This window comes from Lacerta agilis, chromosome 6, assembly GCF_009819535.1.
Source record: "Lacerta agilis isolate rLacAgi1 chromosome 6, rLacAgi1.pri, whole genome shotgun sequence".
NCBI lineage: Eukaryota > Metazoa > Chordata > Lepidosauria > Squamata > Lacertidae > Lacerta > Lacerta agilis.
The window spans coordinates 73249548-73320742 of record NC_046317.1 but is presented as its reverse complement, the minus strand read 5'-3'; the positions used below and the strand labels follow the sequence as shown (position 1 = coordinate 73320742).

General features: G+C 43.9%; 4 protein-coding genes across 4 annotated transcripts in view; 1 reads left to right on the top strand and 3 right to left on the bottom strand.

Moving 5' to 3' along the window:
* SDC4 (syndecan 4) overlaps positions 1 to 8132 on the bottom strand; it is a 25947-nt gene extending 17815 nt beyond the window's left edge. The window contains exon 1 of the mRNA XM_033153427.1: positions 7922 to 8132. Within this exon, the coding sequence (XP_033009318.1) occupies positions 7922 to 8002 (81 nt within the window). The 5' untranslated portion in view covers positions 8003 to 8132. The remainder of the gene's footprint in view (positions 1 to 7921) is intronic.
* A 25310-nt stretch (positions 8133 to 33442) lies between these two features.
* Positions 33443 to 40324, top strand: SYS1 (SYS1 golgi trafficking protein). Its single transcript, XM_033153425.1, has 4 exons — positions 33443 to 33620; positions 34790 to 35050; positions 37170 to 37237; positions 38765 to 40324. Exons 2-4 carry the CDS (start codon positions 34889 to 34891, stop codon positions 39003 to 39005), a joined length of 471 nt encoding a protein of 156 aa, XP_033009316.1. The 5' UTR covers positions 33443 to 33620; positions 34790 to 34888; the 3' UTR covers positions 39006 to 40324.
* A 5487-nt stretch (positions 40325 to 45811) lies between these two features.
* On the bottom strand, positions 45812 to 55017 carry LOC117048938 (neuritin-like). Its single transcript, XM_033153426.1, has 3 exons — positions 54880 to 55017; positions 53383 to 53545; positions 45812 to 46057 (listed from the first exon to the last, which is right to left on the bottom strand). The coding sequence occupies exons 1-3, from the start codon at positions 54920 to 54922 to the stop codon at positions 45832 to 45834; spliced, it is 432 nt and encodes a 143-aa protein (XP_033009317.1). The 5' UTR covers positions 54923 to 55017; the 3' UTR covers positions 45812 to 45831.
* Positions 55018 to 62970: 7953 nt separating this feature from the next.
* Positions 62971 to 70525, bottom strand: TP53TG5 (TP53 target 5). The gene is made up of 5 exons (XM_033153981.1): positions 70349 to 70525; positions 67470 to 67538; positions 66804 to 66940; positions 64636 to 64960; positions 62971 to 63106 (listed from the first exon to the last, which is right to left on the bottom strand). Exons 1-5 carry the CDS (start codon positions 70382 to 70384, stop codon positions 63095 to 63097), a joined length of 579 nt encoding a protein of 192 aa, XP_033009872.1. The 5' UTR covers positions 70385 to 70525; the 3' UTR covers positions 62971 to 63094.
* Positions 70526 to 71195: the final 670 nt, after the last annotated feature.

Below are 71195 nucleotides of genomic sequence, written 5' to 3'. Positions count from 1 at the left end.
TCAGAAAGGCCATCCACAAAATGCACACACTGGCACATATGTAATTCTGTGTCCACAGATCTTTCCATGGGTTAAGGCCAAGCAAATACACACTTCCTTCTACTGGATTCAACAGGTCCACACCTTCGGTCCTACATACATGTCAAATGTTTGCTGTCCTAAATGACACCTGCTCACTGTAAATAGGTGTGAGCCTCCAAGAGCTTATACTGTACACAGGTTCTGCCAAGTTTAGTTAATACGAATTATTTTGTGCACTCACAGGCTGCGTTCCTACACACACTTAGGTGAAGAGTAAACCCTATTCAGCTTAATGGGAATTATCAGTGTAGACATGCAAAGGACTGTGCTGCAAATCTCTAAATTTTTCATTACCAAGATGCAGTAGTTGTGTTTTTGTTTAACTTTATTTCCAATTATTATTTGGTATCTGAAGAAGTGTGCATGCACACGAAAGCTCATACCAAGAACAAACTTAGTTGGTCTCTAAGGTGCTACTGGAAGGATTTTTTTTATTTTTTATTTTATTTCCAATGAAGCTTTTATTTTTTCCGTAATGAAGTTAGTCCCTACCAGCTATTCTGTTCCTCCCCATCCTTAACCATCACATGTCAATGTAGCTGGGAAAGAAAGAAATAGGAAAACAAAGAGAAATAAGAAGGGAAATAGTACAAGAAGCACTACGGTAGGAGACGAACTGAAAAAGTCACTTGCATGAAGGTGAACTGATTCTGCCATCTCCTTCTGCCTCTACAGACAAAGTTCTGCTGAACTGGTCACAGGAATGCACCTCTGTTTAAATTTAAACTGATTTGAGTTTGGTAAAAACAAAAATACATTTAAGGGCCTTGCAACATGAAAAATGTGTTATTTCAACATGGCCAAAGGTCCTATAATTAAGTTATCCGCTGTGTATCAGTGCATTCAAGTTGTTGCTTACACCTTAAAAGACACAGGAACAACTGTTGCCTCTTCTTAGGGAATTATTTTCCAGACTGTGTCCCTGCTCTGTTCTGAGGAGCTGAGCTTATCAGCCTCGTCGCAACAAACCCATTTGAATCCAAATATTTTCAAGCTTCTTTTCTCAGGGCTTGCATTACTCCATGTCTAAGCAATCAGCCCAAATGTCATCGGTAACAGCTTCCAGAAGGTCAGGATCACTCAGGACAGTTTAACTTCTCCGGTTTACAATAATGTGTCTGATACAAGAGGAAAACTTCTTGTACATTTGACATGCACTTAAGACTCTTTAGCAGTCCTCCACAAGATCCTCTCACCTCAATCCATTCCTGTTATTAGCCTTCTTTGTACTGTACTCTGTATCACACACAGATGGGAGGTCAACCGGATCCCAAACGTGTTGCAATGCCTTCCTTCTCTTTCCCCTACTCCTCCCCCAAATTCTTATGTGATGTAAGCACAATGCTTGGAGGTTGTCCCTCCCTTCCCCCTCCCACAAGTTTCCATTAACTCATCTTCAGTCTCATGTAGGAACTTGCCAACAGCACCAATGAACCACAATCGTGTGTCATACACTTTCCCACATGTTGGCATCTTTCCCAACCCAGTTTGACATACTGGGCAGAGACAGCGCTCTCCAGCTGAACAAGGGTTTTTCTAATCAGTCACTAGACACCACAGCTGCCATGTCAACCACTATTAAGATTTATGGAATCACAGATGTATTTTCAAGCATCTTGGCTGAAAAAAAGTGGTGACAATCATGGCAGCCCAGGTTGTTAAGTGATGGCAGCAGAACTGGATAGCAAGAGTCTTATTTTCTGGTACCAAAATCTGATCAATTACACATATGTGGAGGGACCTCTTGGCTTGACAATGCAACTACCTAGCTCTGGGTGTTCTCACTGTTGGGCTGGTATAAGGCGCAGGTTTGCCCAACTCAGACTTTCTTAAGTAGGGGGATATGACAATTCAATGCAAAACTAAGCTGAACAACATTTTGCAATGGATTATCACGGTGATGGCTCTGAACTGCTTTCACATAATGTGAATCTAGGCCTGAAAGTACTAGAGCATTAAAGGAAATCAGCAAGCCATAAACGTTACACTCCCAGCTATGAAAGGCGGACGGTTTAGAAACCAAGTAGTGCCCAAGAATTTGAATCAAAGCTGGTACCAGCCCGTGCAGATATTTCCCTAGACCTCTATGATGTTTGTCACAACTGCACATCCCACCCAGACCCATACGTTAATTATGAGACACTGGCAGTGGAAAGACGCCTAGAAAGGATATCTGATGGGGCTACCACTAGCCTGGCAGCATTTAAGTCAACACAGTGTGTGAAAGTGGCTCAAATCCTACAGTATCACATGACTTTGGTATACCTGCCATTAGATGCAATGAGACTAGTAACAGGATCCCATTGGAAATCTCGAGAGCTGATGCTGAAAGAGATGTGGCATAACAATAAAAGGGATATAGCTCTCTCAGAAACCTCTAACTTATCTCCGTCAAGCAATTCAAGGACAGACTGAACTCAATTTGTTTGATAAAGAATGGTATCTTTTAGAATACTGTAACTGAATGAAACTTTATTATAATACAAATGCCGGGACAATTTTTCATTGTCTGTAGTTGAAAATTTTGTTCTTTCATTATTGTTATTATAATGGGGGAGGGAAGGGGGGAAGAACGGTATCCTTTTTTTTATTAATGGCAGGTTTAGACAGTCTGTAGCAACCCTGTCTTCATCACACGGTTATTTGAAAATATAGGGATATGGTTTGGGGTTTTAGACATACAGGTGTAACTCGAAAAATTAGAATATTGTGGAAAAGCCCATTTATGTAAGCAATTGTTTTCATTAGCTACTGGAGTTTAATATATGAGATAGACTCATGACATGCAAAGCGAGATATGTCAAGCCTTTATTTGTTATAATTGTGATGATTATGGCATACAGCTGATGAAAACCCCCAAGTTGAAATTGTTGATTTGGGGTTCTCATCAGCTGTACGCCATAATCATCACAATTATAACAAATAAAGGCCTGACATATCTCGCTTTGCATGTCATGAGTCTATCTCATATATTAGTTTCACCTTTTAAGTTGAATTACTAAAATAAATTAACCTTTCCACAATATTCTAATTTTTCGAGTTTCACCTGTATAGTGGACCTAGCATTTTTTGTAATTATGTTGTACTCCGTAATACCCAAATTGCACATATTTTTGTCTTTTGTTACTGTAAGGTAAAGGTAAAGCTACCCCTGATCATTAGGTCCAGTCGCGGGCGACTCTGGGGTTGCGGCGCTCATCTTGCTCTATAGGCCGAAGGAGCTGGCATACAGCTTCTGGGTCATGTGGCCAGCATGACTAAGCCACTTCTGGTGAACCAGAGCAGCACACGGAAACACCGTTTACCTTCCCGCCAGAGCGGTACCTATTTATCTACTTGCACTTTGATGTGTTTTTGAATTGCTAGGTTGGCAGGAGCAGGGATCAAGCAACGGGAGCTCACCCCGCCGTGAAGATTTGAACCGCTGATCTTCTGATCAGCAAGCCCTAGGCTCTGTGGTTTAGACCACAGCGCCACCCACGTCCCTTGTTACTGTAGAAGACCCTAATAAACTTTTCAAAAGATCAACAGTGTTATCACACTGTGGGGTAAAGCTTGCATCACAAATAGAAAGTAATATATCTACTGCTTGCAGCCCCAAATACATTGGTCAACAAGCCCCCCCCCACCTTTTGCTACTTAGGGCAGATCCAAACAGTAGCACTTAAAGCACATCCAATGCACATTCCCCCCCCCAAAAAAATAATAATTCCCGGGGGTGGTAGTTTGTGCAGGGTGGTGAGAATTGTATCTCTGTGACAGGGAAACTACAATTCTCAGGAGTCTTGGGGGAAGGAATGTGCTTTAAATGTGTGTTGGATGTGCTTTAAGTGTATGGGTCTTAGTAATAGGGTCTTGATTTGCCAATCTCACAATGCTGTGAAACTCTTTCCTCCTAAACACAGTGAGGAGAGAAACAGACTAGTGAGGATGTTCTCTCTAAAACAGGGATGTGGAACTTGTACTCTCTAAAACAGGGATGTGGAAGATGCTGCTAGACTTGAATGCCCATCTGCTACAGTCAGCAGAGTCAATGATTATGGATAATGGGATTTGGAGTCCAACAACATTCCCCATCTCTCATCTAGAACATGTTCAGATAACTTGCAACCATGGTTATACTAGCAGTCTTTGATGAGCTCAAGAGGTACTCAATTTACACTTTTAATTGCTTCTGACCAAAGTGAACTGTACTTCATCTGTACATGCCTAGCAGCTGTTAATTTTTCATAGTTATCTTGATTTACAGTGTTCTTATTCAGGATCCTCCACCCTTCACCACCAAGTGTGGAAGAGACAGTCCTAATGTTGGTAGATTCTGGAAAACAGAAATCAGAACTGTACTTCTTACCATGTTTCCAGTTCCTCTGCATTTTCTGCTATTTGATAACCCTGCAACCACGAGGACTAGAAACTCCTAAGAAGTGAAAAGCTGGGATTGTCCGAATTCTAAATGGCTCCCACTGGCCACACAAGAGCTGTGCGTGCCGTTTGACCATATACTGCCTATATGGGGAAATGTTCTTGTGATGAAGCAAGAACATTTGGAATAGCTGTCAAGGCCCATTCTTATTTTGCCTTTGCAGAACAGGTAGTTATATCACATCAGGCAAATGAGGGCACACCTGAACTCTGCCCGAGCCTGTCCAAATCATATGGTACAAACAAAAAATAAAGTTACATATTCAGGTTAACAATGCTGATTTGATTGAGAGAGACAGAAGAAAAAACTGAGCAGGAATAGAAAGAACAAGCCTGAGGGGCTCATGGCAGCAGGACGGGACAAACCAGTTTGTTCATTAATAATGCTGCACTACTTTACAAAATGTGAAGCGGAGCCAATCAGATACTTACATTTTTGGAAATTCTACTACTGTTTTAACACTGCAGAGGAAAGCCAATTTCACTGGCTCCTTTACTCTTGTAAAACCAGTGACCTGGTTGATTCTCCATTACAAAGATTCATGTATGCATTGGATGAGCAGCTTCAGGAAATATTTGTTTAGATTTACACCCTTCCTTTTTATTGCAATACTTGGAGGGTAATGAATTTACTAGACAACTTTTTAAAGTGTTATATGCCAATCAACCAAGTAGTAAAATACAACATTAAAAAATGAGACAACTGCCACAAGTAAATACGTGGATTAGTCTACTAAAAACTTCACATAATCTTCCTGTCACTAAATGGGGCCATTGCAAAAAAGGGGGGGGTACATTCCTGTGTATTTGGACACACCATCTACTTCAAGCCAGGTAGTTAACAGGACTGCAAGTAAAAAGCAGAAGATGGCCAGATATTTTGATAACACTCAAGCAGCATGTCAACAGCATCTCTGACTGATAAGGGAGCTGAAGGAATGTTTAAAGATAGTGGCAAGCCTCTGAACAAAAGTGCTGATAGATCCTAGATTCAAAATTACCTGAGCTTCCCTCATACCTACTGAAGGGGGGAGGGAACACACCCAAAAATCCAGATCCCCTGAAAGAAGTTTCCCAAGAGGGTTTCTTTACTAGTGCATGAAGGAATCTCCATGACAAACGAAAAAACAATTTACTACATCGCAGTAACAAAATGAGGTCATATCACATCAATATATGAAGAAGTTATGTTTTCCACAAACTAAATGCAGCACATTAAGAGCAATCACATGCTGTAGTACTTCCAGGCAACTCATACTTACTTATTTCTGTCGCCTATGTCAAACTACAGCAAAATGATGTACGCTGAACCTGATCTACAAGAAGGTCAAAGAACACCCCTGCCATTTGCAGAAAAAGGCTCCTGTGACACAAAAACTCCATCAAGGTGCCAGACCCAACTCTAAGGGGAGGGAATTCCACAAGTTGTGCTTTCAGTCTAAGCAAAAAAGGAAGGCTTGGGTGGATTGGTAAGGAGACAGCACAGGTAAGAGTTAAATAAACCACACAGGGAAAGATTAAAAGAAATCTATCCCTATCAAAAAGGGAGTTACTATGGAACTCGTTCCCACAGGAGGCAGTGGTGGCCACCGACTTGGATTTCTTTAAAAGAGGATTAGATAAATTCATGAAGAGCAAGGCCATCAATGGCTACTAGCCATGATGGTTATGCTCTGCCTCCACAGTCAGAAGCAGTAATGCTACTGAACATCAGTTGCTGGAAACCGCAGGAGGCATCTGTTTGGCCATCATGAAAACAGGATGCTGGCCTAGAGGGGCCACTGGCCTGTTTCAGCAGGCTGTTCTTATTGAGGGATTAAATAAATCAATCTATTTTATGAACACTACCACTCCCTCAGAAAGAGGTAGCAAAGTCTCTTTATTGGAGCTGCTAAAATATTGTCCCATCCTTCCTAGGTGCAGTCTGCCAGGAGTCATAACTCAGTCAGAATGATTCTTTTATTCCACTCCATGCTCTCTCAGGACCTTCTCCCACCCCTTCAGATGCAAAGTTTCTCCTGCGAAGCCTATACAATACCATTAAGTTAACTGAAACAAGGCTCTCACCACCCCACAACGGTTTTGCATAGTCTTAGCAAACATATTCTAGCAAGTGTGTATTCGGCATGGTCAAAGGTCAAGAGGCGAGGGTGTTTACCTGAGAAATAACTACCTGTACAAACAGCTAAAGGTGTATTATGGTTGGTGGGAGAAAGGAGGGAGAGGAGGAGTAAAAGGGCAAAAAAAAAAAAACACCAAACAACCCAACCCAAGGTCTCCTATCGTCAGAGAACAACAGAGGGAAAATTATCAAATCCAGACCTACAAGAAAACTCCCGATTTGTACCATGCCAGAGCCTTGGGGATTTCACTTAATGGGTTCTGCATGACGTTAGGGAATTGCAACAGAGCCAGGCTTTCGGTCAGCGGTTACTCATTCCACAGCTATGAGCGAGAGGAAGTGCTAAATAAGGCAGCGGGGCACGTTATTTGCCAAAATGTGCTGGTATTTGGAGACTTGAGATGAGAGGGTAGGAGAAAGGGAGGGAGGGAGGGAGGGAGGGAAGCGAGGAAGCCGCAAGGCAAGTCAAGAGGATGACGAAAGCCAGCGGGCGAGCGAGCGCAAGGGGAGCAAAGCGGGGGATAGAGTAAGGGGTCGTCTATCCCACCCACCCCTATCAGCCTCACTGTAACAAGAGAGCGGGGAAAGAGTTAAGCAGCCGCCAGGCGTTTGAAGGGGGGGGGACGCTCCACTGTTAACTAGGGGAGGGGGGGTCAAGTGGCGGTGGAAGAGGAAAGCAACAAGCGAAAACGGACTGGGAGAGGGAGAAGGAATGTGCATGTCCCTAGCTTCACGCGGGGCGGCGAGGGGGGAGTCTCATTCCCAGCTCCCATCCAGGGAGGCACTGTGGATAACTCCAGGGATTTGGAGAGGGGCGTACATGTGGGAAAACGGGGGGGGGGGGCAGTCCCATCCCACGCTCCCAAAAAGAGCCAGCAGAATTTCGCCCCAACGTTACAGAGGACAGGCAGGCAAGCAGGCGACCTCCGCCCCCCCCCCCGTTGCCGCGTCCGCAGCACCAGCACCACCAGGAAAGGTTAAGGAGAAGTAAGCGCTCGTTCCAAAGTCCCGTTCCCAAAGCAATGGGGGGGGGGGAGAAATATGGGGCTGCTTGCAGACTCTCCTTCTTCGCCCCTCGTGAAAAAAGTTCACAAGTTAGCGTGTGCGACGGGGAGCGGCAGAATCATCACATTCCAATTATTCCCCGCTACCGACTCCCACCCACCCCCTTCGGAAAATACCAAGCCTTGCCTGCCTGCTCCTTACAACCGCGCGCCCCCGCTACCAAATCAATGCCAGCTATTCCCCAGCGACCGCCGCCACCCCTTCTCCCCGGGACGCCCCGAAGCGACTCACCGACTCGGCGGCGGCGGAGCCCAGCAGCAACAGCAGCAGGAGAGCGGGGGCGCAAAGGCCGGCGGGGCGACTGGGCTTCATGGCGTCGTGGGGTCCGCGAAGGAAGGCGCAAGAGCAACGGCTGGTCCGGTGGTGGCGGCGGCGCGGTAACCAAGTGTCCCGTCCTTCCCCGCCCCGCCGCCGCTCAGCTTTCTTATACGCGGCCTGGCCCGGCCCTCGGGGGGGAGGAGGAGGAGGAGTCGCCGAAGCCGCGGCCTCCGCTTGAGGGAGGCGGCGGCGGTGACGACGAGGGGAACTCCCCCCGGTTTGAACTCGGGCTTCTTAAGTTGAGCTAATGTTTGTTTTGTTTTCAATACGTCCTTGATTTTAAGTGAGAAATACACAGTTCCAATGATACGGACAAGGGCGCCAATTTGAATAAAATATGGGGGGGGGGAGAGATAATCGATCACATCACAACAACAACAACACACACACACACCATTTGAATGGTAGTAGCCATGAACGGGGGGAAGGCCCCTCAGATACTTTATTGGGGGGCTGAAGGGACCTTGGCCCCTAGGAATTGGCTCCTATGGATACTGACAGCTCCAAGGATAAAAGGCCTCGGATATAAACTAGTAGACATTTCACATACATAAATCGTTGCAACCTGAGTCCAGTTCTAAGGCTAGTTCTGAAATAAAAAACATAGCCCCCCCCTCCCCTACACACAAACATGCACTGTTGGGATGGGGGGCAGGTGAAAAGGGGAAGCCATAGGTTGCCAAAATTATCCCATTTCCAACTCTACAATTCTATTTATTCTAACCCCCTCTTACTGCTTTCTGTGTCTCCAACTTGAACACTTCTCAAAACAAAATAAAATTAAAAAATTCCTTCCTGTAGCACCTTAGAGACCAACTAAGTTTGTTCTTGGTATGAGCTTTCGTGTGCATGCACACTTCTTCAGATACACTTCCCAAAACATTATTGATCCAATTGTGCAGAGGAATCTCCTTTTCCGTTTTCCAATGTTGCACAATTAAAAGCTGTGCTGCAGTTAACAGAAACTCAAGCTAATGTTTTAATTTAATTTTAACTGAAAGGTTATATTCCACTCATGCACGCCATACATTTAAAGCACATGGCTTCCCACAAAGAATAACGGGAACTGTATTTCAACTCTCACAAAACTACAATTTCCAGCACCCTTAACGAACAACAGTTCCCAGGATTCTTTGGGAAGGGGGGAAACACATGCTTTCAATGTGTGGTGTTGCTATAACCAGGTTAGGCTCCAGAGCACCTCAGATTTTTGTCACTTGTTGGTTTGGGTGCTTAATGCTGAGTGATGACCGACCACCACAAGGATCTGCAATTGGACCTCGAAGTGTGTGAGGTGCCTCAAAACAACCCATGAGGCTCTCCTTAGAATTTCACCTCTGACAACAACCCTATAGGTACTCATTTTCCAGTCAGGGAAAGGCTGAGAGACCTTGTTTCCTGATGTGCCAGGCTGTGGGATAGAGGGAAATTCCATAGGTGTGATGGTTCCTCATTTTGCAATGATGGGGAAATTTAGCACTTGAGTAGGAAGTGGCAACCCTAAGCAGCACATGATCAATAGCTGCTTATTGTTGTTCAGTCGTGTCCGACTCTTCGTGACCCCATGGACCAGAGCACACCAGGCACGCCTATCCTTCACTGCCTCTCGCAGTTTGGCCAAACTCATGTTGGTAGCTTCGAGAACACTGTCCAACCATCTCATCCTCTGTCGTCCCCTTCTCCTTGTGCCCTCCATCTTTCCTAACATCAGGGTCTTTTCCAGGGAGTCTTCTCTTCTCATGAGGTGGCCAAAGTACTGGAGCCTTCCAGAGACCAACTAAGTTTGTTCTTGGTATGAGCTGCTGATAGGTAGCTGCAATTTTCAGGCAGCCTATGGAGGTTGCAGCCAACCCTCATCAGCAAAAGAAAATAAATAGCAGATACAGAGAGTACAGAAGATTCCAGATGTGGAGTCCAGTGTACATAATTTCCCTTTCCTAAAATCTCAGGCAGATGTCTTAAAATAAATTTCTGCTCCATGCAGCGTGAAACAGCCCTGAGAGAGTAACTTGCCTGAGGCAGGCTGTGACCGAGGTGAGACTGTGGTGCCTGCCAACCCATCAGCGACTCTTGCATGGGGATGTAATCTGCTCTAGAGGTGTATACCTATTTATAAGATGCCCTTGCAATCTGCTTTACACTGGATCGACCACACGAGCGGCCAGTGTCTCTATTGGAGAGCATCAATCCCACGTTAGGAATCAAATCATGGAAGCACCTCTAGTTGAGCACTTTGTGAAACACCATCATACAGATACAGACAAACTTTACGCGGTCCTTTGTGTTAATCAGAGAGAATTTGGGATGAGGAGAGATTACATCAAATTACTACACCAACAAGAAACTAGATTAATTTACCTATTTGAATCCATACACCCCCCCGGGGGGGGGGTTGAAACTGAATTACACTTCACTTGTTTTATTTAAGTTTTCTGACAAGATGGCTACTGTTTGTGTTCTCTGTGCTAGATTTTGGATACTGTAGCTTTAAATTTCCTGAAATTGTATGTGATTCAGTTCACCTGTGCCTTTATAATGCTACTAGGGTTCTGCCAACAGTAGCAGCTTGCTACACTTTTAAGTGATTGCTGATCCATGGCTATTTGATGTACCTTTGGGGACAATTAATTTGGTATGTATTTATGATTGGTTGTTCATATGCAGGCCTGTCATTTCAATCTCTGTATTGCAATTGAATGTAATGTATTTATTTTATATCATTGCCAGCTGATGAAGAATTATCTTTAAAACCAGTTCTTCCAGGATAATGAACTTTCTGTTTGCAGCTGTGCTCTGAGTACCCTACTGCTACGTTCGGAGCACCTATCTAGGATATTGACTGTGGAAAGGCTTTTTGCCTCCATCTTAGTGATCTTGGACAGTGACTTACCACGCCTACTATTCTTGTTTATGGAACATTTATTTGATGCCTGTTATTTGTGACTCCATGCACATCTTATACATCTGTTTACGAATTTTTGAAACAGTATAATGTTATAAAGATTTTGTTAGTATTTATTAGCCGACATGTTGCTTGTTGTTGTTTAGAGTGTTCTGTTTTGCAACACAGGGGATTTTCTTTGGTGTATTAGGCAGCAGAAGGGCCAAGAGGCAGCACACCCTGTCCACCCCACTGCTTCTACTGCCACCAGAAGACATCCTGCTCCGTTGCTGAGTTTTGGTGAGAGGGAGGTGTTCCGGCACACGGTGTTACCATTTGTCTTCCCCATTTCTGGGGCGGAGAAGACAAGCTGCAAAGCCTTGTGGAATGCCCCACTCTTGCTAGTTCAGCGCAGCGTGGCGAGGGGAGCTAAGGAGTGGTGCCTTCCTGTCTCGCCACAGATTGTGAAATGGGATGGGTCACCCCTGAAGGGGGGACACACAAACTCCCCTAAATGTTAAAAGTAAATAAAAGAAAAGGGTAAAAGGTGTTCCTCAAATAGCAGGGCTACTCTTTGACACTCAAATCAATGTTCCTGCACATGTGTACAAGTGGGATTGCAGCAGGATTGTAGTGAGGTTGCACAACATACCAATGCATAGCAACTAAGAAATTTCAGAATTAAAGGCAACGGGGGGGGGGGGTCACAAAATAGCAGGGACTGCAGTGTTGCCAGTAATAAATTCACAGGGAGCTTCTATAATAGGCGCCCATATCAACAAACAAAAATTCATGACGAGCACAATGGAAAGTGATGGGTGAGGTATGAAGTTTTCCAAAGTACAAAATACTGTAGTGCGAGTGCTTGGAAAATGCCATTTCCCCAGAAGCGCAACCACAAGGGAAGCTGAGCGGGTGGTGTCTATCCAAATCTGTAAGTAATGCACACTTATTGTACAAAAGACTGATTGTGTAGAAAAGGTCGTCATCTCCCTTCCTGGTCTTCCCTCTTTATTTCCATTAACCTACCTTTTCCATATTTCATGCTGTGAATGGTGCCCTTTAGAAGAAGCCTATTCGTATTTGTGTTGCACTGTGCAATTTGTTGCCAGTAAACAAGTAATAATAACCAGTTATAACAAAGGGGTGAGCCGGAGTTAATGTTGACAATAGTTCATTGGGAAATTAAAAAGGGCTGCTCACAATGGGAGGTTCAAGGAAGAAACAACAAGGAACAACAGAAAATACATAACAGACGTTTCCCTGCAAGTACTTTTTGTCTGCACAATACTATCCTATCCACACATCTGAAACAGTTCACAAAGGCTGTTTGTTAAGGGTTATTCAGTTGTGAATTTAGGGACTCCCTTCAAACCTCCTATTTCATGGACATAATCACGTACTACTAACATACCAGTAACTGTTTCCACATTCTGATATAAATACAGTACTCTGATTGCTTAGCTTCTACTAGCAGGCAATATATCTGTGGATGACAGAGCAATGTCTACATTGAGTGCAGTGGGACTTCATGAGAAGGGTAGGTATATATAGAACTGCAGCCTTAAGTGGTGTACACATTATAGCTTTAAAGAAACATTCCTGCCACTTCTCAAAGAATTCTGGGCACTGAGGTTTGTTAAGGGTTGATCAGAATTGTAACTCTGTGAGGGGTAAACTACAGGACCCATAATTCTTTGATGGGGTGTGTGTGTGTGCTTTGAATGTGCTTTAATTGTGTGAGTGCAGCCCTAGTCTGGTGATTTGGGGCAGCAAATCCATGTGCAATGCACCTTGCACCAACCTGTTAGGATCTTCATGCACATGCTTGTAAATGGTAAACAACCATGGCAAGAAATGGGGAATATGAACCTGAGTGCTCAATGCCAAGGAAGTGATTAACTCTAACAATGCATGTTTTGTGCTAGGAATGGGGGCAGAACCAAGCAAGGAGTACTGTAGCCCCAGATGTTTGTGTGTGTTTAATCCTACACACAACCCTTTTGCATGCCCAGGACGCCACTGAGGGGAATCTGTGTGCAGATCATCTTTGCTCAGAGTAGATATTTTTTTGTCAGGCTAGCTGCACCATTCATCAATCTGATTCATAAACTCAGACCTTCTGGTCGACTAAAATGCTGACCTAGTTCAATAATGTGAAATAAAATCCTTCTATGGCAGATGTCATTATAGAAGAGGCATCCCCCCTTTTGTCCCAGAATGAACACATCTTTTAAGATACTGTGTCATTCATCAACTAAAATATTCTTATTATTCAGAACAATTTGTATTCAAATCTAAGCAAATTTGCTCATCGGTTGAAACTCATCTGACGTAATTAACTGTAAAATCCTGTGCAAATTTCATTAGGAGTAAATCCAGGGGAGACAACTGGATTTGCTTCTGGGTAAACGTGCATAGGATCAGGCTATAAGAGATTTATTTAATTTGGTGACAGTTCGGGTTTTAGGTGTATAGAGGTTTTTTTGATGACTCATACCAAAACCAAAAACTGACTATTAAGTCATTTTCTCTTCGTCGATTTAGTGGAAAATGCAATGGCATCTAATAAAGGTAGAAGATGGAAAGTGAAATAACGACTACAGTACTGTACTTTAATTTATCCTGTATAGTGGGAAAATGTTGATTTTCTTAAAAGGAAAAACAAGGCGCCTGTTATCATCATACCAGTTTTAATCTGATCACTGTTCAGTTAAATTCAGCATAATACTTTGTCTAATATTCCGTAAGGTCTAGTAAACAGATTTCACTTTGTAATTTTATAGCCCATTGTTACTTTTGACAGTTTGATCCTTGTTACTTGCCTTGTTATGTATGCTGCCTTTCCTGCAAGGGCAGGCTGAAGGAGTGTAACTGGTTCAAGGTCACCAAGTGAGATTCATAGCTGAGTGGGGAAAAAATTCTCCTTCTGTCTCCTCCCTGAACTGCATTATGCTGCTTTAATGTTTCGTGGCGCAGCTCTGATGACAGTTGACACCTGGTGCTATCAATGAGGTTGTTGATTAATGCAACTAAACTGTGGCCCCCCCAGACCTCAAAGTCCTAAACCTGATTAGTCCCCCTATGGCTAGCAGGATTAATATCAAAGAATGATTTCCTGCCAAATAGTTTCCGTAGACTTCAGTAGCCTGTACATTTACAGACTGGGATAAATCTCTGCGACATGAATGAGGAAGCTGTATCTCTGTCCTCATGTTGTAGAACTCCAACTCCTATCATAGAATCATAGAGTTGCAGAGTTGGGAGGGACCATGATGTCCACCCTTCTGAAATGCAGGAATTTTTTGTCTGACCACAGACCATTCTGGTTGAAGCATAGGAGCTGTGTTTGCTTAGTTAAGTTGGAAATCAACTATCTAGTAGAAACTACTACCAAAGTTTAGAGATATGCACACAGTTAATAAGGGGGAAAGAAGCACTAATTAACGACAAAGATAGCTATAATTCAAAATTTATTAAATCTTATATATTATAGTAGCATACAATCAATTCCTGTCCCAGCTAAATCCAGGATGGCTGTGGGGTTTGTTTTTACATATTCCACAGCTGGTTTCCAACTATTTAGTACATCTTTACCTAACTTTTTTAACATTATTTTCAGTTGATAACGGAGTTTTAAAGGGTTTAGCTTGGACAAAATGAGGCACAGGCTAGGAGATGGAGCAAAACAGCAGCCAGTAGGCTTGGCCTTTATTGAAAGAAAGTACGGTCGCGATGGGTCCTCCACCCACCCAAAGAGAAGCAAGATGGCGTTATCACAGTTTAATTATCCCCAGTTGTCCCCATATTTTCCTAAGTGTTTCTTATTGTCTTGCCTTCCAGGTATTTGAATACAAAATTCTTGTCAAGCTTAACATGTATTAAAGCCTGCCTTTGTATTTCTTCTGTTACTAACGGTATTATTTCTACTGCTCCCTGCAAGGCCCCCACCCCCAAAGCAGGGTAGGGAATTAGAATACAAAAGGAGCAACATATAAACCCATTAATCTAAGCAACAAAAAAAAAGCTAACTAGAACATTTCAGAGATAATAGGAGACAGACAATACCAGGAGATAAGACAACCTAATTATCATAAAAGCAGTAAAAAAGGAAGGTCATTCAGCAGATATCTCCACTCTTGGGAAAGCTGCAAACATTCACTTCACATAGCAATGTATATTAAATGTGTGGTATGTATACAACCAAAAGTAGCTTAGTTTACTTGTAGTTTACTTGTATCAATCTCACTTTTCTATTAAAATAATGCCTGAAGTACATTAAAATAATATATATATACATACAATAGGTTGTAGCCAACTAAGTTTTATCAGAGTTGACACATTGAAATTAATGGACCTATGTTAGTCATGTTCATTAATTTCAATGTGTCTTCTCTGAATAAGACTAGCATTGGATACAACTCAACATAACAGTCCGCATTAATACATTAAAAGAGAACAATGCTGTAGTGCTAGATAAGCTGGGGCTGCAACAAAATGTTGCAGTGTGCGATGATGCTTGTCCAGCCACTCCATTCCATTCCCCTTCCCTCATCTTCCTCCTTTACCACCATTCATAGAACTAAAATTTAACTCCTCTTTATAGACGTTGCAACAGCATTATTTTTAATCATGTACAATATAATCTTATTAGCAAAGGGGTTTTGTTCCCCTTTAATATTTGCATTCAAACTGAAAGTGCACACAACTAGGTTGCTCTGGTCTGTGACCACAATGGTGATTTTTTTTTTTTTTTAAGTCTCTGGCTTGAGGTCACTGGGTAAAAACGAAATGCTGGTGTGTTTTCCGACCTCACAGTATTTGCATGAATTCAGCAACGTTTCCTGAACATGCACTGAAGTTTTTTTTCTCACTATTTGCAAGTTGAGACCATTCTGGGTTTTGCATCGATTCCTACCATGTGGTTTTCATACTAAGAACATGGTTACCACTTTTCAGTCATACACAGCATCCGGACCCTGAAAGGTTTCCTTACAATAAATTGGTATTCTTGCCTTGCTTCACAATGCTGGAAAAATCTTATGGCCCAGTTTACACATCACAGTAAGCCACAGTTAAGAAATGCTCAGATGATTCCTGCTTTGCTCTTCCCCTCTTGCCAGTGGGAGCAACAAACTGTGATCCCTAGCTTAGAGCACATCTGAACCAGGGATCATTGTTTGTTTTGCTCAAATATTTGGTGAGCCAAGAACAAACCTTGGCTAGATATTGTGGTTTGTTTGCTCCTGCTAGTCTGAGATTAGGATCAAAACAGAAGACTTCAGCATGGTCATGGTAAACCAGGGGTAGGCAACCTAAGGCCTGGGGGCCGGATGCAGCCCATTTGCCTTTTCAAACCAGCCCGCGGATGGTCCGGGAATCGGCGTGTTTTTACATGAGTAGAATGTGTCCTTTTATTTAAAATGCATCTCTGGGTTATTTGTGGGGCATAGGAATTCGTTCATTCCCCCCCCCAAAAAAAATAGTCCGGCCCACCACATGGTCTGAGGGACAGTGGACCGGACCATGGCTGGAAAAGGTTGCTGACCCCTGCCAGGTAAACCATAAACAATGCTTTACTGTGACAGGTGAACGCTGCCTATTTATATGCAGAAGCCATAGAAAGTGACAGCACATATGGGTACAGGGGGAAATAGTATACAGTGGTACCTCTGGTTAAGAACTTAATTTGTTCTGGAGGTCCGTTCTTAACCTGAAACTGTTCTTATCCTGAAGCACTTTAGCTAATGGGACCTCCCGCTGCCGCCGCGCCGCCAGAGCACGATTTCTGTTCTTATCCTGAAGCAGTTCTTAAACTGAAGCGTTATTTCTGGGTTAGTCGAGTTTGTAACCTGAAGCGTATGTAACCCGAGGTACCACTGTATAACTGAGGATTGCATTGCTCAGGGCCCTCTGTCATTAAGCTTGATAAAAAGTCACAACTCGTGATTAGGTTTCCATCAGGGCGCTCTATGGGCGTAGCCAGAGGGGACAGCTGCCCCCCATCAAATAAGTAAGTAAATAAATAAAAATACTTAACTAACGGACCAATTGAGTCACAGATAGCTCAGTTCTGTCCTCCCCCCCAAAAAAAGTCCTGCCCGCTACACCTATGGAGCGCTCCCTCAAGGCACAAAGCCTTATCAATTGCCATTGTTAAGTCGAATACAATTGCTGTTTGAAAAGCAAAATAATCAGTTTGCCCCCACCTCTCTCCAAAATCCCAAGGTCAGGAGGCCATAAAATCATAGAGTTGGAAGGGACCCATCAAGTCCAACCTCCTGCAATGCACAGTAGTCCGCAGTATCTTCGTAAGGGAGATAAAAGTCTCTAGGGTTGCCAGACCTTCAGGGCTGACTTGAAGTCTTCAGGATTGCCTGGCCGGGTGGCGGGGGTAGGGGGAGGGCTTGAATATGCAAGTGGGAGAGGGTGTCTTTAAACATAAAGAGAGAGAGAGGAAGATGGAATGTTTACACAGCTTACAACCTCCCACCCAGCAGAAACCTGCTACCAATGACTGCAAAGACTCTTGGTGGGAGGTTTGCTCTCGTCTCTTTGCTTCCAATTAGCGTCCACTTCTGCAAATTATTGTATAGAATGTCTTGTAGTACCTTAAAGAGTTACAAATTGTATAAATGGCATCGGCATTGTGGAAGGGGGTGCATAGTGAGGTCAGAATGCACACAGCCCTGGCTGTTCACAAGAAGAGCTCACAACAAGCATTGGAATGCTTGCTTTAGCTAAGATTTCTATCCTCATTTCCAATCAGTGACATATTTGCTCATTTGTTAGATTTTGTAGTTGTTGTTTCTATGAGATACTTACAGCAACTGTGGTTAATAATTAATGTGTCATGCTAATGACATCCTGCTGGGCTCATCCTGCTGTGACATCGCCAGGGTCCCGCCCTATGGCATCCCCTACATCTCAGGTTTGGACCCTGAAATCTCTGCAATCCTTTAAGTGTCTTCAATATCTGTGCAATGGAGGAGGATGGAGAGAAAACCTGAACAAGGCTATACAGCTAGGAACTCATGCACCCATAACTTCCTCACAGCCCTGCTGTTGGTTGAAGAAGATAGATTAACACCCCCACATACATGCACTAAAATAATGTGCAAGGGGGTTGTGGGGCAACACAGGCTGGTCTTCCACCACCGAGAATATGCATTGTCCATACCCTGCCAGCTACATATCTGTCAGATGTAAGAAGCCCCTGCTTCCACGGCAGGTACTGACAAAGATGGGACGCGGGTGGTGCTGTGGTCTAAACCGCTGAGCCTCTTGGGCTTGCCGATCAGAAAGTTGGCGGTACACATCCGCACGACAGTGGTGAGCTCCTGTTTCTCTGTCCCAGCTCCTGCCAACCTAGCAGTTTGAAAGCACACCAGTGCAAATAGATAAATAGGTACTGCTCCGGCGGGAAGGTAAATGGCGTTTCCGTGCGCTCTGGTTTCTGTTGTGCCAGAAGAGGTTTAGTCATGCTGGCCACGTGACCTGGAAAACTGTCTGTGGACAAAGGCTGGCTCCCTCAGCCTGAAAGCGAGTTGAGTGCCACAACACCATAGTCACCTTTCACTGGACTTAACCATCCAGGGGTCGTTTATCTTTTACCTTTACTGACAAAGACAACGATGGTTGGTGCCCATTGGGACTAGTAGGGCAGATGTCAAGAAGGCAGGTACCACCCACCAAGCACAAAAACCCTGATCAGGACCCCCAGCAGCTGCTTTTAAGCAAATGTTTAAAACTGGGCAGATAAGATCATGGAACTCCTACATCACATCTGTTTTGGTGTTTGCTCAACTGCAAAACCTGTGAGTGGCTTACACCATCAGACTGCAGGGGTGTGGGATGGGGGAAGTGTCAGATGGCTGGAGGTGTCCCCACTCCCTTCAGAAGTATTCACTGCACACAGAAAACTAGCATGGCAGGGGCAGAAGGCTCGCCTTGAACCTTCACCTGGAGCTTAATGCCTAGCAGTGATTGTGTTGTCGTCATATGCAGTAACACTAGATCACGTTGTCTGGTCTGCCGTGGTGGAGGCCACCCGCAGCCTCTCGACTCTGTTAGAGAACTGGGTCGTGGTTCCAAGCCTCTGATCAACTGTTCAGAGCAGAACTAGAAAATGGAAACTAATTGCTTCAAAGAAGTGCTAAAAAGAGGAAGTGATGTGGTTTGTGGGTTTTTTTGGAAGGAGCAGCCGATGCTGAGCTGGGACTTTCCCAAGCTTTAATGGTTTATTACATCAGAATCCAATTATTTGGAAAGCACAGTGCCAGTGCCCCCACCTTTTTTTTTTTTTTTTTTGCCCAGGAAAAACCTTCAGCAGTGTGATGCGGAGAAGAAGTGCTATTGGGAAAAGTTGGCCATGTTTCACAGCTGTGATGTCACACTGAATGACAAAATGAAAACAGTAGAATTTCTGTTCCAAGAACTGGGGAAGACCTGAGCTGCCGAGAGGAATCGGAGAAGAAAATGATACCAGTTCTCTCACTAATATACAGTACTGGAACTTTTGAAATACCGCACGGAGACTCCCATCACCATCTGATACCCACATAAATAACATTGTTGGGACTTTCTCTTTTTCATTCCATACAGATGCAGTGAATTCCTCAATTTCCCATCCAAACCTAAGAGTCGTGCTGGATTAGGCCAATGCTGTATCTTGTCCAGCACCCCATTCTCACAGTGGCCAACCAAATGCCCATGGGAAACAAACACACAGGACCTGAGGGCAACAGCACTCTCCACACTTTCGATTCCCAGCAACTGGAATTCAGAGGCATATTGCATACCCTCCAACATTTCTCCAATGAAAATGGGGACATCCTAAGAAAAAGTGGGACATTTCAGGGTCAAATCAGAAACCAGGACGGCTTCTGTAAATCTAGTACTGTCCTTGGAAAATAGGGGCTCTTGTGATACTGCCTTCGACCAGTGGCGGCACCAGAAAAAAGTTTCAGGGGGACACAGATGGGTCATAGTTTATTTCTAGGTGGGTGAGCTGTAACAGTAATTTATTTATCTCACAGCTAACCTGCCGCAAAAATTATAATGCTATATGTTGATATAAATTATGTATCCTAATATAGTAAAAAAATGCATACTTTCTTTTACTCATTGTTATAAGTTATGTTGGATATTATGCTGGAAATCAATTAAAATATTGTTTAAAAATGAAACTTTGTATAAAAATAATATATTGTCCTACTTTGTATGCTTTGACAAACAAATGTGTTGAGGTGTATCTGTGTGTATGCACCAAATTGGGTCTTTGACCTGGGTGAAATAAAGCCTAGTTTTGCCCCTGCCCTTTCTTCCCTGGCAGGGAGCTGGGCACCATTTTGTGGTTCGTCTCAGGTGCCAAAATGTATTGGGCCCTGGACTGCATGATAATACACATTGCTGGATGTTTGGACACCCTTTTGGAGTGCTGTACACCCATTATGCCCATGTCGTCCCTGTTGCACACCATTTGTCAATCAAAAGGACATTATGCTGGAACGGTTACAACCTTTTTTTGTGTGCCAATGGTGCACTTCTCAAGTGCTTGCTGCCTACATGCGTACACAGAGAGCACTTTCTCAGGTTACATCCTATTGGGGCAGATCTACTGGTACTGCAGGGCAGTGCCACTCTTCCTTCCCGTGTTTAATTTGTCTATGTATGAAATAGGCAAAATAGGAGGCAGCAGAGTAACTTAGCTACCTCTAAACTGATATAAATATCCTCTGTACATCAGTGTTTCAACACACCGGTTTCCAGCCCCTCTCTTTTGAAAGGCAGTGAATTTTATTTTTTCAAACCTGTGGAAACACTAATTGAGGGGAAGGGGATAGAGAAAACTGCTGTGTACTGGTTTGTAAACACACCCACCATGTGTGCAGACAACAGGATAGTAGTAGCTGCCACTTTGAACAGCAGCACCATGTGACAATGTGTCCAACTGCAAACGGCTGTGTACAAAATCACACTGTGATAAAATAGCCTCTGTGCGCTTTAAAGACTACCTGTGTACATAGCCTTTGTCTGCAAACCATCTCGTGCTGAAGGACCCTTCACATACTGAAGACTTGCCACATTCCTTCAGCAAATCAAGAACTTGCTGTTGAGTTAGACTGAGAAACAGGCACAGTCTGACTAATATCCACAGAACACTGGCTGCCGGGTATTCCCCTACATGATTTTTTTCTCAAGCTTAAACTGGGAAGTCATTTCCATTCTGGGTGTTGGGTGGATTAGATTAAGATGGTAGATAAATCCGTGCCAACTAACTTCTGCCGTGAGCATAAAAAAAAGAGATGGACTTTCCATGGTTTAATAGCAAAATATGTTAGGGCAGCATTCAAAGAACATCAAGAACTGCTTTAATGAGTCATTTGTTACAAGACATTAGGAGTAGGGAACCTGCACCCCGTTGTTGGTCTACAGCTCAGTGAAGAGTCCAGCAACCATTGACCATGCTAGCTCAAGCGAAAAAGATGAAAGAATACTTTCAGATAAATTGGAGTTCCGAAGTGGAGAAAAGAATTGCTTGGGATGCAAGCAAAGCTGTAATGAGGGGATTTCTCATTAGTGAAAAAGCAAAAAAGAAGAGACAACAAAATGCAGAAATGGAGAGATTGTTGAAATCAATCAAAGAAAAGGAAAAAGAATTAAGAGGACATCCCAGATGTGTCAAAATCCAAAAAGAAATCAAATACTTGCAATCCCAATATGCCAATATAATGAATCAGGACATTGAATGGAAAGTGAAAATGATGAAACAAAGAACATTTGAATCGGCCAATAAGTGTGGAAAACTACTAGCTTGGCAATTGAAGAAAAGACAAAAGGCAAATGTCATCAATACTTTGGTAGTAAATGGAAAAAATGTGGAGAAACCGGAGGAAATCAGATGGTGTTTTCAAAGATTCTACAAGCAACTGTACAAGGAGGAGAAGATAGATGAAGCAGAAATAGACCGATTTCTGGAAAAGAATGGATTGCAAAAAGTCCCAGAGGAAAAATTAGTTACTCTCAACCACCCAATATCGACACAGGAGATAGAAGACGCAATAAATAACATGCAATTAGGGAAGGCTCCAGGACCGGATGGATTAACAGCAAAATATTATAAGACATTGAAAGACTGGCTATCGCAGCCGCTAAGAGAAATTTGCAACAAAATACTAGAAGGAGATAGGGCACCAGAGACGTGGAAAGAAGCCTTTATCACACTGATTCCAAAACCAGATACTGATAAGACTCAAATGAAAAATTACCGTCCAATATCCCTTTTGAATGTGGATTATAAAATTTTTGCAAATGTATTGGCTACAAGGCTGAAAAGAGTGTTGAAAGATTATATACATAGAGACCAAGCAGGTTTCTTGCCAGGAAGACAAATTAGTAATAATACGAGAATTATTGTGGACATTTTAGAAAAACTGGAGAGAAACATAAACACAGATGCGGCACTACTGTTTGTTGATGCAGAGAAAGCATTTGATAAAGTTTCTTGGATATTTATGAAAAAGAATTTGGAAAGGATGGGAGTTGGAGAAAAATTCTTGAATGGCATTAAGGCCATCTACACAGAACAAAGAGCTAAAGTAATAGTAAACAGTGTGATATCGGAGGAGTTTGAAGTTGAAAAGGGAACAAGACAAGGGTGCCCTATTTCCCCTTTACTTTTTATTACGGTCCTGGAAGTTCTCCTAAATATGATACGAAAGGACAAACAGATAAAAGGAATTCGTGTGGGAGAGAAAGAATATAAACTACGCGCCTTCGCAGACGATCTGATGTTATCCCTGCAGGAACCGGAAAGCAGTGTCCCCAGAGCCTTGGAAATAATTGAACAATTTGGACTTGTAGCTGGTTTCAAATTAAACAAGCAGAAAACCAAAGTCTTAGGAAAAAATTTGAGTGCAGAACAAATTCAAAGAATACAGGAAGGCACTGGCCTCAATTTTGTTAAAACAGTAAAATATCTAGGTATCAATCTCACAACCAAGAATTTGAATCTGTACAAGGACAATTACGAAAAACTGTGGATGGAAATAAAGAAAGACATGGAGATATGGACAAGATTGAAATTGTCGTTAATGGGAAGAATTGCCGTGATAAAAATGAATGTCCTACCAAGGATGCTGTTTTTATTCCAAGCCATACCAATTTTGGACAAACTGGATTGTTTTAAGAAATGGCAAAAGGACTTATCAAAGTTTATATGGCAGGGCAAAAAGCCAAGAATCAAGTTTAAGATTCTAACAGACTCTAAAGAGAGAGGAGGCTTTGCCCTGCCGGACTTAAGACTTTACTTTGAAGCAGCGGCCTTTTGCTGGCTAAAGGATTGGTTTAAACTAGAGAACGTTGATGTATTGGACTTGGAAGGACATGATAATATGTTTGGCTGGCATGCATACCTCTGGTATGACAAGGTTAAGATCCACAGAACCTTTAAGTCTCACATAGTTAGAAAATCCTTGTATCAGGTCTGGATTAGATATAAAGACTTGTTAGAGAGAAAGACCCCTAGATGGATTTCTCCAGTGGAGGCCAAAGCCTATAAGAGACCGAACATGTCTGCAAATTGGTTAAGATATATGGACATACTGCAGCAGGAAGGGGACTCTTTTAAGCTAAAAAGCTACGATCAAGTGAAAAACCAGGTCCCCGACTGGCTGCATTATCATCAGGTATATGAAACATTTAAAATGGATAAAAAAGTTGGTTTTCAAGTAGAAAAATCAAAACTGGAAACAGAACTGATAGAATCGAGCTTTAAAAACCTTTCCAAAATGTATAATCTTTTGCTAGAGTGGCATACGAAAGATGAACTGGTTAAATCGTCAATGATAGATTGGGCGAAAGATGTAGGACATAATATTATGATGGATGACTGGGAGAGATTGTGGCAAAAAGGTATTAAATTCACTGCTTGTCATAGTTTAAGAGAAAATATAATGAAAATGGTTTACAGATGGTATTTGACACCAGTTAAGATAGCTAGGATGAATACCAAAATGTCAGATGTATGTTGGAAATGTAAACATGCGAAAGGTACCTTTTTTCATATGTGGTGGTTGTGCCCAGCGGTAAATGCTTTCTGGGATAAGATTTATAACGAACTCAAGAAGGTAATGAAGGTTACCTTTTGTAAGAAACCAGAGGCATTTCTTCTGAGCATAACTAATGAAGAGATACCCAGTCAGGATAGAGTGTTTTTTATGTATGCCACAACAGCAGCTAGAATCTTATTGGCAAGAACATGGAAAGGCGAAGAGATACCAACGGTGGAAGAATGGCAGATGAAGATGATGGAGTATATGGAACTCGCAGAACTGACCGCCAGAATCCGGGACCAGAGGGAGGAGAAGGTGTCACGGGACTGGAAGAAATTTAAAGACTATCTAGTTAAATCAGTAAAATTGAATATTTGAGCAGAATTAAATAGAACAGCGGCTTTAGCAGGTTTATGTTAGATAAAATTGTTAGCAAGATATTTTTGTGTGAAGGATTTATTTGTTAGAAAATATGTTAAGATTTGGTGTTTAAGTTAAGATATGATTAAGTAAAGTAAAGCACATTAAAAACTGAGCAAATGTGAATAGAATAAGATACAAAGCTACCTAGAAGATATATATGATTTTGAAGACAGTGGAGGGAATGGGGGAAGTCCCCTAAAACAGAGAAGATAGTAACAAGAAAAGTAAGAGGATAAGTGTTAGTTTAAAGGTTTGTATATGTTTCTTTTTATTGTAATTGTTTGATTGTGTTTTTGTATTGTGTTTATGTATTGTATTTTTGTATTGTTAATGTTGGTGTTTATGCTATGTTTTCCTTTTGTCTTAATAGAAAATAATAAAATCTTATTAAAAAAAAAAAAAAAACAAGCTGATGGGAATGAAATGCAACAACATTGGAGGCCCCGCACCGCTACAATAAGTCATCAAAGCACCCGGGGTGTGTGTAGAATGATGTGAAAGGCAGTAAAGTTTTAATACTAAATAAATTCATTGGACTATTAGAATCAGTTAGAAATAAACTGGGTCAAGCTACAAACATCAAAGCTATGTGTACAGCTGCTCTGATGTTTATGAAACCCCAACCCTGATAGGGAATTCCCAATACCTTTGCAGAAAGGAAAACTTGCTGTCCTCAATGGGAAATGGCATTGGATATACTCAGTATTTCTCTTTCAGAGAAAACCAGAAAGAGGTGGGGCTCTAAGTCACTCCCTAGATGTACTTTCCCTGAGAATATGGGGATACTGCCACATCAGAAGTACGTAAACAATAAACTTATTTATATATTTAAGGAGTTGAAGCAACTTCACATTTATACATTAGCATACTTAACCATTTTCTCTTAGTCTCACACACCCCAGTATAATAATAATAATGATTGTTGTAAGGTAGTTACTGCTAACAGAAAAGAGATAAGGCGAAAAGCCAAAAACTCTTAGCCAAGCTTCATCTGCAAGCCAAAGCAGGAAGTTAATCCATTCTGAAATCTAATTATATATTTCAGTGGTGGGCAGTTATTGTACTGAATCTTGTGAGAAGAGTTTCATCCAGCATTATGCAAAGCTTACACGTCTGCACCCTTTCGTTATTATTATCATTGTGTATTTTTACATTTGTGCTTGAATATCTTAAAATGAGACCAGGGATATAGTACATACAGGAGTGGTCCATCAGATATTGCTTGACTACAACTCCCAGCATCCTTGACTGGTTGGGGCTGATGGGAGTTAAGAGTCCATCAGCATCTGGAGGACCACAGTATCCCCATCACAGCCACATGGCAATCACAGTGATTCTACTAAGGGGGGCGGGGGATCACCTTTCTCACATGTAAAATAAATACATATCTGGGGCTAGAAAAATGAGATGTCCCTATAATATAAAGCCCACCTGGGTTGCTTGCAGTGCTGTGAGTAACAGCTGGACACTTCCTATACTGCAAGCTACTTGTGCAGAAAGGTCTTTAAAATTACTGCTAGGCCACCTGAATTGCAAGTGCATAATAGATTTGCCACCTAGTGACAACAAAGAAATATGACATCAAGGTAAAGAGGCATCTACGTTTACAGCAGAATTTCCCAGACTGTAGGGACTGATTCCCTACGGTGTGGGAGCAGGAGGGCTGAGAGAGTGGGAGATGTGTGAAGTAAGTAGGTTTGATTTAGAAAACAGGATTCATCCAGATTTCCACCCTGGCAAGCAATGGAATATTCAAATGCCCATTGTGAAGTACTGTATATTAAGATATTCATATCTTCCACTTTGTCCAAGAACCTCAGAGTGGCATACATAGTTCTACCTACCCACTTAGTGCTTACAGGCCAATTTCCAACAACCATAGACTGCAGTAACATTTATTTTATCATTTTATCATTATATTTATATGCCACCTTCCCTCCAAGGAGCTCAGTGTGGTATACACTGGTCTCCCCCTCTTCATTTTATCTTTGCAACAATCCTGTGAAGTAAAGGTAAAGGTACCCGTTAGGTCCAGTCACGGATGACTCTGGGGTTGCGCATTCATCTCGCTCTATAGGCTGAGGGAGCCGCCGTTTGTCCTCAGACAGCTTCCGGGTCATGTGGCCAGCATGACTAAGCTGCTTCTGGCAAACCAGAGCAGTGCACGGAAATGCCATTTACCTTCCCGCCAGAGTGGTACCTATTTATCTACTTGCACTTCGACATGCTTTCAAACTGCTAGGTTGGCAGGAGCTGGGACCGAGCAACGGGAGTGTAAGAAACCATACTATGGGAAAAAAGCAGGCCATTGTGCTACATGCTGTGTGATGAAATGCCAACATTTCCTTCAGACTAAGTTGCAAACATAAATGAATCACATTGACAAAAATGTGCTCTTGATAAACAGCCTTCATTTTGGATTTCCCATGCCTTGCACTTCCTTAAGCTATTCCAGATTTCAACTAGAGTTCTGAACTTCAAGTGAACCAAGGCTGACCACACCTTAACCACAGAGCCTATGGTCCTGCAGATGGGTCATACTGTATGCCCACAGTCTGCTTCCAATGACACCATGTAACCACAATGGGAAAATGCCATATATGTGGTCATTATGTTTATACTGGTTGCTGGAAACCACAGGAGGGGAAAGTGCTCTTGTGCTCAGGTCCTGCTTGTGTACTTCCCACAGGAATGTGGTTTGCCGCTGTGAGAACAGGACACTGGACTAGATGGGTCATTGGCTCGATCCAGCCGTCTACCAAAAGGTACTGTACAAAAGAGGAATCATTCCCAATTATTCTTTCAGACCGCTATGACTCAAGAAAACATATAACTGTACAATTCATGTGCCTCTTGCACATCAGGTGCATTTTTTGAGTCTTATGTTCTTATGTCAGATTGTTTGTCCATATAGCTCAGGGCTGACTATTTTGACCTTCAGTGGCTCTCCAGGATTTCAGGCAGTGGGACTTTCATCACCTGTTTCCTTAAGCAAGACTTGCCCTACCACTGGGCATAGTGAGCTGGCAGGTACTGGTTGGGAGAGGCAGGAAGTGGTGGCAAGATGTTGTAGAACAGAGCTGTATGCGTGTGTGCCCTACATGCCTTAAGATAACCTGCAGGAAGATGCTGGCCCATCACCAAGAGACAATTGCCAGTCTGGTCAAATTCCATAATGGAATGGAAAGGGGGTGATTCCTTGTCGTTCTTCTCATTGGGCCACAGAACCTGTTCTAAGGTTCTTCAATGGAAAATGCAGGCATTGAATCTTAGCGTGTGTCCTGCCACGGAATTAAGGTCTGTCACACCATCAGCCTCTAGATGCCTGGGATAAATGGGATAAAGCCTTTTGAATTAGAGCAGCAGACACAACTTCTGCTGGCTTGAGCCATGATATTACTTCAGCTCTGACAACAGGGCTGGATTAAGACATGCTCAGAGCAGGCCCTAAGCAATGCCAAGTTTAAGAGGCCCCATTGCATTAAGGGCCCCCCCATGTATTATTCTAATGAAAATAGAATAAATTTGCATATATGCTGGTACATACACAATGATGCAACTAAAAACTATCTTACTAGTAGTACTTTTGCACTTATGAGGCCACTCATAATCTGAGGCCCTAAACTGTAGTTTGTGCATAAATCTGACACTAACTGGCAAAGTAAATGCAAGATCAGTACAGCACAGAAGGCAAAATCATCTTCTTTGACAGTCTTCAAAGAAAGGATAAACAACAACATTAACAGTCTGATCCTGTACATCTTCATTCAGAAGTCCATCCTGCAGGCAGCCGCACGTAGAACATGCATGAGGTTACTTTTTCAGATGTGTCAGTTTGTGACTACCTATCTGCTAAAGGAAAGAGGAACGAGAAACAATTATTAAGGCCCAACACATTATGAATCACAGCACTGAAAATCAAATCTCATCAAGGAGCCGCTAAAACAATATTGCTCAGACCACACACAATTAACATGTGAGCTTCCCCTTGATGAGATTTATTCAGCTCTCACTTCCAGGAGTCAAGTGATTCAAAATATTCACAGAGGATAATGCTATCAATGGCTACTAATCCTGAGGGCCACTGTCAGAGGAAATAGGATTCTGAATAACGGTTGCTGGAATCCACAGGAGAGTACCGGTACTTGGGCAGTTACCTTTTCACAAGGGCTGACATTGATGCTGAAATCCAGCATTGCCTGAGCTTGGCGAGTGCAGCTTTCCCCTGAATGAAGTAAAGAGTATTTGAGGGCTGGGACAATCGCAGGGAAACCAAAATACATTTTTTACAAAGCTACTGAACTACCAACCTTACTGTATGCTTGTGAAACATGAACTACTTAGACATGCCATCTCCAACTCCTTGGAAGATTCCATCAATGATGCCTCCAAAAAAATGTACCTATCACTTGGGAATACAGGCGAATTAATGTCAGTGTACTGGAAGAAGCAAAGATCACAAGTGTCGAAGCAATGGTTTTTCAACATCAGCTTCACTGGACTAGTCATGTTGTTCAGATGCCTGATTATCGTCTTTCAAAACAACTACTCTATTCCAAACTTAAAAATGCAAAGAGTAATGCTTGTGGTCAACAAACGAGGCAAATCTAAAAAATGTAGTATAAACACCAACAATTGGGAAACACTGGCCTGCGAGCATTGCAATTGGAGAACAGCCTTTACCAAAGGTGTCATGGGCTTTGAAGATGCTCGAACTAAGGACAAAAGGGAGAAAAGTGCTAAGAAGGAGGCACATTTGGCAAACCTTCACCATGATCAACTCCCACCCAGAAACGTATGTCCCCAACTGTGGAAGGACGTGTGGATCCAGACTTGGCCCCCACAGTCACTTACGGATTAACCATTAAGACCGTGTTCATGGAAGACAATCTTACTCAGCTATGAGTAATCACCGAAGAAGAAGAAAGATCTCTCAGCTCCAGAAGATACTGAAGTAACACTACAGAATATGGGTGTGAGCAAATGCAAAGCGCTCTCTGTATTGTTCTTTCCCATTTGCCCCCACATCAGATCTATGGCTCCCTCCCCCTGCATTTTTTGTTGCAATAAAACTAACAACTGCCCATAGGAGACAACAGAGAAATCCAAAATGCTATCACAGCTATGATTCTGGAAAATTGCATCTCTCCCAAAAAAGAATGGGAAAAAATAGAAGCAGAATTTCTAGGGTTGGAGGCAGTAATGCTTCTGAGTTACTGGAAACCACAGGATGGGAGAGTGCTCCTGTGCTCAGGTCCCGCTTGCAGACTTCCCACAGGCATCTGGTTGGCCACTGTGAGAACACAATGCTGGATTAGATGGACCATTAGCCTGGTGCAGCAGGCTCCTCTTATGTTCTTTTGTTACAGGTCTTCCAAATCCAGGTCTTTTTGGGTGGGGGTGATTGGTGAGAAAGATCCCCCACCTGACACTTCCTATACAGAAGAGAAATCAGCTGTCTGGTATTTATCACTGTCCTCTCTTTGCAGATGGGTGATGGTGGGTGGTGGCAGCTGAGAGATCTTATTCCTGCATTACATGCAGGGAAGGAGCTTCAGAGAGAAAAAGAGTGCCTGCCTCATGATAACCTTGTGAAGCAGTTAATTAATAAGGCCGCAGAGCAAACAAGTGCTGGCACTGACAGAAAGTTGTTTACAACAGCCCTGCAATAGAGTCCAGTGTTATTATCTTGATACAGTACTGCAGTTGCAGGAGATGGAGGGCTGAGCCTGTGTAACTTATAACAACCCTGTAAGGTTATGTACTTACCGTAACTTTTATCACTCCCATTTTGCAGCAGGAGGGGGGGGGATTGAGAGGAAGTGGCTTACATAAGACTGTAATGCAGTAATCATACTTAAGACAAAGGATGGAGGCACAAACACACTATATTATGATCTCCACATTTCAGATGGAGGCTAAAACTGAAAGCTGGTGGCTTACACAAATCTCTAATAATAATGCTTTAAAGAACGGACAGCTGCTCAGTCTTTGCTGGTAAAACAAGACCACAAATCTCAGTCTCCATTACAGTACTACAGAGTACTCTCATTTTTTCCCAAGATACAGAGTGGAGAATCATTATTCAGTAGGGCAAATGTTTCACTAACTGTGCATTCAGTGCATGCCTACTCATAGTGGAACACATTTTTGAATAAATATGCACACGGTTGTAAATCATGTGAATTTTTGAATAAATATGCACACGGTTGTAAATCATGTGGAATCATCGTTCAGTGATGTTGAAAACAAACAACAGCAATAAAAGATCTCTCACACACATGCATATATACAGACACATACATACATCAGCCTGCAGCAAAGGTCAATCTCTTTAAATTGCCACCCATATTGTCCCACCAACCTTAAAGCCCTGTCAGGGGAAAAGGTGGGGGTTTAATAATAATAATATCAACCCAAATTTAGCTGAATAAAGAGGACGTGTTGTAATGCTCCATCAACATCCAGAGAAACACGTCACACATTTACCTCTATGAGAGCACATCAAAATTCACAAATCCATTAAGAAGATAATGCTCTCTTCCAGATTTTTTTTTTGTGTGTGTGTGTGTGTGTGTGTTCCTGTCTTCAAGGATGCTGTTACTCATTTCACTTTATAGTCCACGGAAGCGTAGGATACCGGAAATGTCTCAGACTGACTCATGCCCCTATCGTGTAAACAAACCATAGAGCTCCCAAGGCTCCTATAGTGCTACTGATTGTAATTTCATGGAGATTAAAGAGGGGTGGGAATGTGGGGGAGAGGGACAACCATGTGTGCCACCTCAAGTTCCTTGGAGGAAAGGTGGGATATAAATGTAATAGTAAGCAAATGATGAGAAAGGTAATAAAATACGAGTTGGAGATGACCTTGGGGGTCATCTGCATCCTCAGCTCGAGGAATATCTGCAATGCAGGATTCAGCTACAGCAACCCTGGTGGGGGGGCATCCAGCCACTATAACAAATACAAGAACAAGAACAAGCCAATACTCCCACCCACCCATTTAAAAGAACACAGAGTGTTAATCAGTCCAAGCCAAGTTTTTGCCTGGCACCTAAACATATGTAATGAAGGCACTAGGTGAGTCCCCCTGGGGAGAACATTCCACAAACAAGAAGCCACCACAGAAAAAGCCCATTATTGTGTTGCCATCCTCTAGACATCTCATGGAGGAAGCATTCAAAAATGGGCTTCAAGTGATGATCTCAGGGTTCAGGTTGGTTCATATGGGGAAAGGCAGTCCTTGAATTATTGTGGTCCTTAGCTGTTTAAGGCAAAACCAGCACTTTGAATTGGGCCCAGAAACTAATTGACACCAGGTGCAATTCGGCCAGGAGCAGTGTGATATGGTGAAACCGTCAACCTGTCTGCTGAATTCTACACCAGTTGCCTTTAGAATTTTTTTGGGGGGGAGGGGGGAGTGCACACCCATAGGCGGAAAGGGTGAAAGCCCCCAAACAACTCAGTGAGTATATGCTCTGTGGTCACAGCATGCTGGCTGGGGATACTGGATAATTCCGATCAAAGCAGGAAGGAAGCGTAAACTGTTGTACTTTGCATGTTCATCTGTGGCCAGAGATGGAAATCAGTCAATTGAGTATGACTGATGTTCATTCAGATTGTTGTTGCTTTAAAGCCTGCAAATGTACCAGTTGAAGTTTCCAAAACGTCTTCAGAGGCAGCTCCATGTATAACGTGTTACTGTGATCTAGCCTTGAGGGTACCAGAGCGTAGTAGAGAAAACGTAGTTTGTTTGTTTATTCAATTTATATACCGCCCTTTATCAAAAGTTCCCAGAGCGGTGTGCAACATTAAAAACAAATTACAGAACATCCATGATAAAATAATAATAAAAACACAATAAAAACACAATAAAAAAGCATACTGGCAGACAGCCTACCGGTAATAATAAAATAGTCCTCATAATGACGCATATCACAGGTTGTCCCCGTCCAGATGGGGGCGCGGCTGGGACACCAGCTGAAGCTGATGGCAGGCACCTCAAGCTGCTTCAAAGTGACTGTATTTATTTATTTATTTATTTATTCATCCATACATGCCCCACCCATCTGACTGGGTTGCCCCAGCCACTCTGGGCGGCCTGTAACAACCTCCCATCAATCCTGTCTAGGAAACTGCCTGGAAAACCTACACCTAGTGACTGAGAGAGGGATAGAGACCAGGATAGTGGTGGGTAGGTTAGGCTAGGTCGAAGGTTGAGTATGTTATACTGAATAGTAAACATTTTAGGCTGTTATGAAACTACGTTTAAACTTTTGATTCTCTGAAACCGTTATGCTCTTAAAAAAATAAAGGCTAGCTTTTGTTGCTACAGTATAAGTCAGGCGTCGTCAATTTTTGGGTCCAGCGGGTTATAAACTGCTCATGAAGAGGTGAACCCAGGGAAGAGTCCAAACTGTCCTGCGGGGGGGTTAGTTTGTCTTTTAGGGGTTTCACTCAGGAGGGGCTAGCGGGCTGAAACATTGTGTATGCCACTGAGTTGCTAAGAAGGTTTAGCAGACTGCTACAGTGAGGGCTCTAGAGAGAGAGAGACCCTGGGGCTGTAGGTAAAAAGGTGTTTAACCCCTGAAGCCCAGAGCAAGGATTATAAACGGCCGCGGCAGCTGGACAAAGACACTCCGGTTACTAAGATACTCCCGTTTTGTAACTACCAGGGAGTTAACTTCATTGACGGGCCTCCGAGGGACAGGTGGGGTGGCTAATTAGTCTGACCCGGAACACCTGAGCAATAAAAAATAAAATAAAATAAAAATAAACTTAGTAACAGGGGAGGGGAGTGTGAAAGGGAGCTTCGTTGCTCGGGTAAGTTTACACCCTGAATATTATTCTTGGGTTTTTTGTTTTTTTTAAGTGGCGTCACCTACCGAACCTGAGCATTTCAGAGGACGTCACAGCGCGTAATCAGAGATACATTTATCAGCGAAGCCGTTGATGATCTGACGGCGCGTAGGACTATAATATGACGTCACTTCCGCCCCGTAGGGCGCCCCCTCTAGGCTTATGTCGGTTTCTTCGTGACGTCATCGGCCTCAGCCGCCGTTCTAGGCATCTGAAGGCCGGCTGGCTCCATGGTCGGCCGTAAAAAAGAGTCAGCTGCGAAGACGGGCCTGGCCGGCCGGGAATGGAGTTTAGACCCTGTGGCGGTTTCTCGAGGCTGTTTTGGGGCTGGGAAAGTGTGGCGGTGGGGGCGGCGGCGGTCCGGGGACCCTTCGGCGGCGACGGGAGAGAGGTGAGTGACAAAAGCGGCGAGGGCTGGCTGGAAAACTGAGGGAGTTGTGGGAGCCGGGTTTGAGGAAAGCCCTGTAGGCTGGTGGGATGGTCCCTCTCTCCTCTCTGCCTCCCTCAGCGCCTGGCACAACGCTTTCAACACCTTCGCGACAGGCAGAACACCAGCAAGTCTGGTTTCTCCCCGTTAAGTGATGCAACGACGGGGGAAGCTTTACCTGTCGGGTTTCTGCCTGTTTGCGTTTAAGGAAGCCAACACCCCCCCCCCCGGAAGCTCTTCTCAGAAAAGGCTGGCCCATCATGTGTCGGCCTTAAATCTTTAACCTCAGCCTTTTTAAAGCTTCTGTTTCTGTGGATCACAGCAGCAGAGGAAGCTACTTTATCCCCAGCCGGAAATGTTTGGTCCACACAGCTCAGGGTTGTTGTTGTCTACACCGTCAGCAGCTTTCCAGGTCGAAGGGGGTTATTATTTATTTAGGTTTCATGGGGGATATCGGATCTCAGAGGCTACTTAAGTTATCTCAGAGGCTGCACGATACGCCTCCAGAATTGAAGGGAATTTACTTCTGAGCTGTGCTCCTGACCCGCTTGTGGGCTCCCTGTTTAGGCAACTCGTTGTGCCACTGTGGGGAATGGGATGCTGGTCTAGACATCTGACCCAGCAGAGATGTGACCTTACGATGGACTTTAGTTATGATCCAGTAAGGCAGTTCATACGTTCCTTGTTGACAGAACGGGATCCTGCTCAAATATTTGCTGTACCCATTTTAACATGGCTGTCTCGTTCGTGTCAAATATATTTTCACCTGTCCCAAACTCCTAGGTTTAAAATATTTTTCAGAAAACAACATTAATCCTGCAATGCTCATCTAGTGAGTATCCTTTTATGGTCTCTCTCTCTCTCTCTCCCATTTCTGTGTTATCACGCCCAGTACTATCTGTGCAATTTACACTTAAGCCCGGGTTTTTGTTTTTGTTTTGTAATCTGTCTCTGTTAGGTTTCCCGTGCCTCTCTCAGGGTTACACTTGGGAAACCACACCAAAGAATAGTAATGTGAATTCCAGAAGATGCCAAAAGTACACTTTGGGTTTTGGACAATGGGTAGATTGGAGGGCCCTTCCATAAGCTTCGATTGGAGTAACATGTTTTGTTTTGTTGTTGTTCACTTTCAGGTGCTGATGCGACTGGTCTCTAGTCAGTGAGATGTGTGCTTGATGCTTTAAGACATCGCTGGATTTTGCCTAGCCAGTGGGAAGGCCCCTGCTTCAGCAATGGCTCCACAGTTCCGCAGTTACGTTTGGGATCCTGCTCTTATCCTTTCCCAGATCACACTCATGCAGGCAATTTACTATAGCTCACTTGGGCTCTGGTTGGCTGTGGTGGACAGCCTGGTTCACAACAGCCCGTCCCTTGACCAGATTTTCAACTACGAGGTAGGACATTATTCATTTTGGGAAATCCTGACAGCTAGAAGATTTTGAAAACCAACCTTGCGGGCTAAGAGGATTGTTGTTTATGTCTGCTACTTTTTGGTATCCAGGGGAATCCTTGAGTCAGTCTTTCCCATCCCTGGGTAGAAGCTGGAGTTAAAAGTGCAGATCCCTGTCCCTGTTTGGGTTGTGGTGCCTGTAGATCAGGAGTGGAGGGAAGTCATGTGAATGTGAACTCCGGTGTCCTAAATGGCAGAAGAAGACCTCTGTAGAGACGAAAACCCAACTGCTTGTTTCTGCCCCAGTTATCTCTCTCATAAGAACACAAGAAGATCTATGCTGGGTCTTCTATCTAGTCCTGTGTTCTGTTTCCCATGGTGGCCAATCAAGAAGCCCATGAGCAGGGACATGAGAACTACTCCCCTCTCTGAAGCTACTTAGTGGAAGTGAGCCTGAAGTGGATATTGAAGTCATAGAAAGTGTCAGGCTGGGAGGAGAGAACATTGTCTTAGGCCAGGGTAAGGAACCTTTGTAAGCCCAGGAGCCACATTCCCTTTGGGAGAAGCATTCTGAGGGCCACGTGCTGGTGGTGCTAGTGATGGGCAGGGTGAGAGGCAGACGTGGGCAGAGCAGTGGATTTGAGTTTTACCTTTGTATAGGAGGCTACTGTCCAGCTATATAAGGTTTCTCTCAGTTTTTTTGGGGGGGGGGGTGCATGGGACAATACAGGTGTGAAGAGAGGAAACTGAAGTTCTTGGACACCAGTGGAAGCCCACTCTCACAACTGAATTCTACCCAGGGAAATTAGAGCCAGAGCTTCTCATGGCTCTTGCCATCAGATTGGCTTTGAGCACCACAGTACTGTAATGTAGGTTTCATTTGGGATTGCCTGTGCTGTCTGCAACTCTGCTGTTTCCCAACTTTTGTAAGCAGAAATGACCAGCTTAGAGACTCTGTGGAGTGTGCCTTATTGCAGCCTGCTGACCTTGGCAAACTGCATGAGGTAGTGATTTATGATAGTCTGGATTTTGGTGGCAGTTGTAAATTTTGCTGGAGCATTTCAGTTCTGAGTTGCTGAAAAACTGCAGTTAGTGTACTGTGACAGTTGGCCATATCTTCAGTCCTTTCTATGAATATAACTGGTGACAGAGGCTCATGTGGACGTTGATTTATCTTGGCTGGATTGCATATGTTGAAATCTTTAACCACTGAGTTGTATTTTAGATCAGGGGGTTCTAGACAGTGGTGTGTGGACCACCATTGGTCCACAAGCTTCTTGCAGGTTGCCAATGGTATGTTTGCATTAAATATTCATATTTATTTTTAGTTGTATTTTTAATGCTTTTTATTTTTATATTGTATTTTATTGTATTGCAATTAGAATTCTATGGTATTTCAATTGCAATACAAACAAACAAACAAACAAACAAACAAGAAAAGAAGCAAGAAAAGTACAAGTAAAGATATCACAGTATCTTAGCAGAGTGTATTACAAATATGACAACTGGCGGCGGGGGTGGGGGGTGGAATCATTTAGTGGCCCACCAGGAACATCAGCAATTTTCAAGTGACTCAGTGCGGGGTGGGCTGCAAATTTGGGAACCACAGCTTCAGATACTTTCGAATTTCACAAAATCAAGAAAATGTTATGTATAACTTATGCAGTTTCAGATAGGGAGGAGTGGGTTTCAGCCTCAAAACAGACTGATCTGTTCTGTGGAAGCAAATGAACCCACTTCAGCCGTAGTGCATTAGGCATTATATCAATATCCCTTGTGATTTTACTCATTTACTGGGGGGGTATTGTTTTGCTTCTAGTTATGGTATGTATTTTTGTGTTTTTATATTGTAAACTGCCTTATGATCTTCAGATAAAGGGCAGTATATAAAATTAACTAACAACCAACAACAACAACAACTCAGCCCTGGCTGATTTTTGTAGATATAATCAAACTTGTACATACAAATCTGCACTCTTAGAAAAAAAATGTTTTTCTGCCTTGAAGGTAAATGAAACATTATGTTGACTGGAATGCATGGATGGGGAAGAGGAGTCAAATCAATCTTGAGTTGGTTTCCAATTTATACCAGTGGCTGTTTTTCTCCTTGTAACCCTGTGCAGGTTTTGGGGTTCTCCACCTCACCTGGCAGACTTGCCATGATGGCTTTTATCCTGAATGCACTTTCCTGGTAAGTTGGCTTTTTGGATGTGCATTTCTGACACTTCTGATCACCATTTTGTTTCTTTCAAGTACAAACATTTCCCCCAGGAATCATATATCCTTTGCTGAAAACTGTAGTATTCTCACAGTCTGTGTTGTAATGCAGAAGCAGGCATAGCTAACATGGTATCATTTAGATGTTTAGAACTACTTCCATCAGCACCCAGCCAGCATGGCCAATGTTCGGGAATGATAGGAGCTGCAATCCACAATGTTTGGAGGGCACCACCTTGCCTAGACCTGTGCTAAAGAATGTTGCAAGAAAGCTGTTTGTAGGGATTGACTAACCCAGTGTTTTTCAACCTTTTTTGGGCAAAGGCACACTTGTTTCATGAAAAAAAATCACGAGGCACACCACCATTAGAAAATGTTAAAAAAATTACCTCTGTGCCTATATTGACAATATATAAAGTAATTTTCCCACGGCACACCAGGCAACATCTTGCGGCACACTAGTGTGCCGCGGAACAGTGGTTGAAAAACACTGGACTAACCTGTCTTAAGTCTCTGGCTGCCATTGGCTGAACTGCTCAGACTCTATACATGGACAGGGCAAAAAGTCAGTTCTTGGGGGAAATGGATGGAAAATGAGGGATAGGAAAAGAGGAAGGAGGAGCCTAAGGAGGCAACAGGCAAAAGGAAGGGGGTGGAATCTTGGAAAGCAGGTTTGGAAGAAAGAGTTGTTCAAAGGAATGAAAGCAAGAGAGGGCTAGAGGAAAGTCTCAGAGAGGTTTAAGAAATCTGGGGAAAGAGAATGGGCAAAGAGAGGATAAGGACACGTGATCAAGAGCCGCAGGGCTTGGAACAAGTTGGTGCTCCACATTTCTTTGAAATATCAGCCAAATAGCTGCTGTCCTTTAAGGCATATGAGCATGAGTATTTATAGTCTTCCAACCTCTCACAAGAGAGATATGTTTTACCCCAAGAGCAGCCAGGAGAGGAAGAGAAGTTGCCAGATCAAAGGTTTTCAGCCATAAATATTCCTAACAGCCTAAAAATACCTTACATGTAAATAAGAAGAACAGAGCTATAGCCTTAGAGTTCCAGGCTTTAAAAACTTAATTAAAAAGTCCCCACGTGGAGCAAGCTTGTTTTCTCCAGCTCTGGAGGCTGGGACCCGTACTAATGGATTTAAATTACAAGAAAAGAGATTCTGACAAACACCAGGAAAAATTTTCTTACAGTAAGAGCTGTTGGACAGTGGAAAAGACTTCCTCGGGAGGTGGTGGACTCTCCTTCCTTGGAGGTTTTAAAGCAGTGGTTGGATATCCATCTGTCATGTATGATCTCATTGAGATTCCCGCATTGCAAGGGGTTGGACTAGATGACCCTCGGGATCCCTTCCAACTCTACAATTCTATGATTCTAAGATAACTCTTTGTACTGCTTAGTGCAGGATAAATATAAAAATGTCTGAAAACTTTCTGTTGCTGAATTCCTTCTTTCCTGAATTGTACAGTTTCAGGTAAAATCTTTTCTCCCCTCCCCTTTACAGTGCCATAGGCTTGCTGTATTTCATTCGGCGAGGAAAGCAGTGCTTGGATTTCACAGTCACCATTCACTTTTTCCACCTGCTGGGCTGCTGGATTTACAACGCGCACTTTCCAACTGCTTTGACGTGGTGGCTTGTACATACTGTGTGCACGGCACTCATGGCTGTGATTGGGGAATACCTTTGTATGCGAACAGAACTGAAGGAGATCCCATTAAATTCGACCCCCAAATCAAATGTATAGGCTCTCGGAAGATGCTGTCTCTCTCTCTCTCTTCCCCTCGGCTTCCTCATCTTGGTGCTAACGCAGGATACGTGAGAATGTATTTGAAGCAACCCAGCAGGTCTGTTCTAACTTTTAAATAATCTTGCGTGAAAGGTTTGTGATACATCCATGGGTACAACATGGGACAAATCAGATTTTGATAAAGCACTTCGTTGCTTGTGTAGGCACACCCATTTTGCCCATGCAGCTCAGAACAGATTCAGTGTTGGACAACAAAGCAACAGGAGCTGGACTGCTTTTGTGAGATGAACACTGGGTTGCCAGATCTGGAACTGTCATTTTCTTCATTATGGACAATACCAAGACAGTTGACTTCACACAATGCACAATAAAAAGCTCCATTCTGCTCCCTCCCCAGTACATCTCATATCTATTTTCCTTCCAACTGTCTTTTGAAATAAAAAAAAAAATCAAGGAGATCAGACAAAGTAGGAAGTATTTCTCACTTGGCTGCTGTGATTATAGAAGGTTTGGCTAAAGGTGAAGAGGAAAGTGACAATATTTATTGGATTGTAGAGACTGATTTTTGGCAAAGCAAATAAAGACTTGTCATTGTCCATTGCGGTTTTGCAGCTTATTGATCAGGCAGGGTTATCCTGTTATTTTATATGGCAACAGGGGAGGAAAGGAAGCCATCAGACAGGAGTATCGTCCAGGATGTCACATCATCGAAACTTTAAACATACCATCTTCAAGGAAGAAAATGGCATGCAGCAAGTTGGCCAGCCAGCCAACAAAGAGGGCTAGCTGTGGGCTGGAAATGCTTCAGATGAGCCTTCTTGTTTATAGTATTACCATGAATGTACTTCCTTTTCTCTGATCATCAGATTCTAGTATTTATAATCAAGGACACTCTCCTTTTTTATTATAGGAGACTGTGTTGACATATAAAGAACAGGACGATTAATGAGTTTTTTAACTGAACCAGATTAAGAGAAACATGCAGCTTCAGTTGTCTCCTACATGCAGAGGCCTGAGTAACTACCTAATGGCCTCTGTCATACACAGTCAAAACTCAACTCTCCTGTTTTAAAAGGGATGGAAGGTTTGGAAGAGAGAGTTAATCTGTAACAGCCGGTTGCAGCTGTCAATGGAACTATGGGTTTTTCACAATGAACTTACTTATTTTCAGACATGCCACTGAGCCTTTCTTTGTACATAAATATTTGTTGGTGGTATTGGTTTGTATAAGTTATATTGGTAAGTTAATGCCTGGTTTGTAATGGTTAGGGGGATAATTTTGCATATAGAACTCGATAAACTGTCTCTCAAAAACTCTTCGTTTTTGTTCATGCCTTTGCTGAATTTCATCTGGCAATCCTTTGCACACACAGGTTTCGCCCTGGATTAAATGCTTTGCTTCCCATCCTCGGGTATTACATTTAGCAGAAGGCAGGTCTTTTTCTATGCTGTCTTTATGATTGGGGAAAATCTCTGAGTCAAAAAGCCCCTTTTCCAGTGTTATTTATTTATTTATTGAAATATTTATAGACTGCACTTTTCATAAAAATACAGCAATGTGGTTTACAATTCATTGTTAGGTCACAAACATGTTGTACACCAGGGCTGGCTAATGTGGTGTCCTCTTCATGTTTCTGGAGTCCATTTCCCATAATACTCAACTGGAGCTGATGGGATTTGCAGTCTAAGCACATCCAGAGCTCCCCACATTTACTTTTCCTGCTACACACTGTGTTTAATAACAGCTGCATATCACCACTTCGCCACTAGATGGCACTGTTTGCTTTTTAAGAGCCTGCTATTACTGTATGTATGTGATAGGAAAAGCTGCAGTCTAGCATTTCTCCTGCAGTGCTTTAATGCAGTGGGGCAGACCTCCAGAGCCACCCTCCTGACATCACTGCAGCTTACCTGGATGGGGCAGGGTACCACAGGACCTTGGCAAGGTTAGGGCTGCACACAGATGGACGGTGGGAGTGCAGGATTGGCTCCACTGACCTGTCCCACCCCTGCTAGGGTAAACGGCAGCAGCAGCAGCGGGGTTGGAAGGGCAATTCTGTGCTGTCACATCAGTTGCTACTGCTTATACTGAATCCAGCTACTATGGTATTGCCAGGTAGTGGCTCTCTAGGGCCCCAGCCAGAAGAATTTCCTGCTGCTGCTGCTTCTTTGGCTGAAAGGTCAACACACTCAAAGCAGGGGAGAGAAGGAAAACCCCCGCTTTTAATACAGTCCTAAAACAGCAATGGTGGAAGCCCTGGCAGGCCAGTTGAGATGGACTAGGCATTGTGCAGAATGCACAGGTGCATGCTGGGACTCAAAAGCCTATGGAAGGTCTTATTTTCGAAATGTCATACCCAGCCTTTTAACCTGAAATCTGCTTCAAGTGCTAATTGGAACTTGTACGCAGGGCTCTGTGCCTTTTTAGTTACAGAATTCAACACCACAGAAAGCTGGATTCTGCAATGTCTGTAAACAAAGCAAATACAGATAATATTTTGTATAATTCTGCCATTTTAAACCATTTTGCATAATTTGTTTAGTTTTGCATGCCAGGAAAAGGGGCAAGGAATTATAGACAATGGTAGGCATGCTGCTCCCAAGTCACTAACCATCATATTGAACCAGTCCTCTGACATTTGGATACTGCAGCATGCATTTTGACCATATACGTGTTCAAGCATACCTTTGCAACCATGAGGGCTAGAAACTTGTTCTTTTGAGAAAATGAAAAATGTATGCATTTGAGTGAGAGAGAATCGGACTATAATTTCCATTTGGTTATCACTAACTCTGTTATTGTGGGTAAGCAGTGGCGTAAGCAGAAAAACATGGTTGCAGTTATTCTTGGTCTCCAACTTCATTTCTCCTTTGGACACCCCTGCCATGTCATGTTTCTGCCACACTTTCAAATAGAAAGACATGTATAAAGCACTTCTCTCAGCACACATATAATACCTTCCCTCACTGCTGAGCAGTCTCCAATTTGCTCTTCCTTGCAGGAAATGGTGGTGAGAAATGTCAAGAGGAGAATCAAAATCAGACAGAAAATTCCAGAGGACTGGAACTTTGTGAGATGTTCCTTGGAAGAACCAAGCAGAATTTTTCCTGCCATGTCACTCAAGGAAATGCTCCTGAGAGCCAGTAGGGAAACCTCCAGGGATGGAAAGAGGGGAATGCAGGAATGTTTTCAGAGAAAGAACACAATTGAAAAATAAACCATGTAGGTGCTCAGATTGTGGGCAAAGATAGGTGGTCATTTGTCATGGATGCTTTCATTTGAGATTCTTGCATTGCACGGAGTTGGACTCGATGACCCTCAGGGTACCAACTCTGCAATTCTATGGTTCTATAATCAGGAAGGAAAATACTTCCATTTCTATGTTGTATACATTTATCCTTGTTATATTTGTTGCTGTTTTATGCAGAACAAACCTGGGTGCCAGCCTGTTCCTAAATGATTTTGAGTTCTGAAGCTTACTTCTGACTAGACATTCTGTGAATCTGTTTTCTGTCATCTTGATCCTGTAAAGCCCAGTTTCCTATGTGTTTGTGTGCATAAGAAAGTGAGAGCAGTTATCCTCTGCACTGCCACAGAGCAAATAAACGGCAGATGGCTTCCTTTTCTTAATGAACTTGGTCTGATGTAGGCACTTGAGGGGTTGCTCCCAGAGAGCATTTCTGCAACAGCTGCTTCTAGTGCATCATTCCACCAGTGAACTCGAGTTAAATTTTGTCCAGGGGGAGGGGGGGGGATCAGAGACGGGGAGTAGCCTTGCCCAGCCAAGTGATTTGAGGTTGGATTTCTAGGGAAAGTGGGACGTGGCATTTGACAGTGTAAATGGCCACAGTAGGATTATTATTATTTTAACAAGGATGCGGGTGGCGCTGTGGTCTAAACCACAGCGCCTAGGGCTTGCCGATCAGAAGGTCGGCAGTTTGAATCCCCGCGACGGGGTGAGCTCTTGTTGCTCGGTCCCTGCTCCTGCCAACCTAACAGTTCAAAAGCACATCAAAGTGCAAGTAGATAAATAGGTACCACTCTGGTGGGAAGGTAAATGGCATTTCCGTGCGCTGCTCTGGTTCACCAGAAGCGGCTGTCATGCTGGCCACATGACCTGGAAGCTGTACACCAGCTCCCTCGGCCAGTAAAGCAAGTTGAGTGCTGCAACCCCAGAGTCATCCGCGACTGGACCTAACGGTCAGGGGTCCCTTTACCATTAGGATTTTTAAGAGCAAGAGAGAATATGGTTGAATTACAATGCTAAGCAGCGTCATATTGCAGAAGTCCCCCCACACTCCACAAAAAAGTATCTGGAGGATATGTTTGGATGGATTTCCAGGGTGTCCTCCTGTTTCTGCTCTTTTAAAGCCAAGGGCAACAGAGAAGCCATGTTTCTTAATTGACATGTCTCTAGCCCATGATGTCTAAAGTGGTGGTGGTGGGGGGAAGCTACCAGCTTTTCACAACAAAAGCTATTCTTGATTTAGGAGAGTGGAACTCACCCCCTCTCCTTCCTTACTTCACTGCATTCTTGAAGCAAGTACAAGTTCTAGTGATGGCCACCAACTTGCATGTCTTCCAAATTCATGGAGGCTAAAGCTTACCAATGGCTACAAACCATAATGGCTATGTACTACCTCCAGCATCACAAGTGCTATGCCTCTGAGTACCAGTTGTTTGGAGTCACAAGTCATCGTGTGCCCTGGTCTTGCTTTGGGGCTTCCCATAGGCATCTGGTTGGCCGCTGTAAGAACAGGATTCTGGACTAAAGAAGCCTTGGGTCTGATCCAGCAGGTCTCTTATGTACTTAAGCACTTTTCTCCTAGCCTAGCTCTGACACTGTGGGTGAGCTGGGCTGGGGACAAAAGCATTGGGGTCAACACCATGCAGGGAGGAAGAATAGGACAGGGTTCTGCTCCCCCGACTTGGATGTGCCTTTTGTAATTAAACCCAGGTTTCCTGTAGATGCTGCTTTAGACATGGATGAGGTGGTGCGTGAATAAACAAACATGGCTGCTCTCACCATCTTTCACTAGTCCTCAGCTGGCAGTGGCCATCGGCACTTTGTAGCTGTGCAGGATGCTCAGTATGAGACTGTCACCAGTCCCCACCTCCATTCTAGCATTCCTCCTATGTCTGTAATAGCTATGCCAAATTGGCAGGCAGAAATGAGGAAAGCCCTTGGATCGAGCAGGGCAGATGCTTTACAAGCCAAAGGTTTTAGGTCAACCCATGTTGCCTCTAGTTAAAGGGTTCTGGTAGCAGGTGGTGGGAAACTTCTGGAGAACCTAGAGAGCCACTGCCAGTCAAGAGTAGACTATACTGGGCCAAATGGGGAAATACAGTAGTCTGACTCATATGTTCATTACAAATTGATAGATGGAGTATGGAAGGGGCTACAAGCAATTGGGGTGGAGGCTGGTGGGTTGGCCAGCATGGTTAACACCAGTGGTGGGGATTGGATCTGGCCAGCAAGCTAGATCCAAAACTCTCACACACACTGTGGGCCACTTTGCCACATGAGCAGGGGGCTTGATGTCATATGATGTCAGGTGAATTTATTTCAAAGGAAGAATCGGGAGCACTTTTGCAGACGGGGCTTGAAGTCAATATTCCAAAGGCTTGAACGCCAATCTTCCTTTGAAACCTTGCCATTCAAGCTGCATCTGGAAGGGAAGACGAGCAGGCTTGACAGGCCTAATTAGGCTCATAAGCTTGAGGCTCTCCACTGCTGGTTTACACTATGCTAGAGAGGTGGAGAAACTCAAATGGGTCTTAGAGCAACAGGTATGTTACGCACAACTACTCTGCTAACAGGGCTGGAATACTGCCAAATTGCAGGAGATCACTCTCAACCTCAAACACGTTCAGACATATCCCTCAGTTTCGGAAGCACTGACAGCACACTTACTCTTTTCTTGCATCACATCTTGGGAAATGAAGAAAAAGTGGTTTTCGGGAGGAGGATTGACAGTGTACGTTGATCCCTTGTAAATGTGTGCAAAGCCAGCATGAGTTCCTTCTTTGGCACTCAGGTCCTGTTTGTTGGCTTCCCACAGGCAACTGGCTGGCCAATGTAAGAACAAGATGCTAGAAGGCCCTTGGCCTGATCCATATATTCTTATGTAGCCCTGAGGTTCTATCCACCGGCTTTAGGTCAGAGCTCTTGATCAGCACCTGAAACCACAATCCAACATAATATAGTGCCATTTATCTTACCATTCTTGTACAATCATTTGTCCAAAAAACACCTTACAAACAGGTGTGTAACCTGATTAGCATATTAAAATGGCAGAGTGTCAGTAGAGATTTTAGGGATTGTTCCAGAGATGGAATGCAACCATTTGAATTCATTTCTCTGGGGAAATCTGTTCCTGGTGGTTTCTAAGAGCTCAAACTGCCCTTTTTAGTTCCCTAATATTTACTGTTCTAGGAGGTTGTTCTGGATACTGTCCTTAGGAATAGTTGCGTAGGTGTGGGAAGAGATCAACACAATAGTTTGATTGGTAGTTTTATCAAAGAACATCCAAAACAGCAGACCAAAATAAGGAAATTAGGGGTGTCCCTTCGCTTGTGCTGCCATTTCCTCCAAGTTCAGTGGTTTAAAGCTGAGATTCACAAGCAACTTCTCGTGGGCAAAGTCAAACTGGAACACTTGCCAGGCTTGTTCTTGACAACCCAGAACTCTGGAAAATGCAGTGGATTTCCCTCCATATTTATAATGTAACCAAGCATTCACTAAACAAACACAAAACCCCTAACAGTATTTATCAAAGATCTGGAAATAAATATATGTACATATGTGCAGAGTGGTTCCCTTTATAAATTAAGCCAAGTGACCATCAAGGTGATGCTTAACAGCGAAATAGATGGAAACTGCAAGGAGCTGAAATTCTGGGAGTTGCTGGAGGCACAGAGGTCAAAAAGGCTCCCTTGGAATTTGATTTTCCTAGATTCCTTTTTCAACATCTCCCAGATAGTTGCTGCCTCCCTCTGGCACTCCCAAAGGGCAGCCACGGCACAGGTGTGAAACTCTTCCCAATACCTGCAGCAGGAGAAAGAGAAGACTTAGTTTCTTTTCATAAAACAAAGAAGCCACAGTTAGAAACCACTTATTTGTAAAGCAGAACATATAGCAGGAATCATCAATGCAGTGCCTGTGGGTGCTCACCAATAGCTCTTATGGGACCCATGAAATGTTGCAGTAAATATACCCTCAAAAAATCCACAACCCACAAAAAGGCTTCAAGGCTTGGCCTCTCGTATGCTCCCTACAGCAGCCATTTTGTGTAAAGCCACACCCCCATGCCAGCCATTTTGTTACTGGCACCCATGGCACTCAAAATGTTCACTGGCTCAAAGAGGTTGTCCACCCCGACATAAACCCTGAATGGTTGGTTGGTTGGTTGGTTGGTGAACAGAGTAGGCACTGTTCCAGCCTTCTCAATGTGATTCTGTCCACCTTAGAGGAAGAAAAAAGGGACAATCCAAGTCGTCTAGCAGCACTTCTGTGATATACTCACATGACTGCCATGAATATGAATTCATGATCCCTGTGCCAAATTTATCCCCATAGGAACAAGTTCTTCTATAGGCAGTCCTTCCTGAATAACTCCTAGGATACCTAACATTTTGCTTCTGTGCATACGAATGCAGTCTAAATGAGGAATATTAGGATGGATGTTGGAAGAACCAAATTTCAGGATGCCTAAGCAGTTTTCATACAGGATAGGATACCCTGAGAAGGTTGATCTAGCTCAAGGGTGGAGACCTTCAGGTCCTGGGAATGAATGTGGTCCTCCAAACCTCTCTCCAGGCCTCACCTCCTCTCCAGCCACCCTCTCTAGCTGGCCCTGCTCCATACCCTCCTCGAGTGTTTTTGCCTGGCTGGAATGTGTCTTTGAATGCTGATAATGCCTCTTGCTGGATGGAGAGGGATGTGTAAGTGCACAAACTAGCCTACCATGTAAAATTGACATCAGTTTCTCCACCCACTTTTGCCTCTGGCCCCGCCCACCACAAGCGCTCAAAACAGGGTGCACACTAAATTGTTGGTTAACCAGTTCCTGTTCTTCCAATGAATACATGGATTCCAGACTAAGTAGCTTGAGCTATAATGGATTTTTTAAAAGGGGGCGGAAGCGGGACATAGGACAGAGTCCCAACTGTACTCCCTTGCTAGGCTGTTACTGTAATAGCTGCACTGTGAAAGTGAATTGTATCCTTTTTCTGGCCTTGCTGAAACATTTTCCTTCTGGAAATGTTTGATTGTGATGTTACAATGGGTCCCTCCAGACGTCCTTTTTATTGTGCATTCATGATTATTTGTGCCCATGATTGTATCAGTGAGGTTATATGTGATCTCACTTTCAGTGCTATTTGTAATAATAATAATAATAATAATAATAATAATAATAATAATAATATATTTATACCCCGCCCATCTGGTTAGGTTTCCCCAGCAACCATTTCTCGGTGGACATCCTGCTTTGTTTGCAATCGGTGCATGTCCTGGAATCCTGTAACTTTATCCTGTAACCACAAATGTACAAGGGTATTTGCTCCACTTTCAATGTGCTGTTGCACAAGAGTGCCTCTCCAGATAGCAGTAAGGTGGTAATATTGGGGAAGTGTCACTGAACATCTAATAAAGCTGAATGTGTGGATGGTCCACTATAAATCCATCACTAATGCACAACTATTGCATTAATGACATGTTGCCGAACACACCCACCAAAAACCCACTAGTCTTTCTCACATTAGTGGAGCATTTTGCCCAAAGCGGACCCTGGTTATACAAAAAGCATATTTTGTCCAAGGCATCCTTACACAATCATGAAACAAGGCTGGTATGTGTGTGTCTGTGTGCATAAAATCTCAGAGAACATTTATCTGATTGCCAGCTGTAAAGAGCTCATTAAATAGAACTATTGTGGCAGAATAAATGTCCTGAGATAATAATGAGAGAAGCTACTGCCAAACAAGGTAAACTCATTTTGCCTTATAACAAGCCTTGCCTCTGAAACCTGCAACTGCATAATTGCAGGGGGCAAAGGAGAAATTTAGTGAGTTAACAGCTAAAAATTATCTGACTTCAACAAAGACAGGAAGAGCGAGGCATGAAAACTGAAGTGTCTACTTTGAAGGACATTTTTTGTCTGTATTTGTTTCTCTTCACTCTTTCTCCCCCACCCTTCCCCATCTCAGTTGGGTAATCACAATCCCCAGCATGCTTCAGTTTTTGCAGCCTCCATCTGTTCACAAACACAGGCCATAATCACATGACCTGTCAGCGTTCGACTCTGGGGGAATGTTGCACAACTAAAACCAAACAACAAATACAATCAATTTCATAGCAGTCTGCTTTCTGAGGCATCAGTTATTATGATCTCCATATCTGTCACTGACCAGTCTTTTCTCACTAGCAGAGAGAGAGAGAAAGAAGCGTGGAACAGGAACATCATGGGAAGACAGTATTGTTTTAATTCCATTATAGCAGGAAAGAATGGCAGGGCATATCCAGGATGGCAGTAACTCAGGTCTTGCAGCACAATGATAGGTTGTGTATATTTTGCATTAAAGCAAAACGAAACGAGAAAGCCTAACTCCACATCAACAAAATGTGAATCCAATGGTCTGTATAAAGGATGTTAATTAAGGCTTGCATATGCTTATATAGTTTGCTTCATTAATTTTGCTTCTCCAGTTCATTAAAAGGGGCAAAGATACAGATAGGGAGAGTGCTGAAGAAGCCCTGGTTTCCGACCCAATAAAATATGTCTTCCCCATAGTTTCTGATATTTCATCCTTTGTGGTGAACACATTTTCAGATCCAACTTCATAATCTTTTAAGGGCTAGAAATTTCAATAAAAGTTGAGGTTCTCTTGGTGCTGAATGTGCTTAGTACTAAATTTCACATGTGTACAGGTTAAGCACACAGAACCTCTAAATATATGTATACAGCCCTGATCTGGACCCATTTCCTAATTCTTAAAACATGTTTGATTCTGTATAGGCTGTTGTTGTTTATGTACTGATTTGTTGTGAAAAGTGGGGGGGGGGGCTTGTTCCCAGGTAAGCGCAGTTAGGGTTGCATCTGAACAAATTAAATCACCCCACACCATCACCATGGGAACCCTCGCCTGCAATCTAAAGTGGTACAGCCCAGATACAAAGTTTTACATTAGTACCTCAGTGAGGTAATTCTCCTAAGAAAATGAGCAAAAATGTGTGTGGGGGGGTAGAGCTTGGAGATCACTCCTACGGAGAATGAGAGCTGCCCTTTAGCTATACCACAGAGAGTTAGAAAGTGGGGTTTAAAAACAGCAGTAAGAATCTGGTGTGTGGCTGAGCTTGCTTGCTCGCAGTGATTAAGAAATTAAACTACAAATAGGAAGTCCCCAGTTGGACTCTCAGCCTCATTCCTCTCCACTTGTAATATGGGGGCTAATATAGGGCCCTACCTCATTCCAAAGGAAACACAAACCCTGGGTGAGCGCCTGTAACCTCGAACTGCTCAGAGATTGGGGTAGTGTGTAGTATTATTACAATGACTATTCCCAAGGCTCGAACTCCAATTCAGGCACATTGCCCCTTAGAGGTCATCTTCCCTTCATCTTCCCTCATAGAATCATAGAGTTGGAAGAGACCACAAGGGCCATCCAGTCCAACCCCCTGCCAAGCAGGAAACACCATCAAAGCATTCCTGACAGATGGCTGTCAAGCCTCTGCTTAAAGACCTCCAAAGAAGGAGACTCCACCACACTCCTTGGTAGCAAATTCCACTGCCGAACAGCTCTCACTGTCAGGAAGTTCTTCCTAATGTTTAGGTGGAATCTTCTTTCTTGTAGTTTGAATCCATTGCTCTGTGTCCGCTTCTCTGGAGCAGCAGAAAACAACCTTTCACCCTCCTCTATATGACATCCTTTTATATATTTGAACATGGCTATCATATCACCCCTTAACCTTCTCTTCTCCAGGCTAAACATACCCAGCTCCCTAAGCCGTTCCTCATAAGGCATTGTTTCCAGGCCTTTGACCATTTTGGTTGCCCTCTTCTGGACATGTTCCAGCTTGTCAGTATCCTTCTTGAACTGTGGTGCCCAGAACTGGACACAGTATTCCAGGTGAGGTCTGACCAGAGCAGAATACAGTGGTACTATTACTTCCCTTGATCTAGACGCTATACTCCTATTGATGCAGCCCAGAATTGCATTGGCTTTTTTAGCTGCTGCATCACACTGTTGACTCATGTCAAGTTTGTGGTCTACCAAGACTCCTAGATCCTTTTCACATGTACTGCTCTCAAGCCAGGTGTCACCCATCCTGTATTTGTGCCTTTCAATTTTTTTGCCCAAGTGTAGTACTTTACATTTCTCCTTGTTAAAATTCATCTTCTTTGCTTTGGCCCAGTTGTCTAATCCAAGACTTTCTTGTCTTCTTCATTAACCTCCTGCCCAACCCTACAATATGTCTTTGCCCTCTCCCTAATCTGGCTTCTCCTTTTGCCAGTTCCTTATTCTTATTTATTGCTTTTTCAGCCTTTCTAATCTCAGCATCTTTTCTCTTGGGGGGCTAGCTGGTTTTGTGCCTTTCCAGAGCTTCGCCTCTTCCTTGATTGCATTCCTGGACAATGGCACCCATTTATCTCAGCAAACTTTTTATCTCTTCCATCTCCCTTGCTCACTTTTAATCAGGCCCAGACCTGCTCCGGGCTGAGCTGCTTGACACTTTGGTACCTGGTTGCCTCCCCATCTATCCTGATTTGATTACAAGTAAACAAATGGCTGCATATCCACCTTAACCTCAAGCTTCTCACTTTGAAGCTGCCCCTCCTTGGAAAGGCCAAATGCATTCAAGACTGACATGTGCCTTTTTTTAGGCCTCTGCCCCGAATCAGTGCATTTCATTGATTATTACTATCCATAATTATTACCACATGTTTTATTTATTTGTTTGCAAGCTCTCTCACCCACCTATCACCATAAGGGTTACAACTATAGAAAAGACAATTATAAAAACAGATTAAACAATGGCAATGATAAAAACAACAACAACATGGAAACATTCTAAATGGAAAAGAACAGATGCAGAAGACTTTATACATGTGTGTTGCATCATCCCAGCAATGCAAGGCATAGCTCCTAGATCCTATTATCCTGATAAGCAACTGAGGGACAACCTAGACTCCCTATTCCGCCAATGCCATTATCCCAACTTAAATCTCCCTATCTCCTGAAGTCTCCTCTCAACTGCAGTGGGACAAAAGATTAATAATAATAATAATAATAATAATAATAATAATAATAATTTATTTGTACCCCACCCATCTGACTGGGTTGCCCCAGCCACTCTGGGTGGCTTCTAGCATATATAAAATCATAATGAAACATTAAACTTTTAAAGGCTTCCTTGTACAGGGCTGTCTTCAGACGTTTCCTAAATGCTATATAATTACTCATCTCCTTAACATCAGTGGGGCATTCCACAGGGTTGGTGCCACTGCCAATAAGGCCCTCTGCCTGGTTCCCTGTAGCTTCACATATGGGTATCTGTCTACCCTCCCCCCGCCCCCCGCAGCTAATATCACCTCTGAAGGATAGAAGTGGGGCCTAATTTCATGATGCTCATCTGAATCAACAGTTCAGAGGAATAAGAGTAAGATCACTCCGGCCTCCATGTCACCTCTGACACCACAATGCTACACCCCTTCCCAAGGTAATAATATTTATATCTTGTTTTTAGAATATTTATAAGCCATCTTGATGAGCAGAAACCTTCCCAGTGGGCAACTTAATCATAGGATCCTTTAAACTGTATCCCCACACTTTCCAAATTGGGGGTGGGTGGGAATCCCAGATCCCCCAAACTGTGTAGGTCCCCAACCCCACTTTTCTTGAGAACTGGGTTTGTTGCCCAAGAGCTCCAAATCTGCTTTAATTGTGTGACCTGAATTTGCCAGTGTGTGTGATTAAATCCCACTTGAAAAGAGTGACTGTTTGCATGCACTCTTGAAAGTTTCTCAGGCATATCTCTGCCTCTGGTGGAGGCTTCAAGCCTCTGTGAGGGTAGAACATGGCAGCTGGTCTCTCTGTGGTTCCTTCTCCCTTCCTCCTTTTCTATATGCTCTCCAATCCTCTCCCAATCTTTTCGGAATCTCCTCAGGCATGATCCTCCTCCCTCTTCCTTCAACATCTCCTCAGACCACCTTCTCGTATAATAGCTCCTGAGGGCTGCCACCCCTGGGCTATGCTTTATAGGCATCCCACAAGAAGGGGGGGCATAGGGTTGCAAAGTTACCAGGGACTCTGCCCCATGTGCCGCTGAAGCAGTCCAGGAGGGGATAAACAGGATCAGAGGGGAACACTTTTCCTCCTGTATTAATTACCCATCAGAGGGCTGTGAAGAGGGCAGAAATCCTTACAACCTTAGAAGGGGGAAACTGAGATATGGGGTGTGTGCATCTAATCGCAAGGCTTCCTAACCCCAATTTCTCTGGACTGAAGGCATGCCACATGCTTCCTTTCAGCCTAACGGGCACATAGCAGATGGAGCAGTTATAGCCTACCCATGCTCTTTTCTCAGACATCCGTGTGTATATTAAACAAGCCAATGTAAGAACACACAAATCTCCTTTATACCAAATCAGACCATTGGTCCATCAAGCTCAGTATTGTCTACACTGACCGGCAGCTGCTCTCCAGGGTTTTAAATCTGTCTTTCCAACCCTAACTAGAGATGTTGGGGATTGAATCTGGGGCCTTTCTGCATGCAGAGCAGACTGCTCTACCACTGAGCTATAGTGGTGCCCCTGGGTACAGTGTGCGTCGTGTGTGCGTGGTGACGTCATGATGCACGACACGGCACCCCTCGCTGGCCCGCCCCTCAACTCCGCAACTCCGCCCAGGGCCCACCAGCAGCAGGAAGCGAGAACTTCGCAAAGTGCCGGCCGAGCGAGCGAGCGAGCCGAGCCGAGCCCCGCCATGCCGAGTGAGGTTTTTGCCGGGCGGCGGGGCTAGGCTTGGGAATCGCCAGTCACGGGGGTGGGCCCCCAAGTGTCACCCCCTCCAGGGTGGAAACCGGGGTGGCCCACCCCCCAACACCCTGCCCTTTCTCTGCCCCTGCCTGGATATGCAGGAAAATGTACCTACTGTCTGTGTGGAGTCTCATTTTCCTGTCCTAGATGTGGAGTAGATATGGAGTCACCCACTTAATTATGGGTGAGGTCTATGTTTGGAGTATTTAGAAAATATCTGGGGAGTACTTGACACCCAAATTCACAGTGGAGAACAGGAACTGGGGGAGAGTAGCACTGAATCTGGAAGCAAGATGTGTCAGCGATAGATGGATGGTGTTATGTGCATGCTCACCCGCAGACAGCATACAGTCCTTGCATCTGGTCCCTTTCATCTTCCTCCTCCTCTTCTTCCTCATAGCTGGCCATATTTTCTCCTAGTTTTAAGATGCAGTCAGATAAATCTTGGTAAATGTTTTCACACTGGGCTTCTGCAGTCAGTGACCTTAGCAGGTACCCTGCAAATGGAAAGGGGATCCATGTAACTTAATAGAATCATAGAATGGTAGTGTTGGAAGGGATCCCAAGGGTCATCTAGTCCAACCCCCTGCAATGCAGGAGTCACAACTGAAGCATCTATGGCATGGCCATCTGACCTCTGCTTAAAAGCACAGTCTACCACCTTCTGATTGAGTTTGTTCCCCTGTCAAACAGCTCATGATGCAAGGAATCTCCTTCGGACACCCTCAGTTAATTTTTTTTTACTTGATTTATTTGATTTAGGGGAAAGCAGTTGCCCTCCTGCCTGCCCCCCGACTATGCCCATGCCCCACAGAGGTGTTGTGAGGATAATATGGCAGAAAGGGGACCATTAATTCTACCCTGAACTCTTTGGAGATCAGGCAGCATAAAAATGTAGGTGAGGAATATTTACAATGGAAGGTGAAATGTGACCTGCCCTGAATTTGGTTGTCTGCATTTGCAGAACCTTACAAAGTGAGCTCAGAATCATAAATTGTAGAGTTGGAAGGGACCCTGGGGATCATCTAGTCCAACCCCCTGCAATGCAGGAATATGTGGCTGTCCCATATGGGGATCGAACTTGCAGCCTTGGCATTATGAGCACCACACTCTATCCAACAGAGCCATCTAGCCCATGCAATACATGTCTAATACACGACCTGTTCATTTTGATGTTTCCTCTGGAGCTACTGCCAAGTATTTAAACATGCCTATAACTGGAGCTTGCCAACTTCCCTGCCCCGAGCTCCTATGCCTTTAACAACTACCCAAGATGCAGGCATTTAGCAGGGGGAGCTTCTCCCATCATTTCCTCTCTGTAGGGGAGGGAGTGTATTATAATTTTTGCCTGAAAGGTTGTTTTTAATAACTACACAGGAGCACTGCCTGAAAAAAACAGTTGGCAACCTACTTAGGGCACAGCCGAGATTTTATGTCCCCTTTTACCGAGGTTCAAAGCAGACCGAGGCTTAAAAGAAATGCGAGGCGGTAGCTAACTAACCCTTAGAACTAGATACAGGTGGGTAGCCGTGTTGGTCTGCCATAGTCGAAACAAAATAGAAAATTCTTTCCAGTAGCACCTTAGAGACCAACTGAGTTTGTTCTTGGTATGAGCTTTCGTGTGCATGCACACGAAAGCTCACACCAAGAACAAACTCAGTTGGTCTCTAAGGTGCTACTGGAAAGAATTTTCTATTTCCTTAGAACTAGAGGGTGCGCATCTCCGGGATGAAGAGAAAGGACTTTCAGCTGCGCTCGTTACTGAGCACCATGATGCGGACCCTCTCCAAATCGAAGCACGACCCCCTACTCTGGGAAGGCTTGTACTCACCCAGCGCGACGAGTAGGAGCGCCGTGCCCATTCGCTGTCCCATAGCCGCCGCCTCCAGCTGCCGCCGCCCTGCTCAGGGGCTCCGGCTGGACTCCACCCCTGACATCAACAACAGCATGCCCCCAGGAAGCCCATTCCCCCCCACCAGCAGCACCCACACAGGCGCCTCTTTAGCCTTCCTCCTCCCGCTGAGGAAGCAAGTCGGCGCAGGCGATCGCCGAGGTAACTTCGAGGGCTCAGCTGGCTCAGGCGCCCGGCGAGCCTTGCAAGTGCTCAGCTCCCTCCTCCCGCGCCCTCCCGGGGAGAGTCTGCTCAGTCCATCTGGAGACGCCACTTTCCCCTCCAGCTGCCTCCCGGGAGCCCAGACCCCTTTCTCCTTTCTCCCCCTGCCGAGAAAGGTGGTTTAGTCCAGGAAGGCGCAGCCACCACGCTTACCGGGGGAGAAAACGGGGGTCTGTCCCTTGCCATGCTTTGGTGTTTAGCAGATGATGTGAGAAGGGGCTAGTTTGACGCTTGCAGAGTGAAAAGTGTCTCTTGTAGGGAGGGAGTTCTCTCTCTCGGGCTGCATGTGGGCAAAACAATCCTAGGAATCGCTCGGTCCTAGTAGGGCTTCCTTCCAAATAACTGTGCGCAGAGGATTTCATCCTGAAGCATTTGAAGTGGAAATCTGGGCGGATATTTTTAAAATCCGGACTAGCAACATCTGAAAGGCCACAGACGCCTCACCCCAATTCACACACGTGTGCCCTGGCTAGTAGAATAGAGAGGGACTTTCTTTCTCATCATATGGCAGAAGATTTACTCCAGGAAGCAACAGTGGGTGGCTTGAGAGTGGATGACTTCTGCTAAAAAATAAAACCAGGTCAGCTTTCTTCCCTAACCTGGCACTCTGCAGATGTTTTTGACTATAACTCCCATCAGCATCTGGAGAACACCAAGTTGGGGAATGTTGGGCTGGGTTTGCTACTTTTAGAAACTTGTCTGTGAAACTGACACAATGGCAAGCCCTGCTTGAGGATATTGAAAAGTTCTTTGCTCAGCAAAACAAAATAAAAAATTCTTTCCAGTAGCACCTTAGAGACCAACTAAGTTTGTTCTTGGTATGAGCTTTCGTGTGCATGCACGCTTCTTCAGCTCTGAAGACAATAAAGAACTTAGGGTCTGGGTGTCGCAAAACCTCAAGATTAACAGTTTTATATGTATTTTCTAGGATTTAACTCATAACTTTCAAAGTCTTTGTGACTGCATCCTTTTCATATATCCAAGGTTAAAGGGGTCCCTTCCTACCCAATGATTGCTCTCAGTATAAGAATGTTGGTCTCTGCTCCTATGTCTTAAACAGTAGCTTCGTGCTTAAACTCCACGAAGTGAAAAGTTTCACTGGCTTATTTTTGCAGATCAAGCTGCTGTTAAAGACACAAGAGCAGCATGCTAGGCTATTGTGATGTTTATTCCCCTTTTTCTTGCCAGCTGGCAGCCCTATTCTGAGGGTGTTTTTGCATAAGGTGCTTAAAATCACACTTGAGCTTCTTCGGTGCTATTTCTGTCCCAAGTGAGTGATGCTGATGTAGGAGAGAAATCAATTGTACATTCTGGTCCAAGCAATCACATTGGACAGGAAGCACTTTAGCTTCTCATGTGTAAATACCCTAAAATGCTGGACAGTTTTGAAAGTGTTGTTGGACACTTGGGACATTTTTGTCCCATTCATTTATTGATGAATAGCATACACATTGCGCTTGGTTGTCTAGCAAGCACTCAGATGTGTAAAGGAGTATCAGCTCCCCAGGACAAATGGAGTTACATAATCCCACAGCTCCATCTCAAACAGTGACTGCAAAACTCAAACTTGAGGCTCTTTGGCAACTACCAAGTGTTTTTTCAGCCCCTGCTTGAGACCTGGCTTGTATGCTCAGTAGTCATCAGCCATCAGCACTAATTGAAGAAAACGCATTCTAACCATCAAAGCTCATTGAGCAGCTTCCTTGAGCTGAGCGCCAACTTTATTATTATTTTATTTATTGCATTTATACCCCACATTTCTTCCAAGAAGTTCCAAGTGGTGTTGATGCTTTTGCCTCTCTAAATTTTTGTTGTTGTTCAGTTGTTCAGTCGTGTCCGACTCTTCGTGACCCCATGGACCAGAGCACGCCAGGCACGCCTATCCTTCACTGCCTCTCGCAGTTTGGCCAAACTCATGTTAGTAGCTTCGAGAACACTGTCCAACCATCTCATCCTCTGTCGTCCCCTTCTCCATGTGCCCTCCATCTTTCCCAACATCAGGGTCTTTTCCCTGCGAGGTTGCTTAGGCTAAGAGATTATGAATGGCCCAAGATCGCCCAGTGGGCTTCATGCCCAAGCAGGATTTTAACCCTGGTGTCCCTGTTCCCAATCCAATACTTAGGACCACTATACCACACTACAACATCAACTGATAATAAACAACTTGGGACCTGGCTGTCTGAAGGACCACCTTCTTCCATACAAGCCTACACATATGTAAAGAACTCCAGGAAAGGTCCCCCCCCCCGCTCTGCCCTGCCAACTTCTGGGAGAGTATTTGTTGGGGACTTAGAAAGAGAGCCTTTTTGGTGGCTAGGGAACTTAGCCTATATCTTTTGATCTAGTTCTGATAACACGGCTTATCAAACTGACCTGTTTTATTTGTTTCTGCTGATGTTTTTAACTTGAATGATCTGGTTTTCTACCTGTTTGTAATGTACACAGTTTTACTTTTTTAACCTTGCACATATGCAGTTACAGATAATAACAGATGCACACTGCATTTTATAGAACTGTTTTAGATTGTATTGTATTGCTTACTAATAAACATTAGTAAGTAAAGAAGCTAAACAAAAGGTGGCAATATCTTTACTTGGCATAGTACATTTGTATGTTGCAAAGGATTATTGCCATCTGCTGGCTTTTTATTGTAGTCCACCAAGAAATTCAGTTACTTTTTTTCTCTATTGATTTGCAGGGGTGGGTGGTGTGGTGTGGTGGACAGGGTTACAAGGTATACAGCAGGATTGGGGAACCTGTGCTCCCCCCCCCAGACTGCAACTCCCATCAGCTCTAGCCAGCATGGCCAATGGTGAGGGATGATGGGAGTTTTAGTCAAGCATGATCAGGAGAGTGACAGTTTTCCTACCCCTGTTATCTAGTATTCTCAGTATTAGTTCTATAAGTATGCCTTTTGTAGGTGGTATTGGTACTAAAAATGCAACGTTTTACAATATTACAGGGGTCTAGAAATCCTTTAGGGTTGGCCTTTCCATTATGCAAAACCAAGCAGATAATAAATAGCAAATTTCTTCTCTCCTGGGGAAGAGTATTTGTAGGATTTTCTTCCTTAGGTGCCAAAATAAGTTGGCCATCCTTTGGGATTTTGCATCTTGAGTCAATGGGGGTGAGGGACACCAGTAGCCATTGTACCTCAGGCATCAAATTTTCTTGGGCCACTACTACCAAAAATATCCACCCCACTATACCCGGGGGGGGGGGACACTTGTCCTACAAGCCAAGAGATCCAAAAGGCAGGTTAGCTTTGACAGGTGGCAGTCACCTGATATCATTGTGACATTAGATCAGGGGTAGGCAACCTAAGGCCCGTGGGCCATATGCGGCCCAATCGCCTTCTCAATCCGGCTCGCGGACGGTCTGGGAATCAGCGTGTTTTGACATGGGTAGAACGTGTTCTTTTATTTAAAACACATCTCTGGGTTATTTGCGGGGCCTGCCTGGTGTTTTTATATGAGTAGAATGTGTGCTTTTATTTAAAATGCATCTTTGGGTTGTTTGTGGGGCATAGGAACTCGTTCATTATTATTTTTTCAAAATATAGTCTGGCCCACCACATGGTCTGAGGGACGGCCCACAGCTGAATAAGGTTGCTGTCCCCTGCATTAGATGATTGACTGCTGGGTGGTCCCGCAGTTGGCCCACAGAGGCAGATCTGGTCCATGGGGACAAAAAGGTTCCCCACTGCTGCTCCCAGGTTCAGTCCCCACCATCTCTTGTTAAAAACATCAGGTAGTGTGAAAGATCTGTGTCTCAGGCCTTGGGAAACAACTGCTAGCCAAAGTAGACAATACTGGGCTGGAGGGACCTAAAGCTGAGTTGCAGCAACAGCATCACTGGTATCATCATACAGCAGGGCTCCCCAAACTTACCTAGCCTCGGGCTGGTTCCTCCGGCGCTGATCGCGCGGCGGGCCGGAGGGCGGGGGAGCACATGTCCATACGCGTGCACACTCGCTTTTTCTGACGAGGAGCGGCACCGGAAATAGCTTGCGCACATGCGCAAGCGTTATTTCCGGTGCACTTCTGGCGCGGCACGACACTGGAAATAGCTTGTGCACGTGCGCATGGGCTCTGCAGACCCAGCAGATCAGAAATTATGCTTGCGCATGCGCAAAAGCTATTTCCAGTGCTGCACCGCACCAGAAGTGCGCCGGAAATGATGCTTGCACATGTGCACAAGCCATTTCCAGTGCCACACCAACTCAGAGAGCAGGTGGCGGGGGTCGTCGGGGGCCAAATAATTGGATCGCACGGGCCGTATTCGGCCTGCGGGCCTTAGTTTGGGGACTCCTGTTGTATAGGCTCCATCCTCTTAATTAAGCATTTCCTATCAGCCCACATTACCATGGAATGAATGAATATAAAGAAACTCCTTCTGTGTCTCCAAGCCAGTGGTTTCTCTACATCTGGAGTCCCCAGCCATGGAACTGCAGGGCATCATAGCACCCTCAGATGCACTTTGGCACCCTTCAAGGCCCCTGATGCTCCTATTTTCTATTTTAAAAAAAAGCATTGAAGCTTTTTTGATTTTGTGGAAAGCTGTTTTGGTTGAGAAGGGATTACCAGCTTTTTTTCCTGATAGGTGGAAATGTAGGTTTTCTCCCTCTTTTGTGGGGAATTATGTCTGAGCATTGCCAGTTTTTCTTCCGTGAAATGTGTATTTTGTGGTGCTCCAAACCATTATTTAGATTTCCAAATGTTCCTCTGAGCATAAAAGGATAGGGGACCCTTACCCCACACCATACAATTCCCACCATCCCTGACCACTAGTCCTGTTAGCTAGGGATGATGGGAGTTGTAGTCCAAAAACATCTGGAGGGCCGAGTTTGGGGATGCCTGTACTAAGATTTTGCTGTGTTTGTTTTTTCCATTGGCAGGCTAGTTGAAGCCTTCATCATTTGCTTGCATTTCCTGTTGTAGATTTATCTCTAATGAATGCTCCAGAGAAGCGGACACGGAGCAATGGATTCAAACTGCAAGAAAGAAGATTCCACCTAAACATTAGGAAGAACATCCTGACAGTGAGAATTGTTCGGCAGTGGAATTTGCTACCAAGGAGTGTGGTGGAGTCTCCTTCTTTGGAGGTCTGTCAGGAATGCTTTGATGGTGTTTCCTGCTTGGCAGGGGGTTGGACTGGATGGCCCTTGTGGTCTCTTCCAACTCTATGATTCTATGAATGTTTTAACTGATGCTCCAGCTATATAACTCTTTGAAGAGGCTTTGCAGCTCCTGACTACAATATCCAAGGATGGCACACTGTCCCCTCCTGTGATGGCCTGGGACTCGGGCTCGGGCTCGGGCTCAGAACCGGAGGAGTCTCAGTCTGCACCGGATCCTCTGCCTCAGACATCATCTGAACCAGGTCTGGGGCCTGATACCGAAGAGCATCAGTCTGCACAGTTTCCCCTGCAACAAGCACCAGCTGGGCCAAGTCAGGGGCCTGAGCCTGTCCTGGCTCCAGATGCAGAGAATACCTCGTTGCTGGGCCATCACTGACAGCTGGTCCACTACCAGCTGGGTCAGGAGAGGCTGAGGCGGCCCCTGGGTCTAGTAACCCACCAACTTCTCCTGAGCTGCAGAGACTCAGGTCTGAGAGAAGGAGAGACCTCAGTACTCGCAGGAGGAGTGCTCACCTTCGGGCGGGACAGGGTGGTGAGTCGTGGGGGATCGGGACCGGCCATTACCTCGTCAGAGATAAAAGGCTGTTGGACCCCGCCCCAGGTTGTGGGAGCAACATTGATGTTTGTCAGATCCTGCCTGTGTTCCTGTACCTGACCGTGCCTGGTTTCCTGCCCTGTTTCCTGCCTTGACTCTTTTGGACTTACTCCTCGCTGACTCTTTGAACTCTGGACCAGACCTGGACCTCGCTTCCGAGATTACCCCCAGGCCCAGCACATACTTAGTTCCATCCTCTCTAATTAAAAGAGTGTGAACCAACAGAGTACATGGAATGCATGATAAACGAGGAGGTGATATGTATTTTGTGGGGTCTGGAAAGAAGATTGTGAAAGGTGGAAAGAGACTGTGAAATCTGACTCAGAGTAAGGCTGAGATGACATCCCAAGTTACTCAGAGCTGCTAGGCAAAGAGCAGCACGTACATTTTAAAATGAAGAAATGCTTTTCTTAGGCATCTGGTTGGGCCACGGTAAGAACTGGATGCTGGATGTGGATGAGACATTGATCCAGCAGAATTTTATTTATGTTCTTGATACATTTGTAGATAGAATTTGCTTTCTTAGGGAATCAGATGAAAAGAACAGAACGAATTTCAAAGATTTCTTTGATGTCATATAGTAACTATGGCCACAAAGTTTTCTTCAGAAAGACTGAGAAAACTGAAAATTTCTGTTGCGTTCCTGATGTCTAGGGATGAAATTAATTAATGAACTTTGCTACCAGTAGGGTCCATTGCTATGGCTTTGAATAAGAAGTGTTGACTAAGGTGAACTAGCCTCTAGTTCAGTGTTTCCCAAACCTGGGACGCTAGTGTTTTTTGGACTATGATTCCCATCATCCCCAACTAGCAGGGCCAGTGGTCAGGGATGATGGGAATTGTAGTCCAAAAACAGTTGGAGACCCAAGTTTGGGAAACACTGCTCCAGTCTCTTTACCATAAGTCTTAGATCTTTCTCCTTACATACCTCCTCTTAACACTGGTGTGTTGGTGGGGTACATGGGTGGCATAGAGAATGTCATACTAATACGAGTCTTCAGATACTGAGCCAAATTTTACTTTTCCACCAGTTTCACACTGAGATCCCATTGCTGATCCAAGCAAAACTCCTGTTACCTGAATCTATCTGAAGTATCTCACATGGCTTCATACCAGTGTGAGTAATATGTGCAGGTGGCCGCTTCATCCTTCGGTGGGCCTTAGTGGGCAGTAATGGACGGCTGCTTCAGAATACATCAGATTTCTGGGTCTAGCCCGTTTAAATTTTCCCACAATGCCCCTGAAATAGTACATTGCTCTGGAGCATTGTGGGGGAAATTTAAATGGTGGCTTAGCCCAGCCATCTGCTGCTCTCAAAGCATTGTCAGTGGTGGGATCTGTTGAGGTGCTTTGGTGTTACGAGCTGCCCAAAAGAAGCTGGGTGCTGATCCTCTGTGTCATCCTCTGATTATATGGATGTTCTGTATAGTCCCACCACCAAGGACCTCTTGTAGAAGCCATTCAAAGTGTGAACAAAGGCAGGGCTTTTATCAATATAGCAAAGAACTGTGGTTCCTTTGTGGATCTAAGGCATGGCTGTACAGTTATTCATTCTAGTGACATCATAACTACAGTGAGGGTGATTTCAAAATGTATTATATTGGCTGCTATTTTCCCTTTCAAATCCCCCTTCTCCCCCCGGTTTCTTCTTTAATCTTACACCTGGAGATAATCAGAGGCCTTCTCTTTACAAATATGTAATGATAGGTCTCCTCTACTTGCAATGCATTGACAGTCCTTCCTGGAACACTATCAAGTCCCCTGAGGTTTTGAGTCTGCTTTCACTTCCTTGGGATCAAGCTCTGTAGCAGATGGAGGTTTAATGTGAACTAAAAAAGGCAATTTCATCTGTATACAGAAGTCTCCCCAGGAGCAACCATGGGCAACTGTTGTTCCAACCAGATCTGTAGCAGCTGTATTGCTATATTTCTCCACGAGATGGGGAAAGTTGTCAATCTGCAGTTTTCATGTTTGCAAATGAAATGCATCTGCTTCCTTTCCTCATTGCTTCTCCCTGCTTCTGGCACATTGGCACACACACTCACACACACGTCTATTTCAAGCCAGAGACAAGTTTTGTGTTTGAAGGATGCTCAATATCCCCTTTATTGCAGGAATATGAATCAACACGCAATAGATCTATGTCTTCAAGGCTCCTCTCACTATCTTCAGAACCTCTGAAATGAGCTTCATTCCAGTCAGTCCCGGCTCTTAAAAGATAAGATGCATCAAGGATTTTCAAATGTAAGAACTCCCAACTTAGTATTCCAAAATACTACTATTACTTCTGTGTTATTGTTATTATTACTACTGCTGCTTAAGAGGTTTTGGCCTCTTGGGATCTTCCGTTCCACTTTGGAAATTAAAATAGACTAAACCCGCTTCCTAGGCCTTGCCAGATGCTCATTCCACCATGCTTGGCCTACAAAATGCCCTAATTATCAAGTTATCACCTTGCAGCAAGGCAATCCACCCAAGCCTTTCCATTTATCCCATGCTAAATAATTTGCAAGAATAAATAAATTGTAGAAGGTCTAAAGTGCAGTTGGGGCTCCCTTAGATGGTGTGTGCAAGAAAAATCTTGATTCCTATTGCCAATGTCATTTCAGAAATCTGTTTACAGGAAATGAGAACAAACTCACAGCTCAGTGAGACAGCTAGTGGATTTCTTGCCTGGGCTTGTGACCTAAACTTTCCTAAACCTGATTTATCAACAGTAGTGGAGGAGAGGGGATTGTCAGCTGGTATTCCGCCCCACCCCGCCCCGCTCACTCCTGCTCTTGCGTCATCTGCCAGAGCACTCGGTTAATGGGCAGATTCGCCTTGCTCTGGCCACTGAATGAAGTGATGCTGAACCTGGCAAGTTTGTGACAGTTTAGCACAGTGAAAGTCAGAGGATGAGGGAAATTATGAAGCAAAGGCTAGATACTTATCTCCTTTCCTTTGATGAGATTTCTACTTCAGGCCAGCAGTTTAAACAGTAATGCTTCTTTGCAACATTGTTTTGATATTTAATTAAAGGCTAAAAGTTGCATTTCAGCTGACTGAAGATACTTTGTTAAAGCTCACAGGATGAGCCTGTGCAGTCAGGAGTAAGTCCCACTGAGCTCAATGGAGTTCCCAGGAAACTATGAATGGTCCGCTCCAGAGAAGCGGACACAGAGCAATGGATTCAAACTACAAGAAAGAAGATTCCACCTAAACATTAGGAAGAACTTCCTGACAGTGAGAGCTGTTTGACAGTGGAATTTGCTGCCAAGGAGTGTGGTGGAGTCTCCTTCTTTGGAGGTCTTTAAGCAGAGGCTTGACAGCCATCTGTCAGGAATGCTTTGATGGTGTTTCCTGCTTGGCAGGGGGTTGGACTGGATGGCCCTTCTGGTCTCTTCCAATTCTATGATTCTATGAGTTGAAGCTTCTAACAATAATGGATAGCGCAGCTACCTTCATCGCAATGAAGGCTTCTCCCACTCTTCAGAATTTACTACTACAGCACTGGCTAACTGCTGTTAATTAGCCAAAATTCTGTGCTGAATTAAACCCACTTGCCTAAACTGCTGCTTACAGTTTCTGGATCCATGCAGCAGATCTGTTCAGGGCAAAGCAGGACTGGATCTGGGTTTAGATATGGTATTTAGGAGAGACCCGATTGCATACACTCAATCGACCCAGAGGCAAACCCCCACAAATTTTATCTCTGCCCACCTCCCTGGCAAAAACAATTGCAGTTTGGATTGCTTACTGGATGCCGCTTCTGACACTCTGAATAAGGGATGGTGACGACATGCTCCAGAGTCTCACTACACGATCGTGTGCAGCACGGCTTGACCCATCTCAAATTTGATGGTCTACAGAGCACTCTGCGCGCAGGCATGTGAATCCGGTGGGGCAGGCCTTTCAAGGAGAGCGCCTCGTACAGTTCTGAAGAAGCCGGCTCTGGGGATGTTGCCTCAGTTGACGATTTAGGCTCAGCTGCCTTGTCTTTAGCAACTTCCTCAACTTCCATGGCAGGCTCATCAATCACGCTGACATTAGGTGCCGGAGGTTCCTCAGAGGGGGTGCACACCCTGTCACATGAGCGGGATGGAAGCATTGTTAAGGGTTTTCATTGTTTTAGTTTTTTCTTCCATATACAGCCGTACCTTGGTTTTCGAACAGCTTAGTTCACGAACGACTTGGAACTCAAACGCTGCAAACCCGGAAGTAGGTGTTCTGGTTTGCAAACTTTGTCTCAGAAGCTGAACATCCGGCACGGCTTCTGCAGCTTCCAATTGGCTGCAGGATGTTCCTGCAGCCAATCGGAAGCCGTGCCTTGGTTTCCGAACATTTAGGAAGTCGAACAGACTTCTGGAATGCATTCTGTTTGAAAAACCAAGGTATGACTGTAATTTAGGGCTCATCCACATCTGAGTATTATGTAGCTCTTAATCCACTTCCACTCCCTTTAGAATTCAACGTCTACTCTGCACCTGCACATATTTAAATTTGTACATGAGGAGCAATTTTGGCCTTTCCCATTCATACCAGGAGGCATTCCCTTTTGTGTTTGTCCCTGCCTTCTAGTTTGTCGATTTTGTCATGCCAGTAAAATACTCACAGGGCCCGTGTGCACCTTGTTCTGTTTGGTTTGGTTTTTTAAAAATTCCCCGCCCAAGAAGTGTGGAAATGCATACAGATAGGCAATGGTAAATTTGCTTGTGCAGTTTTCTAGTTTTGTACAAATCTGAGGGATGAAAAAAGAAGAAATTTTCTTTTCAGGGCACACTGGAAATAAAAAAAATAAATGAAAGCACTTAGGAAGTAGCGGGCAAGGAAGAGGGGAGCTGGAGAATGTGGGAGTTGATCCACCCACTCAAAATCATCAAAACCAAATACCAGTAATCTGTGATCCTGAGAGGAATTTGGAACCCAATTTCCCCCAACGTTGAGTTATCCCCAAATCCCAATATCAGGTAAATCAAGGGGATGATCATCAAATTTAAATATAACACCAATCTGAGAGTGGTAGCTAATGCCGCAGAAGACAAAATCAGGATTCAAGATTACCTTGACAGATTGGAGAACTGGGCCAAAACTAACAACAATAGAGACAAATGTAAGGTTCCGCATTTAGGCAGGAATAACTAGCTGCACAAATATAAGATGGGGGACACCTGGCTTGCTTGTAGTACATGTGAAAATGATCTAGGGGTCTTAGATCACAAGCTTAACATGAGTCAACAGTGCGATGCAGCAGCAAAAAAAGCTAATGTTATTCTAGGCTGCATCAACAGGAGTATAGTGTCCAGATCAAGGGAACTAATAGTACTGCTCTATTCTGCCTTGGTTAGACCACACCTGGAGTACTGTGCCCAGTTCTGGGTGCCATAGTTTAAGAAGGATATGGACAAGCTGGAATGTGTGCAGAGAAGGGCAACCAAGATTAACAAGGGTCTGGAAACCAAGCCTTATGAGAAATGGTTGAAGGAGCTGGAAAAGAGGAGACCGAGAGGAGATATCATAGCCACCTTCCAATATAAAAATGGCTGTCACATGGAAGATGGAGCAACCTTGTTTTCTCCTGCTCCAGAGCCAATGGATTCAAGTTAGAAGAAAAGAGATTCCAGCTCAACATCAGGAGAAACTTTCTGACAGTAAGAGCTGTTTGACAGTGGAATGAACTCCTTTGGGAGGTGGTGGGTTCTCCTTTCTTGGAGGTTTCTAAGCAGAGGTTTGATGGCCATCTGTCATGGATGCTTTAGGTGAGATTCTTGCATTAACAGGGGATTGGACTGGATGACCCTTGGGATCCCTTCCAGTTCTATGATTCTATGATGATATAGTCACACACACTTTCAGAGGGCCCTGTTTGTTATATTCTAGCAAAATAAACACATGTATGCACAAAGACCCCTACCTATGGTCACTTACCAGGAGCAGGAAGCACCTGAATCCACATCACCCCCAATCGCTAACATCTTCCTGTACTTGTGCGCTAATTCACAAAGCCACTCGATTCTGCGGTTTGGACTCTTGAGCATTTTGAGGAGAACCAGTTTCTTTATTATCTGTGCAGGTACAGAAAACAAAGAGATCACACAACAGCTGAAGAGGTTGCCAAAGAGTGAGCCCAGCCTGCTTCAATATTAGTATTATATTGTAGTTAACTGTTTACTTGTGTGAGGTCAACAGGAAAAAGACAGAAATATTTTTTTAAATAAAGTTCATTTTTTAAATTTTGTTTCAATACAATATTATACACACATGCAATTTTTACAGCAGGCTCCAAAATGCATAAGGTTTTTAATTTTATTTTTATGTTTGCTTTTGGCCTAGTTCCTTAAGGCTGGGTCCACTGTGGAGCTACATGTTGATATAATATGTTGGTTACCTCAGATCATCTCTGTGTTGTTGGGTGTGGGTGGGTGCTACTTTCTTCTTGGGTTAGCATTCCATCCCTGACCAAAAAAATATTGTACCAGTCTTTAAACTGGTAGACATGATGGGACTTTTGACAAGGAAGTTGCATCTCCCCAGATGATGCTAGCTAACTTTAGGCTTTAAACCTTGCAGCAGGCAAACAGAATGGCATCTTACCCTCCTTAGGTGGCTCCTTACGTGTATCAAATTGCTTGTCTGAGATGCTCCACTCTCCACATCATTGATCTGAGAAAGACAGAGCAAAGTTATGGGGACAACAGAAGACGTCTTGTCCTCAACGCAATTTGTTTGTGGCACTTTGTCTGCTACATCAAGAGGAATTAAATGCAAGTGGTCATTGAACTATACCCTTAGGATAAAGTCCAATTGATCTAAAATTGGGCTGTGTGGCAGTTTAAAAAATAATGCTATAATGTGGTATCGACTACTGTGGTGGGTGAATAAGCTAGACAGTGTGTAACAGGTCTTTTTTTCCTGATGCTTGCACCATACTATTGTGGGATTTGGGGGGGGGGGGTACCACAAAACTGGCCCCATGCCCTCTGCTGTGTACTCACTGCCATCCTTGTGAAATGCCTGAAGTGGGGAACCAGCTCAACTTGTGGAGGAGACTACATGACTACATGAATTGGACTACTGAGTCAGCCACGTCATAGCCACTAACAGAGCCTACCCTTTGAATTGCAGTGTTTTTATAACTTTGTTATAATGAGCAAGAAGCAAATATTACATAGAATGAATAAGCCGCTCAGAAGGAGCAGCCTATTTATATAACTGTTAAATCATGTCTAGAGCCATTATTATTTGGGGATGGAGAGACTGCAAATAAAAATACATATGAGAAAACAAAGATAGCCAAAGGGCAAGATCATATACTGTACATGGGCTTGCTGAGTCTCTACCATGAGTCTCTACCATGTGATTCAGAACACAGATCCTTCAAGTGCCCCTGTATTCTAAGGACAACCCTGATTTAGAGAAGCCGTCCTGGTTTCTGATTTGATCCTGGAATGTCCCACTTTTCCTTAGGACGTCCCTATTTTCATTGGAGAAATGTTGGAGGGTATGGAGTTATTCAACCCTCAAGCTACCTGAATGCAATCCTTTATAGGGAAGGTTTTTAAAAAAATGTTTTAGTATGTTTTTATGTTTTTTTATATGCTGTAAGCTGCCCAGAGTGGATGGGACAACTCAGTAAAATGTGTGGAGTATAAATAGTAACATTATCATTATGGAATGGGACGTCCCTATTTTCATCTGAGAAATGTTGGAGGGTATGAGATCGTTGGCGGGGGGGGGGTGTCATTTGAGTTGGCTCCTCTCCAACATGGAAAGCCTGAAGGGGGAAAGCCTGGCGAATGCGTGGTCTAATTAACAAATAATTAAATAATCAGGCTTGTGGGCTGAAGGTTTCCCACCACTGAGGCAGACTATTCCTGTGGCTGGGCAGCATGGAAGTGGGCCCAGAGGGGGACATAAACAGCAGGGGTAGGGCTAGTGTTCATATCCCACTGCCTCTCTCCATGCAATCTGAACTGCATAACGGCTGTGTAAATATTATCACCTTCTCAGCCTCCAGCGTGCTCCCAGCACTGGTGTTTAAAGCTATGTACATATGACGTTAGTCATACGGCACCTAGCACAGAACATTAGAATTGCTGCAACAGGCCTGTATAAATCATTAAGTGGACACCAAAGACCTTCAGCAATTTTCAAGTTGTCTATACAGCAGGGAGGTGGGTGGGAACCACTTCAATAATCTAATTTGTTTTCATTGTGATTGTATGTTTTTAATAGATCTCATTTATCTGTTTGTCTGTCTATTAATGTTTAATCATTCTTTTAATGATAGTTCCCCTCAATTTTGTAACTGCTCTTATTTTTTCTGTAAGCTGCCTTAAGTCCTTGTCAGGGAAAAAGGCAAGGAAGAAGAAGAAGAAGAAGAAGGAGGAGGAGGAGGAGGAGGAGGAGGAGGAGGAGGAGGAGGAGGAGGAGAATCCTACAACTTCTTGAGAAACAGTCCTGTTTAAGGTGATTGTTATTCCAGTAAATGTTGTTTTTAAGTGCTTTCTGTTCTTTTTCTGGGAGAGGACAATGGCTGCTGAGAGAGGTTTCTCAGAAACCTGCTGAAGACAGTGTTGTGTCAGTGTGATCTGTCTGAAGTGAAACAGACAGAGGGAGAACCCTAAATCTGTGCAGGAGTTCTCTGTAAGGAACAAAGAGAATACTGCTGAGGTGAAAGCAAAACCTTTCATAAGAAACTGTAAGTGAGGTGCAGGTTTCAATACAGTTTTGTTTATAGGTCTAAGTAAGAAGACTACAATTCAAGTGAGAACGTATCCGTGTTTGAATAAGCATGAGATTGTAAATAAATTGATCTCAGTTATATGTTTATGAAAATAAAGCTTTTTTGAATATAAATAGTCCGGACAATGTATAGTCTTTACAAAAAGGCTATCGTTCACCTGGAAGAGTTATTTAGCTTCCTAGCTGTAAGCTACTCTGTTACTTTGCATATCATCAAAATTTAATTTATATACATAACACTGCAGGCAGGGGATGTCTTGTTTTTATCGATTAGCATGAAAGCCACTGTTGGAGCCTCTGTGGCTCAAGAGTAGCATACAAATGCTTAAGTAAATGAATAAGTAAATGGGCATCTGGATAGCCTCTGTAGGGAACAAGAGGCTGGGATAGATAGGTCTATGGTTTGATCCAGCCAAGCTCTTTTGATGTTCTTAATAAAAGCCACGGCTTAAGAAGCATTTGAACTCACTGCTGCTTTATCCTCTGGGATCTATAGCTGCTTTCAGATATGTAACACTTGGATCAGTATGAAAGGCTACCTGCCAGGGAAGGATAGATTCTCATAACATTTTTTTTGTAATGTACCAGAAAATTCCACCACTTTCTGGGTTTTTTTTTTAAAAAAAAACCACAGGCCAATTTTCAGCATTTCTCTCCCCCACATCACCCCTCACTTTGAGCCTTGAGTAAATGATGCCAACTCCTGGTTTCTGAAGAAGATGAGATACCTTTGGACATTGTTTCTTCTTCTCCAAGGCCTTCATATTCACTCAGGTGGTTTTCTAAGAGCTTCAACAACAGGGTTTGTAGCAGACAGGCAAGATATCTGAGAAATAGGTGGCTGTTTTCTCTGGCTCTGAGATGCTACTGCCCCTTTCAGGGCTCGGGGAGCCATGAATGATGTGAAAGCTTAAGTGCTGTGACATAATTTATTTGTGATGTCAGAAACCAGGTGTCAGCAATGACTGGGGGGGTGAGAGTCACAGTCTTGGAGGCTGGAAGAGGGTTAGAGGAGGAGGATTGTGGGAAACCTATGTCTAAACAAGGGCTTTTCTGAGGGACAGCAGAAGGTGTGAAGGCAGCAGCAAAGCAAGCAGAAGTGACCCTGGTTACTTCACATTGCATCAGGGATAGTAGTATCCCTCTGCCCTTTGTGTCCACAGATCCTTGTAAAGGATCAACCAGGGTGCAATTTTGATTGTCAGGAACTACTACTTCTCCCTGGTTTGAGATCATGGGAAATGCCTGCTGCATCAGACCAAAGGCCCATGGAGTCAAGTAATCTCTTTCCATCATCAGTGATCATGCCAGGGGCCTCTAGGAAGCCCGCAAGCAGAGTATGAAGGCTACAGCTCCTCCAGCCTTGAATGTCTGCTCTTGCCCCCAAAACCGTCTGTGGGACTTTGACAGGTGGTTGGGACAACCGACATCATAATGATGAACAGGTAGGTTGTCCCACCCACCTGTCAAAGTTGGCCCACTGGAGTAGGAACAGACTGCTGCACCAAAGTTGGCCTGCTGGACCAAAAAATGTTCCCCACCCCTGTGCTAGACCATGATTTAGTGCTATGACGA

Excerpts from the sequence above, each read along its gene's own strand:
- SYS1 (XM_033153425.1), top strand. The coding sequence starts at position 34,889 with ATGGCTCCACAGTTCCGCAGTTACGTTTGGGATCCTGCTCTTATCCTT. Across the intron at positions 35,051-37,169 it reads ACCAGATTTTCAACTACGAG|GTTTTGGGGTTCTCCACCTC; the intron begins GTAGGACATTAT and ends AACCCTGTGCAG. Across the intron at positions 37,238-38,764 it reads ATCCTGAATGCACTTTCCTG|TGCCATAGGCTTGCTGTATT; the intron begins GTAAGTTGGCTT and ends TCCCCTTTACAG.
- LOC117048938 (XM_033153426.1), bottom strand. The coding sequence starts at position 54,922 with ATGGGACAGCGAATGGGCACGGCGCTCCTACTCGTCGCGCTGG. Across the intron at positions 53,546-54,879 it reads GCTCCTACTCGTCGCGCTGG|GGTACCTGCTAAGGTCACTG; the intron begins GTGAGTACAAGC and ends TTCCATTTGCAG. Across the intron at positions 46,058-53,382 it reads GGACTGTATGCTGTCTGCGG|GTATTGGGAAGAGTTTCACA; the intron begins GTGAGCATGCAC and ends CTCCTGCTGCAG.
- TP53TG5 (XM_033153981.1), bottom strand. The coding sequence starts at position 70,384 with ATGAAGGCCTTGGAGAAGAAGAAACAATGTCCAAAG. Across the intron at positions 67,539-70,348 it reads AGAAGAAACAATGTCCAAAG|ATCAATGATGTGGAGAGTGG; the intron begins GTATCTCATCTT and ends TGTCTTTCTCAG. Across the intron at positions 64,961-66,803 it reads TCAGGTGCTTCCTGCTCCTG|GGTGTGCACCCCCTCTGAGG; the intron begins GTAAGTGACCAT and ends CTCATGTGACAG.